We start from the raw sequence: 72,089 nt of genomic DNA, 5'->3' as shown, positions 1-72,089 counted from the left end.
TCTCAATAAAGAAAATTGATGCATGTGGTGAGAGTAGTAGGAGGTCCTAGTATAGGCACTACTTGGAGGCCTGTTGCGCGGTAACGGACTAACCTTGTGTGTGGTAGGATGAAACCCATTGGCAATGGCTTTGCAAAGTAGTAGAGGTCACCACAAGTGCACAACCCGCCATAGCTCGGTATTCATTCTAAGTCCGGACGAGTCAAGTCTAGGTTATAACATGATAAGATGATTGGATTGATTGTTTTATATGAATGCTCATATGTATATTATATGTCATTTGATAACATGAATGTTTTTATATGGTTGTGTTGTGTTTGTATGTGTTGTATTCTTTCTTTTACAATGATCATCCAATAGATGTGAGTAGAGGGAGATGATGTTTCCTTAGAGCAGGCGTTGGATGGAACTGATGTTGCAGATTAGCTAGAGATAGAGTAGGGGTTCATAGTTTTGTTATTCTCATCTTGTATATAAAGTTTTAAATTTTATAACCATTTTAGATGACTATAAACTTAACTTTTTATCTACAAGTATTTAACTATTCTATCATATTTTTATGTTGAGTACTCTTATATATAGTTTACACTATATATTTTGAAATGTTACATAAATAAACTTAATGTTATTAAAAATATTTTGTTTTATTTTAATTATAACAAAAACAAATTATACTGAATTGAAACAAAATAAAAATAGAATAACTAAATTAAAAATAGACAATAAAATTTTTTGTAACTGAAACGTAATAATTTTATATCATAATATCATTTTCACATTATATAATAATAATTTGACACATAACAAATTATTATTTTTAAAAAAAAATAAAAATAAAAATATTTAAAAATGTAAAAGAATCACGAACTGATATTTTTTTTTAATAATATTAGTATAACCATTATTAATTTATAGGAGATAGATGGAATTTGCGGAAATAAGATATTTCATTTGGGAAGTATACCTTTCTTTTCTTATGTCGTCCATGTCATGAAATTGAACATCAACATGACGTTTGTGTACGAGACAAATTTAACCAAATTTCTAAAATTTTATTTTATTTCAATCTAACCATAAGTTGTTTTTAACTCCATTTTTTTATTTATATTTACTTTATTTAACATTTTTATTTACTTTGCCTTCAATCTTCTTTCCATCTTCATATGAAATAATAATAATAATAATAATAATAATATTATTATTATTATTATTATTATTATTATTAATATTATTAATAATACTAATCATAATAATAATAATAATAATAAATACTAATAATAATAATAGTAATAATAATAATAATAATAAAAACAAAACTAATAATAATATTATTAATAATAATATTAATAATAATAATAATAATAATAAAACTAATAATAAAAATATTATTATTATTTGTACTATTATTATTATTATTATTAGTATTATTTGTATTATTAGTATTACTATTATTATTATTATTATTACTATTATTATTATTATTATTAGTATTACTATTATTATTATTATTATTATTATTATTATTATTATTATTATTCACTAGTACAAAAATCATATTTTATGACGTACAAAAACGAATTATGACATACATAGTTTTGTAAGTTATAATAGGTCTATATTATGACACAATTTCTAAAATCAGTCCATTTTTTTATATAAATATTGGAGAAAATTGTTTCGAATTGATATTGAGTAAAATTATCTATATTCACATTCATTAGAGTTATTTCTTTTTTTTTCGTAATTTTTGCTACTATCATAAAATGACTTATTATGTACAAAACTATGTATGTCATAACTCGTTTTTGTACGTCATAAAATATGATTTTTGTACTAGTGATTATTATTATTAGTATCATTATTATTATTAGTATTATTATTATTACTATTATTATTAGTATTATTATTATGATTAGTATTATTATTATTACCATTATTATTAATAGTATGATTATTAGTAATATTATTATTATTATTACTACTACTACTATTATTATTATTAGTATGATTATTAGTAATATTATAATTATTATTAGTATTATAAGTATGGGCATAAATAATGTTACTTGTAATTCGATATCAAATTTTCTCTTGAGTTATCAGTCACCCGTTCAGCAACATGGAGGAACCAAATGCCAACCGGAGGAAATCCTCTTCAGGCAGCAAAGCAGCAGGTCATAAACGTTTACACGAATGTTTTCTTGAATTTGTACAGAAAGTTCTTCTGAAGAAACCACTCTTTTGTACACAAGGGACCATGAGGTAAATTTTCACTTTTTGGCAAACTTTGGATTGGTTTTTTATGTTGTTGGTTTTAAGTTGTGTGTTGGGGGTCGAGACTTGATTTTGGGGACCCCAAATTCCATTGAGGAAGGTCTTGTGTTGACTAAAAGTAGTTGGATGAAATCCTGACTCAAGTGCATTGAAAAAGGGTGTTGTAATCGTTTACAAATTGGTGGTAAACGTTTACGCGAATGTTTTCTTCAATTTGTACAAAAAGTTCTTCTGAAGGAACCATTTTTTTGTACACAGGACCACTTTGTTTAATTTTACTTTTTTGACAAACTTTGGATTGGTTTTTGATGATTTTGGTTTTAAGTTGTGTGTTGGGGGTGGAGACTTGATTTTGGGGACCCCAAATTCCATTGAGGAAGGTCTTGTGTTCACTAGTCAAGTGCATTGAAAAACGGTGTTGTAATCGTTTACAATTTTTGGCAAAAAAGATAATAATATGGTGATTTCACCCAATGACATTCAAATTCAACAATAGTTTATACATTGTACATAACAGTGGTTTGATATAAATCATATGGGATTCAAATTCAACTTTCTGTACATATATCATTATCTGTAACAATCATTACTTTTTATAATTGAAGATGAATATATATATCATTGTTCGTCTAAATACATATGAAATGAATACATTAATAATTTGTACATATCCATCAAAATCCTACAACAACCCATATTCATCTAACGCATCAAATAGTCGAATGTTGTTGTTGTCTAGGATCCAATATTTAACATAGTTCTTCTAATTTGACTCAACTCCTTCTGAAAAAAATTAGTTGTAAACTTTAGATATAATTAACAAAATCATCAAACAATGCTAACAATGAAATTCATACTTACATTTGTGTACTCCGGCATGCTTTTTCCGTTGTATTTATCCTCTCCATCCCACATTTCCATGGCTTTTAACATGATAACTCCACAATCATATCTTAAATAATACAATCATTTATCAGTTATTACAACAAACGATAATAAAATATCCAAATAGTTCATTACAATTAATAAAACAACTTACAAGTTCGGTTGGGATGGGATATTTGCTTGTTTAACGGACAGTGGACCTATACTCCCTTCGGGTCTATTGTACAACATGCAAAAGAATTTGGCCATGTTTTCACCCTACCATGCCAAACATATTCATTAAAAACTTCATTAAAACATCATTAAATCACATGAACAAAAACGTTCCAAAATATTAACTATCATATCATACCACAAATTTGTCAATTCGTTTCCTATCTCTTACACCCTTCCCCATTGAGTCAATGACATATAGTTCTAATGTGTTAATCTTCACTGCATAGCACCACTAGTGTTCATCATGGAGAAAGGGCATAAACAACTATAAACAAACAAAAACACATGTCAATGCTTGATCAATCAACATTTGCGAAACATAATAATTACATAATACACTAACTAACTCACAAAGTCAGCACTGAGAATGTCTCCAATACCAAATAGGTCAGACCTCATATACGACGTGTAACTACTAAGGGTGTACTGATTTTGATTTTCGGGACGTCGTCTCCTAAAGTCAGCGAGAATATGTCCCTATCAACAATTTCTAATGCATCAAGCCATTGCACATTATTTCGACAAATATAATCATATCAAATAAATACAAGTGTACCGCGTATATGGCATTGAAATTAAGCCTCTTCACAACACCAGTCAACTTTCTCTGGTTGTGCATTATCATCGTTGACGCAAATAACACCACCTACGAAATCAAACACCGCACATTCTTCAACGAACAAAAAAACAAGATAACTAAACATTAACAAATGTAGCATTGAACTAGGTGTTTATGTACGTACGACGCCCAATCATACAAACACAAACTATCTAAGTCGTCTAAAACAGCACAAGGCATGTTTGCAACATATCTAGATTTCCTAGGCAAAATAAAGGTTACAAAACATACTAAAATGTACAACCTACAGACTACGTCAACATCTACTTCTTCATCGTTCACAATCAAGTGAAACATATCAATCAAATCTTGTTTGGTAGTGGTCTTCGGATTAAATACCTCACCAAAAGATCCAACTAGACACTCATCTAGAGGAACATCTAGACCACCCATACCTAAACCGGTTGTCATATATACATCTAAAGTAGTCAACGGAACAAGTTGTTCACAAACCCTAAAACTCACATTCCTAACCTACCATTCAACCATAAGCTTCAACAATTTCAAATTCACTTCCACAGGTTTTAAAATTTGTACGCACTAGTGAAACGGTGTCATCCTAATGCGCTCTACATGAGACTTTTTCAATAAACTATTCATTTCAATAACGGTTGTCGATTGTATCGATACACGCAGGCACTACTACAAATAATTTCAAAAAAATCATAAACACATTAAACCAAAACATCACCATACCAAAAAATACACAAAATTTACATTCAATATTACACTTGCTTTTGGGGATGCCATTGGACCTGCGCGAAAACAACATAGTATTTGGACATCATTAGGGTTTGCGAAACTTAATGTATAACGCCGAAAACAACATAATATAAGGTCCAGTTCCCACTTACCAAAATAAATGTAGTCGTTACACACCACCACACGAAGAGCAAAGCGACAAACACAACCACCACGAAGCACATAGAAATGACACTCCAAAAAAAAAACAACACTACAACACACGACACCACCACTGATGAACGCAAGGGAAAGGTCTTGGCGAGACGAGAGCGAAACGAGAGCGAGACGAGACCAAGACCAAGACGTCAGCGAGACGAGAAACCGAGATGAGAGACTGAGACGTGAGCGAGATAAGATCGAGAGGGCTTCAAGGCACACGGGGACACAAAGCAATGGTCGATTTGGGCGAGACGAGAGCGCGAGAGGGCAAGAACCTGTTTCATCAAAACCAGAGGCAACGAGAGAGAAAGAGAAAAGGAAACCGCGAAACTGAAAATATAACACTTCCATCTTTGCCTTTGCATCAGATTTAAAATCATTTCATTTTTTAAAATAAAAACACCCAATGACACTTTGGCACCTGTCTAGTGTCAAAGTAGTGTCAAAAAAGGTGTCTAAATATCATTTTGCATTAATATAATAAATTAATTTAAAAACATAAATTAAGTAACTTTTTATAATATAGAAACATATATTAATAGAATGTTAAGTTAATATAGTTTGCTTTATATTAGTCATTATTTTACTTGTTAATTTGTTATTTTATATATATATATATATATATATATATATATTAATAAAGTATTAATGATATAATTAGTAAAAAAAATTATCAATTGTATTCATAATTTAATTAGTCATCTAAAAGTATATAATAATAAAATATTTATTATTATTATGATTACTACTATGGCTCATAAATATTTTATTATTATTATTTACTTAACACTTTTTTTTTTTGTTTTTGCAAATCTTTTGTATGGGGAGTGGAAAATTGAATACGAACTTTATTCCCCTATATCAAATTTCGTTTTCAGTCTTTCAATTTGTTTTCTTTTCGTATGCACGACATTTCTGAAAAGAGAAAACACTCCTTATTATTTGAGCTTGTGTATTCCATAACATCATTTGAGCTTATGTATTCCATAATATTTTTTTTTTAATTATGCATGATCGAATGATAGTTAAACAATATGTTGATAACTTTTACCATCACAGAAAACAAAATAACTCAAATATTTGAACAAAATAATAGATAATTATAAATTATTTAATTATTACTTTCTACATAGTTAGCAGAGAACATTTTAATTTCAACAATACTGAAAATAATTTTATACTAAAATTTGAATTTATATAAATTTAATGTCAATTAATTAAATTAATGAATTGATTTAAATACATAAATTAACTGAGTAACCAAAAGGCAAATAGAATGATGAGAAAAAATTTACTGACCCGGCAAAAAGAACAGCAGAGGAGAATTATCCAATCGCCAAGCGCACTCCAACGGCGAAAACCACCGCGGCGGTCCACCGTCCGGTACGATCAACTCCTTCGATTGCTCCAAATATTCCTTCCAACCGTTCCTCCATAGCTTGTCGTTCTCTTTCTTCTCTTCTGCGCGCTTCATATCAGCCATCGTCGGCAGAACTCGCTCCACCGACGTCGCGTCCCGCGTAGTCATAATTGAGGTTCGGTTGGAGTACAGTTTTCCGACCGGCGACGGCGGATGACAGAGGAAGGGCGCAGCTGGAAAGAGACAGGCTGTGTTGGATGCCATGGCGGTGGAAGATTCGACTATATATATATATGAAAAAAGGTCGGAGGAAGTAATTAAGGTAACTGAAAAGCAAATTAGAAAATGAAGTTGGTGAGTTTAACAACAAATGAGGACTCGATTATTTATATACTCATTTGAAATCAAACATTTGATTAAAAATGCAAAAAATTAAAAATAGAAATGAAGTTATTTAATTAGGTAAAATGCAAAAATAATAATTAAATTATTATTAATGTTATTTATTTACCTTTTAAAACTATTTATTATTGTTTTATTAAAAGTAAAAGTATTTATGACATAATTAAATATGTAACTTAAGTATAAATAATATTATAAGTTATATATATACTTATTTTAAATAGCTATGAATTATTTAAATTTTAAAAATAGTAATTAAAATGTTAAAATTAAAAAAATAAAAGGTATATATAATTTTTCATAGATAAATAAGTTTTATTTATTGAAATTAAAATATTATATATTATGTAAATAATTTTTTTATCATGATTAATCATTTAAATTTATAAAAATAATTACTAAAATGATAAAAAATAAATAATTGTTTTATAATAAATAAGTTTTTGAATTAAAAAAATAATTATTAAAATTATAAATTGAAAAATAGATTTAATATTCAAAATTATTACTTAAATTTAGAGAAAAATAATTAAAAAGATAAAATTGAATAAAAAAACATGATATATCCATTTTATATATATTATAAATTACGTCTTTAGTGTCTCTTCCGCAGCCTCTCGTTCCTCCCATCTGCATATACAAACAAGACATAATTAATAATTATCCATTGTCTCTTTTGCTTATTTGTGCTGATTGAACGCCACCACAAAAATTATTTTTTCTGTATATGTTTTCTTTTTAAACTTTTAAAGATATTGATTAAAAATCATTAAGTAAAAGCTTATCAAATTATAGTTACTTTACCATCTAATTTCAAATTATTATCATGTTTGTTTTTATCACGTGAAGTTGTGTTCTTACCCGCAGATAATACGTATTTGGGAAATAATAGCTTTTTGCGTGGACTGTTTAAGAACAGAACACGTTGCCCCTCTAAAGTGCTGCATAAGATATACCATAAAATAAAATGTAAAACATGCGTACAACATGATTCAAACTCTTAGACTATCATGCAATGCAACCTTAACAACCACTAATCCAACTTTTAAACACAATAGGATTATTGAACATGATAGACATGATAGAACATTAATAAAAAAAAAATTATAACGAGTAAAATATATATATTATGAAAGATGGATTAATGTATAGTTATGATAGTCATAATAAGTCGTAGTAAAAAATATATTATAATAGGTTCAGTATACTGTGATGTATTTTTTTTGTCACTTACTATAATATATTTAGTCTATTATAACAAATTTTCAGTTATTTGTCATAATATATCCAATATATTATGACATAGTTCGATTTAACATAGTTATTTTCATTTATCATAATATCTCTCATGTATTATGATAGGTATTCGTTCACCTGTCATAATACATGTTAATTACAATTAACCTACTATGACATACATTGTAATGTACGTCATGAAAATTTGTTTTTTTTTTAAAATTACGTGCTTACATTTGACATCCAATCCTGTTTTTTCATCTTATCCAATCAATTTATAATCAATTTACCTGAAATCACATATTCAATTAAACAAAAAATGGAATTCATTTCATACATTAAATTGTCTAATAATATTTAATACATTATTTGCATATAAAACTATATATTCAATCCAAATATTACATTAACCTACATATACTACTAAATTGTAATCAAGTTTCTACAATTTACTAACACTTAAAATAAAAGAAGCTCACTTGGTTCTAATGTCTTCCATGTCTAGACCTTCCACTAAAGATGAATCATTAATGGAGTTAAAACAATAGTGTAATGAACAATTAGATAACTATTTAATCAGTTTTTTAATACCTTACTCCATGAATCAGTAATGTTTGTACAAATAATGGTGTGCATGTGTTTCATTGCGTAATACTCACACTCATAGCTGCCTAACTGCAAATTAAATACAAATAATCAAGATTCATTCAAATCGTGGACACACAAGATCAAATTATACTCTAGCTAGCCTTTGCACCATGTATCTTTGATCAATTTTGCTAAACCAACAAAAAAGCAAATTCCACAAAACCAACAAAAACAACCAATTCCACATATAAATAGCAATCACAAAACACAAAACAAAGGTCAACTTCCCTTATGTTAGGTGTCATTATTTGCATATTCTTCCTAGATACAGATGAAACACCTCGCAACCTTGAATGAGCTTCCAAAGACCTACAAAAGGTAGACATTCATTACATCATAATAATCATATAGGAAGGAAACAAAATACAAAGAAAACCTTATGCCTTTAATATATTTTTGATGGGCAATGTGTTAGCTTTCTTATGCAAGAAACATAAGAGAACTACAAGAGAACGATCAAGAACAATAACTAGCAATTACAAATGACCCCTACAAGTTCACTAGTGTAGAAAGGGCTTTAGAGGTTAGTTATTTTGTGCTTTTAACATCACATCCAGAACTGACGTCTATATGGGTGACGTTAATGGAACGTCGAACTCTGCAGCTCCGACGTCGTTATAAACGTCAGTTAAATGCCATGTCTGATGTCTATACAGACGTCGGACATGGCACTAACCGACATCTAAGGGCACTATAAAGACGTTAGACATGGCACTAACCGACGTCTAAGGACACAATAGACGTCGGATATGTCATTAATCAACGTCTACTTAGTACTCGTTGTGTTTTGATGCAGTTTTTCTCGTGTCTTTGGGTAGCGTTGTAGCACCTCCTCCCTTTGCTAGCTTCTTCGTAAGAAAAAATTGCGTCTTTTTGCATCTCTTATGGCATTTCAACCCAAAACCGAACCTGGGTCGTTGCCTAGTTCCATTCCAACAGCCAGAGAAAAAGAATACGGTGACATGGAAACTAGGCAAGGAACCAGGTTCGACTTCAGGTTGAAATGCCATAAGAGATCCAAAAGACGTAAGCTTTTCTATCGAGGAAGCTAGCAAAGGGAGAAGGTGCACTACGCTACCCAAAGACACGAGAAAAACCGCACCAAAACACAACGAAAACTCATTTTAATCGGTTCAAACGAAAGATAATACATCAAAGATTACTTTAATCAGAGTAAGCATAAGTTTAAACGGTTCAAAAGAGATAAAACACACCTGGAAATGCAATGCCGCAAAGAGAAAAGCGTAGGAAGACGATGAAGTGCGTGTAACTGCTAGTGCAATGTCTATTCTAGAATATACGTCGGGAACTTCACTAATGGGACGTCCATTCGATTTAAAAATTAATATTCGTGGTATATATAGACATCAGATGTAGGGGGAGTCGACGTCTATAATCGCATATAGACGTCGGTGTGGCAGGATCAGACATCTAGATGACGGAAAGAAATAACTTTTCACCTACCTTTCAGACATATAGACGTCGGTTAGGAGGGGCTCCGACGTCTATAACATAGTAGACATTAATGACCCTCCTAATCGATGTTTATATGCCCACTTATTTACAAAAATACCACCAGTCAATAATTTACGTTGGGTGTTTTCTGGTCCGACATCTATGGGGTGACGTTAAAGTCCAATTTTGCACTAGTGGTTGGAATAATATTAATTAAAAAGAACTTTTAAATTAACTACCAAGAATTCAAAAATTGTATACTTATTTATGCAAGGAAGGTGCTAAATAGACCTCTTTACTATGTTAATGAGTGAAAAAGAATGTTGAATCATACAAAATACTATTATTTGATAAATTAGAATGAAAAGTGGTGTTTCTAAATGAGAACCTATCATTTTTCTTTTTCCTCAATGGAACTTACTAAGGCATTTATCAATTCACTGAAAATTTTGATTTTGATTTTAACAAATAATAGTATGTGACCCCTATTAAAGCACAATTAAAACAAATATTTGATAAAAAAAAATATTAGCCTTTTTGAGAAATAACCAGACATATGGAATCAACTTATAAAAACAAGTAATGATAAATAGTCAATTAGTGTTAATCTTTCAAGAGAAGAGACTTTTTTATTTAATAATATTTTCATGTCAATTAGTAATAAGCAAAAATTAAACTACAATGGATTAATAAATTCTTAGTTGATCATGCTCTCAAAGAAGATATGCACTAAATAAGATTCAAGACATAACAATAATAAAATAACAACTTACCAAATTGGTGCTTAACTAGGGGATTATAAAGGTCAAAATTCTTTAAGGTATCCATCATTTAGCTGTCTCATTCAATACTTCCACCCATGTTGCTTTTGAAATCAAACATACTGAAAAATATTTCACACCCTATATTAACAAAATATGCATAAATTTATCTAACTACAGCACATCGGATGAGAGGGAAATAATAAATAAGAAATACAATTTTCAAATACTTGAGATCTGAAGTCAATGCAATGAGATTGAGTGTGGTTGTCTTAAGACACATGAACTTGGCTCTCAAAAGCTAAAATATAAATTAATCTAAATATACAAAGGGAGAAGGACAAGGAGAAGAACTTTAAATAGCAAAGTCCGGATGTAAGAACACACATTTCCACCACCATAGGTTAGATGGAGGGTTGAAAGCCTAAAGTACAAAAGAAGTTGTTGAGATTGTTGATAGGGGGAGCACTGGTTTAGCTGAACCTACAATCTCAGAGTTTCTGGTTTTTTATGATGACAACACATAATTAATAACACATGTGTATTATGTGTCACATGTTCATTGCCTTCGTGATTATGATTATACAGGAACATGTTTATGATGTTGTTGTGTTATTTGCATTTCACTATGATATATGTGAATTCATACTTGAATGCATAACACATATTTTTGAACTTTAAATAGTGTGGAAAAAAAACAGTTTTAAGTCAACTTCATTATGAAGTAAGTCGATTAAAAATCGTGTCTTTGCACAAACATTTTTAAAGTGTGTTGTGAGATTTTTTCAAAGAGAAAGATTTTCAAAACTATGCTTTGTTGAGATTGTTGAAAACACAATTTCTATGTCACTCTAGTTTTTGATGATGACAACACATTGCTTAATAACGCACATATGTTATTGCTAAATTACATGTTCTTATGCTGATTGACTGTTATATCTGTTGAACATGTTTATGTATTGTGTTACATGTTCCTATGTTGATTGACTGATATATCTGCTGAATATGTTTATATGCTTTATGTGTTATGTGCAATGCATCATTACATATGTTTTACTGCACATGTTTTAAAGCTGAAAACTACAAGCACTTTTATGAACTTATCACTGTGTGACAAAGTTATAGTGTAGTCGACTCCATTATTAATAGATTTGACTATGCTAAAATCTTTTTACAGATTTTGAGAATCAGTGCTCTGAGAAATTTTAAGAAAAGAATTTCAAAATGTTTTGCATGTTGAAGTCAACTTTGTGTGCTACACATTCGACTGTATTATTTGTCTGCTTTGAAATTCTGTTATGCTCTTGCACTCCAACGGCTATATTTTCAAAAGTTAGTTGAGCATTGATGTCTTGGTCAACTGTGTTAAATGTGCTTTTTTTTTTTGGTTTATTGTATGCTGTCAGTTTGACTGAACTGTTATAATTGTCATAATCCAGTCGACTGAATTAGTAGCATATTCGACTGTGAGACTATCTGAAAAACAGAAATCTATAAATAGGCTGAACACGAATCTGTTAAGAGACTTTTGATGATCTAACATTTTCATTTCTGTTTCAGATTGAATTCTCTGGTTGAGAGCTCCAAGAATTCTCCAAGAAGACCGTGGTGATCTTTCTTGAAAGATATTCAAAGGGAGAGTGACTGCGCACACATTGCTTGATCATATTCTGCACAAGAAAGGTGCTTCTAGTTTGATCACATTGAGGCTTGGCATCCTTGAAGACTGTTGCATTGATTCTGGCTTGGCATCCGTGAAGTCTGTTGGTTTTGGACTTGTTGTGATTACAGTGGATAGTTCACTTTGAGGATTGTTAAAAGTGGTTGTCAGATTGCAGAGGAGGGGATATCTTGCTGCAAGTCTTGCTGTTGTTGTTGCCTATATTTTGGTTTAGAGTTAGAGAGGAGATTTATATTTTTTACGTGGAGGTCTTATATAAATTCCTTGCTGTAAAAACCGCAATCATTATAATGCATTTGCTTCCTGGGTTGGAAGGACACTAGATGTAGGCATTGTTGGTTGAACCAGTATAAAAATTAGTGTTTGATTTTCTCTATCCCTACACTTTTACTTTACAGTCGACTTTACATTTAACGTAGTCAGTTACGTTTTTCCGCTGCTTACAAATTTTCATTACTTGCATTTCAAGAAAGTTTGAAAAGTTTCATACTTTGATTTCAAGATTGCAAAAAGAATTTGTTTTTTATAAAACACCAATTCACCCCCCCTCTTGGTGTAAAAACGAAACCTACATGTTTTCCAACATGCTTTATATTGTTACATAGTCGACTATATGCATATAGCATTCGACTAAGTCTGTTGTATTTTGAAATTTTGTTAATACTTGACTTAACTGTCTAACGGTCATATTTTTAATTTGGTTGACCAAACATTAAATGAGAATCAACTGCATCAATTGCGTATTCAATTAATTTCCTTGACTGTTACTAACTATTATAATTGTTTTGTTATATTCGACTGCATCAGTAGCTAAGTCGACTAAAATGCATCATAATTATAAAAAACTATAAATTAAGACGAGTTTAAATTTTGGAACAACTTTAATAAATCTGACATTATTTATGATACTTTCATATATTAGTGTTGTGTGTCGTAATGTGCACTAATAGTAATTGGTGTCGTAATGTGTTTTCACAAAAAGTGATTGTTTTACTGATGTAATCTTAATTCATAGTATCTATTATGATGTCCTATTTATTTACTGATGATGATAGATAAACGTTTCGAAAATAGAAAACTTCCATAACGCAGTGAGACCACGTGTCACAAAATCAAGATGCATAATATCTTTTATACCTTCTCAATTTTTTATATCGTTTTTCATATCTCATATCACTCCGGTCTTAAAGAGAATTTATCTCTAAAACTTTGAAAGCAACTTAAAAAAGGTGACTTTTTAATAAATCAACTGGAACAGACTTTCTAACATTTACCAAACTTTTAGCCATAATTCAAACTCTCTTAAGACGTTTTCCCGATACTAAAGTGGAATACTCTATTACATGTGTGTGGAGAATGACAAAAATAAAATAAAATCGCCAACTTGAATTCATTTTCACCTAAATTATTAATTTCATCTTTAAATGCATTACTTAATGCTAATAAATTTTTTAAAAAATCTAATTTACTTCTCATACATAGTTTTTTAATAAATCTCTGATATTATATCTTAATGATAAAAAATTTCTTATTTACTATTCAATTATACTTAAAAACGTATTTAACGAAAAATAGTTCCAATTTTTTTTTTCAAATGTACAACACTGTGGAGAGAGTGAAGATAAGTACCGAATTTTTTTTGTACTTATCTTTTTATTTTGGTACATGGTTGAAAGAATATTTTTCTAAAAAGAAAAAATAATATATTTTGTTGAATAGATCTGAGTTCATCGGATGGAGTAGTGGATCCTGAAATTGATGTTGAGATCCATCCACTACGACTAACAAAGTTTCCGTAGCGTGTTCTACCACTTCTGTTCTTAGTTTCTGCTGTTCTTAGGAAGGAAATTTCCATCGCACTTGCTGTTTTGTTCTCCCTTGTAAGTCTTTTCGTCCTTCAGCTTTCTTTGTTTTAACTGTTATTTTCTATAAAGTTATGCAACTATGATTTTGGAACCCCTAGCTGCAATTAATGTTAGCATAAAGAAGTATAAACAAATAACATAAACAGATAAGGTCAGATAAAAATCTCAAGTAAACAAAGTTTTTCGAAATAAAATGTTTGATTTGTCTCTTGGAAGAAAGAGAAGAGGTGATTCTGAAGAGACGGGTGTGGTTTTATTAATGTTAACGTCCTTATAACATGGTAGGCAATGTGGAGTGTAACACCCTAATTTTCAAAATGTTACGGTGTGAAATTTTTTTCAATGTTCTTCTATAAAACATTTATTAAGATAATCAAAGTTTATCAATTAAAATGTTAAAGATAATCATAAATGTTGCCTAGAAATTTCAAAATACTTTTTTTACATAAAAATGTCAAGTTTAAACATTTTTCAATAATAGAAGGTAGTAATAAATTTCCGAACCTAAATCTCAACTCTTAATTTGTCAGCTATTTCGATCTGGTCTTATCTGCAATGCTATCTACTTCCGTACAAGTAAGATCATCGTAGGTGGAAAACACAACCACAACATGCAAGAATGAGCAACCATAAATATCATAACACACAAAATACAATCATTTTAAACACATAATACTTTAATCATAAACATATTTCATCACAACATTAACCGCATAACCATATCATTCATGAACCGATTTAGTACGAATCACACGACATCCTCATTCCCACATCAAACAGCCAAAGAGAATATTTTTCCCGTATCACACAACCAAAGAGAACCTTTTTTCCGCATCACACAACCAAAAAAGTCATAACTAACAAACCATCATCTTCCCGCATCACACATCCGAAAAAGTCATCACTACCAAACCATTCTCTTCCCGCATCACAAGGCTGGAGAGAACCTCTTTGTTACCAATGAGGAGCATTGGTATCTTGAAGATATTATGGTTTTGATGATGCTACAAGATAAAGAACTTGAAGACTCTTGTTGTAATTATTATAAAATCATTTTCTAAATTAAATTGTAATAGGAATAAGTTTGTTGATGTAAAACACAAAGAAATATTCCTGTCTAGAGAAAGTTTGCGTAGACAATCGATTATTTGATGTAATAATCGATTATCACGAGCTTGAGAGGAAACGTAATGCTCACACAAATTATCGATTATTGGTCAGAATAATCGATTATTTCAGTCTGAGTCAGCATTGCCCAAGTCGTGCAGATAATCGATTATTCCTCAGGATAATCAATTATCACTTTTCGAAAAACCCATAACATACACAAATAATAGATTATAACTTTTAATAATCGATTAACACTAGCAGTTGGGAGTTGTCTTTTTAGATTCTGACCCTATGGGCTATATATACTCTTTACCAAACCCTTTAGAGGGTCAATCTAAGCCACTTGAAAATACAAATATGCTCTAAGGAAGTTTTCAAGTGTTAGTGTTGCTCATATCAAACCTTGTGAATAGGAGAAGCTCGCGCTTAGTGCGTCTAAGGTCGGAGCAGTTCTCTTCAAGCTGATTGAGCAGGTTCTTCCATTCGTTTGTCGAAGGAAGGTTCTTTCGTTCGTTTGTCTAAGGAAGGTGTTTTTTGTTCTTATTCTTAATTCATCTTATTGTAATCTGTAAAATATGCTTTCCATGATAAGTGCTACCCCTAATGGTGATATTTCTTTGCAAATGACAAAGAGTGGTGTTCTTAATGAGGAAATGAGAAGGAAGACACAGGGTACTTCATCTCATTCAGAAGTGCTTATTACAGAGAATAGGGGGAGAAGCCAGAAGAAAGAACAAAACAGTGGTAGAGATAAAAGCAGGAGCAAGTCCAAGTCTCGGTACAAGAATGTGGAGTGTCACTATTGTCACAAAACAGGACATATAAAGAAGAACTGTTTTTTGTGGAAGAAAGAGAACAAAGACAAAAAGGGTAAGCAAAGAGAAAAAGATAATGATAATGGTGATTGTGTTACTACTACTACATGTGGTGACCTTGTTTGTCTTCGTGATTATGACACTATTAATCTTGTATTTGATGAGAGCATGTGGATAATTGATAGTGGTGCTACACTGCATGTTACATCTAGGAAGGAGTTCTTCACATCTTATACACCTGGTGATTTTGGAGTATTGAAGATGGGTAATGATGGGGTGTCTAAGGTTATTGGTGTTGGTGATGTTCACTTGAAAACCAACATGGGGATGCAGTTGCTGCTTAGAGGAGTTAAACATGCTCCAGATGTTCGCTTTAACTTGATTTTTGTGCAGGTACTTGATGATGGTGGATATGATAACCACTTTAGTTCTGGAAAATGGAAGCTCACCAAAGGTAACTTGATTGTGGCTAAAGGGGAGAAAAACTTTAAGCTTTACTGGACAAAAGCTTTGGTTGCTAAAGACAGTATGAATGTCGTGTATATGAAGTCATCTTTGTGGCACAGAAGGCTTGGGCACATCAGTTAAAATGGGCTTAACTGCTTAGCTAAAAAGGATGTTCTCTCAGGATTGAAGAATGTAGAGTTGGAGAAATGTTCTCACTACATGACTGGTAAACAAACCAGAGTATCCTTCAAGAAGCATCCTCCGTCCAGGAAGTCAGAGTTGCTTGAATTGATGCATTCTTATGTTTGTGGCCCGTTGAAGGTAAAGTCTTTTAGTGGTGCACTTTATTTTGTTACTTGTATTGGTGATTGTTCAAGGAAGCTTTGGGTTTATGCACTACAGAGAAAGGACCAAGTGTTGGACAAGTTTAAAGAATTCCATGCTTTGGTTGAGAGGTAGTCAGGCAAGAAGCTGAAGCGCATTCGTACTGACAATGGTGGTGAGTATTGTGGACCATTTGATGCTTATTGTAGACAATATGGTATTGCACATGAGAAGTCTCCTCCCAAAACTCCTCAGTTGAATGGTTTAGCAGAGAGGATGGACAAGACTTTGATTGAAAGAGTTAGGTGTATGCTTTCTGAAGCAAAATTGCCTAAGCATTTCTAGGGTGAGGCATTGTTTACAGTAGTGCATGTTATTAATCTAAGTCCTGCAGTTGCTTTGAACTCTGAGGTGTCAGACAAGATTAGGTTTGGCAAGAATGTTACTTATGATCATTTGTGTGTCTTCGGTTGTAAAGCATTTGTTCATGTTCCAAAGGATGAAAGATCCAAGTTGTATGTGAAGACAAGGCAATGCATCTTCATTGGTTTTGGTCAAGATGAATTTGGCTACAAGTTGTATGACCTCATTGAAAAGAAAGTTATTAGAAGTTGTGATGTGCAATTCATGGAAGATCAAACCATTGAAGATATTGATAAGGTGCAGAAGTCTACTCCTAAGGAAGACGGTAATGTGACTGATGTTGATCCAATTCGNTTGNCTATTAATGNTTTGGATATTGATGTTCATGATGATGAACAAAATGGTGATATTGATAATTAGTAGGTTGGAGATAGCTTGGATGTTCCTATTGATAATGTTGATGAAGAGGAACATGATGAGAGTCTTGGTGATGTACTTGAGCTACCTGAAGCTCAACCTAGAAGATCTGACAGGCCAAAACAACCTTCTAAGAAGTACTCTACCGATGAGTATGTGATGTTGACTGATGAGGGAGAACCTGAATGTTATGAGGAGGCCGTTGAAAGTGAAGAAAAGCAAAAGTGGTTGGATGCAATGCAGGATGAGATGAAATCTCTGCATGATAATCACACTTATGACTTGGTGAAGTTGCCTAAGGGTAAGAGAGCCTTAGAGAATAGGTGGATCTTCAGGGTGAAGCAAGAAAAAAATTCTACATCTACCAGATATAGAGCCAGATTAGTGGTGAAAGGCTTTAGACAAAGAAAAGGGTGTTGACTTTAATGAGATTTTTTCACCTGTGGTGAGGATGACATCTATCCAAACTGTATTAAGTTTAGCTGTTACTCTTGATTTGGAGGTTGAGCAGATGGATGTGAAAACAGTCTTCCTTCATTTAGAGGAAGAGATTTACATGAAGCAACCAGATAGTTTTCTTGTTAAAGGCAAGGAAGACTATGTGTGTAGGCTACGAAAAAGCTTATATGGTTTAAAGCAGGCTCCGAGGCAGTGGTATAAGAAGTTTGAGTCTGTTATGTGTGAGCAAGGCTACAAGAAGACTACTTCTGACCATTGTGTTTTTGTCAGAAAATTTTCTGAGAAGGATTTCGTTACATTGTTGTTATATGTTGATGACATGCTTATTGGAAAAGATGTTTCCAAAATTGACAGGTTGAAGAAGCAATTGGGTGAGTCATTTTCCATGAAAGACACGGGAGCTGCTAAGAAGATTCTCTGTGTAAGTATCACTCATGATAGAAAAGAGAAGAAACTTTGGCTATCACAGGATCACTACATTCAGAAGGTGCTGCAAAGATTCCAACTGGAGAATGCTAAGGTGTTAAGTACTCCTCTTGCTACTCATTTTATGTTGAGTGTTAAGCATAGTCCTTCAAATGAAGTTGAGAAGATAACTATGAGAAAAGTTCCTTATGCTTCTGCGGTGGGTAGTTTGATGTATGCAATGGTATGTACAAGGCCTGATATTGCACACGCTGGTGGTACAGTTAGCAGATTTCTGTCAAATCCAGGTAGAGAGCATTGGAATGCTGTGAAATGGATTTTGAGGTATCTTCGTGGTACTAGTGGTTTGAGGCCTTTTGGAGTGGTACCAAAAGCAAATCCGTGAGGGCTTGGCTCAAAGCGGACAATATCTTAGCAATGTGGAGACTTATGTGTATGTGTGAGTGTTGAACCCCTCCCTACAAGTTGTATTCGGTTACAACCTTTCTTTTTATGGTGCATTCGGTTACGAGTTCCTCGATTCGATTACACCACACATTATTCGGTTACAGCACGCTTGAGGCTTCCTCCACACTTCGTCCATGCTTCCTCCATCGGGTTTTGTTGATGTTATGATGTTGGTCCAGTTGGTGGCCGTGAAGAGCGGTGAGGACAACAGAGGTCCATGCAGTAGTAGGCGGACATGACGACGTCCATGTACCAGCGTCGATGGAGTGTGTGGAAGCAACCTCATGATGCAGACTGGATCATTGAAGCATGAGGATGAATAGATGCAACAACGTAACCATGAGGAGGAGTAGATGATGCGTGTGGTGGGCGTGGAGAACGTTGAGGACATGAACAGGTTCATGGAGGAGTAGTCCTTGCAGGAGCCCAACATGAGGACATCCATGGAGTAGAGCGGAGGATGCACAGTGTGTCGAAGCAGTCCGTGGCGATGAAGAAGAAGCACCGCAATGGTTGAAGCAGCACAAGTAGATGCCGCACCATAATATTTTTTTTTTTGTTTATGTTGCAAGTGAAGGAGTTGTGAACAAAGTAAATGTACGTGAGATGAAGATGAAATTAACCTGTAAATAACAAAAGCTAAAAATAGTACCTAATACAATTTGAACGATGAATTTGAAAATAATAAAAATATGATAATCAAAGTTAATATTTTCAAACATACAAGTTTATATATTAAATTTTAATATATAAATATTTAACAGCATTTAATATTATCTTAAAAACTAATTAAGACCGTTAGATAATATTAAATGGATCTTAAATTTAAATTTTAATAATTAAATAGTTAATGATAACAATAATAATTACAACAAATAATAAAAATAATAAATAATAAATAATAATAATAATAATTAATTTTTATTTTTTTTCTCTTTATATAATTATTTTTATAATTATATACAATATTAATAATTACAATTTTATCATATTTTTAAATTATAATTTTACTACATTTTATAAATTATTTTAAATAATTATTTTTAATTTTTTATTTTAATAAATATTTTTACAATTAAATATAACATTAAGAAATATCATTTTATATTATTTTAAATCTCTACTTATGAAACAAATTTTTTAAAACGGTCACATCAATGAAATCGTGCACTAATTCTCACAAACTTTATCTTTAAATTTACTCTTAATTACTTTCAAATTTACTCAAATAAACACACAAAAAAAATTTCTCTCAAATTTTCTTGAATCCACTCCATCACTCTCCACTCAATCATCTCCTCCGATCATTCCAAGTGAACAAAACGTGAACAAAACGGTGTAAATATATTTCATTGAAAAAATTAAAGACATACTTATTTTAAAATTAGAAAAGAAAATGACAGTGAGATTCGGCTGCCCTAGTAAGTGTAATTTTTTCCTATTTTTTTTCATAAAAGTTATAATTTTATTGTAGAGAGTATTTAAGCCGAAACAAAATATATTATTAAAAATACAACATTGATTTGTGAAAACACATAAGGCCTCACCCACAAGCTGACACGCAGCAGATAGCACATATAGTACTGTCTCACATCCAGAAGACTCTTCTTCCTCACTCTGTAAGCACCATTCCTCATTTTTCTTGTCATATACTTGTATTGATTTTCCCCTCTGTTATCAAATATGAATATAATAATCTTAGTCTTAATTTATCATTAATGTATATTATTATTATAAATACCAGAGTGTATATTCAGCTTCCTGATTCAGACTTTCATTTCTGCAGTGAGATTCACTGCTAAACACTTTTCCAATTAATCGTAGTATCCTATTCGCCTTTTCTAATAACCTGCCACTATGGGGGCCGCCGGAGCCTGTTCTATTCCTACTGTGCTCTTCAGCCCTCGGTCAGTTGGAAAACTGAACTCCAACCAGATCTTGACTGTGACTCCGCGCATCGCCCTATCGGCAGATCAGATTCTAGCATCTACAGCAGAAAGCCTCGGCGCGGTGGAGAAAGAGAAAGATAAGAAAGTTCTAGAAGAGAAGGAGAAGCGACGGATAAACTGTTGGAACGAATATTTGGAACAATCAAAGGAATTGATCAAACCAGATGGTGGACCACCACGGTGGTTTTCGCCGTTGGAATGCGCTTTCCGTTTGGACAATTCTCCTCTTCTGCTCTTTTTGCCAGGTCAGTACTTTTCTCTCTCTTAAATATTTTATTATTTTTTTTTTAGTATTTTTTTTCTCTTGGGTTTGAATTGTTTTTACTTGTCTGTTTGGTTTAATTAGATATGTTTTGCTTTTTGCCCCCTCACCTTTTAGTTGCGCTCCACTTTTTTAGTTTGTTTTTTTAAATCGCACATTTTGTCACGCTTGTGTGATACCGTCGCCGTGTTTTAGTTATGTGATTTTATAATTTTGGAAATGTAATTGGTAGAAATATTTTTTGTTGCAGAATATATTATATCCAAACAATTCACGTCCGGGATTTTAAAAATAATATTATTTCTTTAATTCATGAAAATGTTGTATTACATCAATTGAAATAAAATGAAATAAAATAAACGCTGTAACGATGATAAAACATATTTTTGCATGGAAATATAAATTATATATTCTTTTAAACACTGAAATAAACGCTATCCTGTTAGAAAAAAACAATTTTGTGTGAATAAATATACTTACATTCTTCTATATAATTTTTTAAGCCTAAAAATAAAATTATTATTTTCGATTTTTTAGGAATTGAAAAAGATATGGGAAGCAATATCTATTTGATGTTGAGTGTTTGGAATGGGTGAATAAACTAAGATGGTTGGTTACCTTTTTAGTTTTAACAAAAAAAAAAATTAAAGTTTGCAGTAATTACAATATTTATAAGCCTTTTATTATAATTATTTATTATTTTTAATTATATAGATTTTAATTTCATCGTTTTAAATTTAAAAGTTTAATTTACTTTTTCTAAACTATATATTTTATATTTTAATTTTTAACTATTATTTTTAAAATAATATTTAAATAATTAGGATGAATGTATTATTTTTTATTGTAAAAAGCTAAATTGAGTTAATTTATTTTTATTGTATTATAATATATAAAATAAATTATAAAAAGAAATCAATTTACTAATCTATCAATTTCCACTAATTTATCAACTTGTAGAAGGTTGATTCAGGTTATAAAATTTTTGTTTTACTAAATTTTGAGCTCAACCTGTGCAATTGGAATAAGCGGGGTAGTTTTTATAAAAATGAATTTAAGTTGACATACATGGTTGGGTATGTATATCTTATATACATTTTTTTAAACACACGAAAGGGATGATATTCTGACAGAAAATATCAATTAATTACTTTTTATATTTTGTAAAGATTATTGCTCACTTTAAAAGTTTGAATAAAAATTATATTTCAAAAGAAAAGGGTAAAAAATTAAAAAATATTAATTTTCTTTAAAAATACTGTCACTAGAATACTATGTTACCTTCAGGAAAAAACGACACAGATAGCACCTCCTACTACTATTCTAGATTTTCCTATTACGGATCTGTCCTCTTACACTTCTGGCAACACTATTCCAAAAGCATATTTATGGACTCTGAATTTTGGTAAACTCAACTTTACCATTTCCAAACACCCTCACGGCCACTAGTTCCATTATCCATTGTTGACCTCAGTGGCTTCGAAACACCATCACAAGTTCCACCACCCTAGCTGGAATAATTCTCTTCCAAGTTTTAGTTACTGGCACAACACAACCTTTCATGGAAGACATCGTTTTAAATAAAAATTGGAGTAAAAATTGGAGGGGTAAAACTAGAATCACACAATTTCTTTTTATAGATAATGTAGCTCCTTCCTATTTGTGATGCGGTTTTACTTTTCTGAGTAGCTGCTGCTATTCCTCTGTTTCATATAAAATAAAGGTAACATGATCTGACCAAGACTTCAAAAGACAGGACAAAAATAAATATAGCCTCGGAAGATGAAATCACATGTTCACTCTTCCTGAATTAAGTTAAAGGGGAATTAACTCCCTTTGATTACTTTTATGATGATTGAAAAACTTTACTTTAAGTAGGTTGAGTTATTGCATTTTAAAATACAAAAGATTTATATATTTTACAAAATTTTAAATTAGAAATGATAATTTCAAATGTCAAATGGACTATAAATAATTTTTATAATAAACCCAAAAGATTAAAGATTACATGAGAGAACACTGTATAATTTAAATTAAAAGAACATATCAACCCCTGACAGTACAGGTGGAGCTCATTTATATTTGAAAAATTATAAAATCTTGGAAAACTGTTTTCAAGATAAAAATACATCACTTTTAGCTTCTTTTATCTTACTAAAAATGACCACGTTAAGGCCTAAATTTCATGAGGTGGACCTAAGTAAGTGACGGACTCCTTGACATTAGGATGAAAGAAAAGAAAATATGATGAAAAATACTTGTGAAGATGCAACATGTGACCTGGTTTCTTTATTTATTTCTGATTTTGTGTAAACTGCTGCCTATGCTGCTTTTATCTCCACCTAATTGGAAATCATGTCGTCTTTTTGTCTGCACCAATAGTTTATTTTGGCTATTTCTTTTTAATTGAAAGTCTTGTGGTCAACGAAATTATAAAATTTACTGCAGTAACATGATTTCTTTCAGTTATACTGTTTACAACTTTTCCTTTCAAATAGTAAGGGAGGATTAACCTTGACATTTGAAATGTAGTTTACACTTCTCATTTATCTTAATTATATAAATTGTTTTGTCCTTAAATTATTGAAATTTCTTTCACTTTGTTCTCTAGCAAAAGAAAAAAATGGGAATTGAATTTGCATAGTATAAAAAGTTTGGATTAACTCTTGTAATAATAAATATAAGGGTGTAATTTTTCTATATATTTATAAAATCACTGTTAATAATTTATGAACATAATTTGAAGCTATTTAGTAAGTTTTAGTTTTTGTTTTGGAAAATTGTTATCGAACTGTGTATTTTATATTTAAAAATATTACTAAAATCACAGACATTGTTTATATTCAACTTCTAATATACAGCTTAAAAAAATTATTTAATTTTTTTGTAGTATGTAACTTATTTTCAATTTTCAATCTATGCTTCTATATCTAATTTAGCTCTTATTTTCCTTGCGTAATTATCTTTTGTTCTAGTCCTTCTCTCATGGTTTATTTTATTTTCACTTCAAGTCTTTGTGGGTGTAATACTGTATAGAATTTATGTCATCCATAGTAGAGATTATGATAATAAGCTATTAAGCTCTCAAACACCATTTTGAGTCATTCCAATAAAGTTTATTGGACCTATCAAGCTCTCCGTGTATGCATGTGTTACAAAAGCTAGTGCTTAATATTATAAGTTATTTATTGATTGCACTATGCTTCAGAAGAAATAATGTGTTTTGTGTTTTAATTTTTATCTATCAAACATCTAATAATTTATAATTATAGTTCTTATTTTTCAGATTGAGAACTGTCCTGATTTGATATTATATATATAATGAGATATAACTATTTTTTATGCACATTTTATGTCTATATCTTTTAATTATAATGTCCATGTGTTCATGTCATGATTTCATACAAGGTTACTCAAACTTGTGTAAAGCATTCCAATTTTTTCAGGGATCGATGGGGTGGGACTTGGACTTATTTCACATCATCAGAAGCTGGGAAGGTTTGTGTTCATTTAATGTTAAGGCCTAATTGCACGCACCAAATTGTGATTTTAGGAATGCACTTTTTAGGTGATAAGATGAATTTGAAGGAAAAGGTTATTAATTGATATGAGAGAAATACTCTTTTCGTTTCTTTTTCTTCAATGAAGGATTTTTGATATATGGTGCTTGCATATTCCGGTCGCGGATCGAACATCATTTACAGGTACACTGTTTTCCTCTGTACCTCATTATACTATTTCGTGCTCAAATTGAACTCTCTGGCTCTAACCATAAGTTTTTTCTGCTGTTTCTGCCGTACTTTCGGAAGATGCTTGAGAGTATGTTGGTTGTGTTGAGAATATGTTTCTTCTTATGTTTTCAGAAATTCTTTGAATGATGTATTATAATTTGTTATGTATACGTCCCTCTGGCAGACATTGTGAAAATAGTTGAGAGAACAGTTAAGTCAGAATATCAACGGTCACCTAACAGACCCATATATCTTGTTGGAGAATCTTTAGGAGCATGCGTTGCGCTGGCTGTTGCAGCTCGTAATCCTGATATTGATCTTGTACTAATTTTGGCAAACCCAGGTAGCTTTAATTAACGTAGATAAGGTTTATTCTCTTGGATTTTATTTTTCAGCACCATAAACATGAGTTCAAGAAGGATTTTAACTTTAGAGAATCTCTAGTAGCCGCTATGAACTACTATATTCACTGTTCTATAAGTACTAAAGATGGACAAAACTTGATCTCACCTTCCCCACCCAATTTGGCAGCTACTTCATTCAGCAGGTCAAACTTGCAACTTCTAACACCATTATTGGAAGCTTTACCTGATCCACTCTCCCCTGGCCTGCCGAACATTCTCAGATCGATGGCAGGTTTGTCTATCTTGTTATGAAGGCTGTGCTTTTTTTTCTTTCTTTATGCACTATTTTCCAATGATTAATGTCTTGAAATACTTGCGTCGTTGTGCAAGCCAACAGAATCTGTGTATCCTTATTTTAAGAAAATAAATCTTTTTTTGTGCAGCTTCTAAGAAAACTTTTGAAAAATACGCTATTTTTTCCCTCTGATAAAAGCTCCCCTAAACATGGACTACATGTAAGACAATGCACTATATATAAGATAATAAATGCTATAAGAAAAAGAAACTACTCTTGAAACAAAACCTGGTGCTGGGAACCTATGAAGGATTCCATTTGTAGGTTGTTTATATTACCAGACAGTTGTCTAAGTCTCAGCAGTGAGTAATTTTTGCTTAGTCAGTTATAGGTTTCTGGTTTCTTCAATGGTTCAAATCGTAAACATAATTCCATTCTTATGTTTTTCTCCTCGAATTTTTCAATGAGAAATATCAATGCGTTTCGTGTCAGTTACGTATAATTTCGTATTATTTCCATGTATCTTTTGTAGCATCTGTGTTCCGTTGTTTTATGTCCGACAATATTTTTGGTGGATCTGTTTACATTTTCGTCCTTGACCATATAAATGTTTCAGGTCTTTGAATCTTTGTCATTTCCCCCCTTCTACCCCTTTCATGATTTGATATTTAATTGGTGCCTAGTAAAACGGGATTTTCCCATTTTTGTTGCTCATGCTTATTTTCCCTGAATTTTCCTGAATGATAGTTCATTAGATAATTAAAATAATAAATCATCAGGTACTTGCATCAATTTCATAAGGTACTTATGTTATGTTTTCTAGTTATTGATCCTTACGTACTGAAAATATCTATTATAATTCATGGATCAAGACCGATATACTACCTTTCTTTTACCAAAGAAAGTGATGCCATTTTCCATTTATGTCATCAACATTTCTTGTAAAATTAGGTGAATCTCTGAAGAGGGTGTTGGATAATGTGGTCCAAGGGCTTCCTCTACAAAATACGACTGAAGAGCTAGTGAAGGATTTAACTACTTTCTCATTATCTTTGCCTGTAAGGTTCATTTGGTTTCGTTCGAAAAATAGAATTTTTTTTGGTGCTTTTTGTTTATGCTTTGAATAAGTAAGCAATATGAGAAAAAAAGGACAAATTGGCAATGCATGAGGCATATTCTAGAAGAAATATGAAATGAAAATTGGATAGCTTATTTTGTTTCTTTCTTGTAAACAAACTTCTTAAAAGTGGAATATGCTGGACTTTTGAAGGGCGTTGATTGACATGACTGAATTTTCTTTACTTTAGCCTCTTGCCGTTAAGGTTGGTTTTTGAGCTTTCTCATCATTTACCTTTAATATTGAAAATCTTTTATTGATTAATTCTCAGGTTCTTGCTGACATATTACCAAAAGAAACACTTGAGTGGAAACTACAGATGCTCAAGTCAGCTTCTGCTTACGCCCAATCACGCCTTTATGCTATCAAAGCTCAGACTTTGATTCTTTGCAGGTTCATTCTCTTTGCCATTGTGCATACTTTGACTGTGAAAACATGGAATAATAAGTGTTTCATTAATTTGGTTAAAAAAGTATTTCATTAACTTTTCAAATCCCACTGGAGGTGAATTATATCATACAGTTAGACTTCAATGTAGGAAATCTGTAAAGGGAACAATCTCAATCTATAAACCAGATCCTGATCAGTTGCTATGGGTTAACTTAGAGAACAAATGAAAGATAAAAGCTTAAATGGTCAAAATAAATGTTTTTATCTGAAAACAAAATTAAATTATCATGAACCTAGTTGGATTTCCCATTACTAATAGCAATTCTTTCTATCTAATTTGTGCTCTTGTTGAATTGAATAATGAATTTCCTGAGTGGATGGTAACTGTATGAAGTGAATTGAATTTGAATAATTAATCTCACCGAATTTCCTGACTGAATTGAATAATTAATCCCACTGAATATCTGATGTACCCAGCATATTTTCAAGTGTATGAAGTGAAACTTACTTTGTGATATGCCCTTCTAGTGGAAATGATCAGTTACTACCTAGTCATCTGGAAGGGGAAAGATTACTCAATTTACTGCCTAAAGCTAAATGCGAGCTTCGTAAATTTGATGACAGTGGCCATTTCCTATTCCTGGTATGGATTTCTCCATTTATACATTTCTTCAAGCCTGTGTGCTTGTCTTTGCATTCAGGCATGCATCAGGATTCTTTACATCTGGTGGGAGAAAAACGATATCAAACCCTAATATTTAACTGTGTCCACTGCTAGCAGGAAGGTAGCGTTGACCTGGTAACGATAATCAAGGGCACGTCATACTACCGCCGTGGCAAGTATCATGACTATGCATCAGATTTTATACCACCAACACCTGATGAAGCCAGAAAAATAATAGAATCGAACAGGTAAAAGCAAGAGGACTAATTTGATCATACAAACCATCAATTAAGAACCACAAGAGACTTAGTAGTATATATTGTAAAGATAGTAGATTGAAAGGAGAGCTCAGCCGTGATCCGTTGCTAGATAATTAGATATGTCTCTTTTTGTGAATATCAATAACTATATATGTGTATCTATCTCTATCTCTCTCTCTCCCCCCTCTATATATATATATATATATATATATATATATATATATATATATATATATATATATATATATATATATTGTTGTAATTAGAGAAGATTTTTTTAGAATCTTCCTAATTAGAGAAACTAGATATACAATTTTTTATTTTACTTTGTTTTCCTAGTTTCTCTATTTCCCTTTTTAGGAGAATTAGATTGTTACAAGTAGAGGATATGAGAATATATTTTCAATCAATTCTAAATAATAAATTTTAATATTATTTTCTACTTGGTATCAAGAGCTTCCGATCTTGGAACTCCATTCCGCTGCACAGTCGCCGCCGTCGCTGTCACCATCGCCGGTTGGGGTCTTTGATAGGGCAGAAAGGTGCGCCCAACTCCGACAACCACAACGCTAGAAGTCGCTCCGTCAGAGGAGCCGCCACGCGCCGTCACCGTTACCGGCGCCACCACAGACAGGGTCGCCGGAGTGCCCTGAGTCCATTCCTAGGGTCGGTGATGACTCGTTTGGGCTGTATTTGAGCAAATCTGAGTTTTAAGTTTTGCTCCTTATTTTCCGGCGAGACCCACTCGCCATCACCGCCACAAAAGAGTCGCCAGAGACTCCTGAGTCTGTTCCTAGGGTTTGTGACGACTCGTTTGACCTTTTCTTGAGTAGATCTGGTTGTTTAAGTTCTGCTCCTTTTTTCTCGGTGTGACCCATACACCGTCATCGTCTTGGAGACTCCCTCATTGCGTTCTACGGGATATCTGAAGTAAAAATTATTCCTTTGAAAGCAATGGATGAATCAATGAGTAAGTCCTCTGGATCATGCACTCTGTCCATAAAAGGTAAGATTTGCCTCAATACTGTTGATCATGTGTCTCAAGGTATTTGGATCCTTGATTCGGGTGCAACTGATCATATGACACCTTTTAGTGTGTCCTTCGACTCATATGGTAAAAGAAATAAAGAACAACTTATTACAGTTGCGAATGGTCAGGGTATACCTATATGCGACTACTCTGGGAATATAATTTTGGACTCATCTATTGTATTGAAGGATGTTTTACATGTTTCTCAATAAGCTAACAATCTTATCTCTGTGCAAAAACTCACAAAGGATTTAAATTGCTCAGTAACATTTTTTCCAACTTATTGTGTTTTTCAGGACCTTGCCACGGGGAAGACAATTTTAACTGCTAAGGAGCATAGTGGGTTGTATTTTTTAAAGTTTGATGACCAAAGCAATACGAAAATCATGAGTCAACAAGCAACATTTGAGACGTGGGCAAAATCCCAAATATGGTTACATCATCAAAGGCTTGGGCATCCTTCATTCAGTCTTATCAAGTCCTTATTTCCCCACTTGTTTACTAAAGAATCTGTTGAGTCTTTTAATTGTGATTTTTGTCAATTTTCAAAACACCATCGTTCATCTTATCCTATTAGTCATAAAAAGAGTATTTCTCCATTTGATTTAATTCATTCTGATGTTTGGGGTCTTGTCATAGATTCTATTTCTGGAGCTAGATGGTTTGTTACCTTTATTGACGATTGTACCCGTGTCACATGGACATACCTTATGAAAAATGAATTTGAAGTTTTTCAAATTTTTGTTAATTTTTTCCATCTTGTCCAAAATCAATTTGGAAAAAATATCAAAAGAATTAGGTCTGATAATGGTACTGAATATGTGAATCATGAATTTCTCAATTTTTTGTCTCATAATGGTATTGTTCATGAACTAACCTGTGTTAATACTCCTCAACAAAATGGGGTTACAAAAAGAAAGAATCGTCATCTTCTTGAAGTAACTAGAGCTCTTCTTTTTCAAATGTCTGTTCCAAAAAATTATTGGGGAGAAGCTGTGTTAACTGCCACATATCTCATCAACAGGTTACCCACTCGTATCTTAAATGGAATTAGTCCTATAGAGTCTCTATTGTCTTTTGTTCCTTCTTCTTCCCTAATAACGAGTCTACCTAGTCGAGTCTTTGGATGTGTTGTTTTTGTTCACTCTCATCATCCTAACCGTGGTAAATTAGATCCCAGAGCTCTTAAATGTGTCTTTATTGGGTATCCTTCTAATAAAAAAGGGTACAAATGTTATCATCCTCAGAGTCGTCGCGTCTTTATCACCATGGATGTCACCTTTCATGAAACACAATCCTTTTATGTCAGTCCACCACTTCAGGGGGAGAAAGCAGTCCACCACTTCAGGGGGAGAAAGCACTTGAAGTGGATGAACTCTCCTTCTTGTCATTAGCATGTTTGTCTTTGTAGGATGCCCAAGACCCGAGCAATGAAGGTATCATAGTCCACAGTGAGGAAGAAGAGGAAGAAGATAGATTTTTTAGCAAAAAATATGAAAGAAGAGAACAACCCACTTCAACTCTCGAGCAAGAAAAATTGTCTAATCCCGAGGTGAGGATCCCTGAAGATATCAATGAGGAGGAGGTAAGTATTATTGAGGATTTACCCATTGCATTGAGAAAGGGAAGAAGATCATGTGCTAAATATCCTATTTCTCAGTATGTTTGCACTAACAATCTCTCTGATAAGCACAGAAGTTTTATTGCTGCCATTGATGCCATAAAAATTCCTACCTCAATCCAAGAGGCCATGAAACTTGAACATTGGAATCAAGCCATGAAAGAAGAGATGAATGCATTAGAAAGAAATTCAACTTGGGAGATTGTTGATAAGCCAAGAGACAAGAAGGCAGTGGGGTGTAGATGGATATTCACAGTGAAACATAAGGCAGATGGGACAATAGAAAGATATAAAGCTAGATTGGTGGAAAAAGGATATACCCAAATATATGGGATTGACTATGAGGAGACATTTGCCCCAGTGGCAAAGATGAATACAGTTTGAGTTATTCTCGCTTTGGCTACCCATTTTGGATGGGACTTACACCAGCTAGATGTGAAGAATGTCTTTCTTCATGGAAATCTAGATGAGGAAGTGTACATGGAGATTCCCCCAGGTTTTGAAGTGAAAAATGAAAGAAACAAGGTATGCCTCCTGAAGAAAGCATTGTATGGTCTTAAGCAATCTCCTAGAGCATGGTTTGGAAGATTTACAAAAGCAATGGTATCCTTGGGATACAGACAAAGCCAAGGAGATCATACTCTATTCATAAAGCACTCTTCTACAGGTAAACTCACTCTATTACTTGTCTATGTAGATGATATGATTATTGCAGGAGATGATGAAACAGAAAAATTGGCATTAAAAGATAAATTGGCAGCTCAATTTGAAATGAAAGACCTAGGAAAACTCAAATATTTTCTTGGAATAGAGGTTGCCTACTCCAAGAAAGGAATTTTCATCTCCCAAAGGAAATATGTACTTGATCTCCTCAAAGAAACAGGAAAGCTGGGATGTAGAACTTCAACAGTTCCTATAGAACAGAATCACAAAATGGGATGTGAAGAAAGTGTTCCTGTAGAGAAGGCCCAATATCAGAGATTGGTAGGAAAATTGATTTATCTATCACACACAAGATCAGACATTGCTTATGCAGTTAGTGTTGTGAGCCAATTTATGCATGATCCAAGAGAGAGACACATGCAAGCAGTTGACAAAATTCTTCAATACTTGAAGTCAAGTCCAGGAAAGGGGCTATTATTCAAAAAGGAAGACACATTGACTATGAAGATATATACTGATGCTGACTATGCAGGTTCTATTACTGACAGAAAATCTACTTCAGGGTATTGTGTGTTTCTTGGAGATAGTCTGGTAACATGGAGAAGCAAAAAGCAAGATAGAGTTTCTCGTTCTAGTGCAGAAGCTGAATTTCGAGCTCTTGCTCAAGGAATGTGTGAAGGACTCTGGATGAAAATCATTTTGGATGATCTTAAAGTCAAAGTGGAGAACCCGATACAACTACACTGTGACAATAAGTCTGCCATGAGCATAGCCCATAATCCAGTACAGCATGATAGAACCAAACACATTGAGATTGACAGACATTTCATCAAAGATAATCTTGACAAAGGCTTTGTGATTACAATTCTTGTTCCTACACAACTTCAAATAGCAGATATTTTTACAAAAGGGCTTCCTCCGGGTAGATTTCAAGATCTTATAGGCAAGTTGGGAATGATTGATATTCATTTACCAACTTGAGGCGGAGTGTTGTAATTAGAGAAGATTTCTTTAGAATCTTTCTAATTAGAGAAAATAGATATACAATCTTTTATTTTATTTTGTTTTCCTAGTTTCTCTATTTCCCTTTTTAGGAGAATTAGATTGTTACAAATAGAGGATATGAGAATGTATTTTCAATCAATTCTAAATAATAAATTTTAATATTATTTTCTACTTCTATATATATATATATATTATCTGGCAATTTAGCTTTTCTCGGTTTGATTATCTGATTGTAGTGTAACCAAACTAGTTATAACCTTGACACGTTTCACTTTTAATGCTTCCAGTTTGTTTAACCTTGTCGCAAGTGCTGTAATGCTCTCAACCTTGGAGGACGGGACGATTGTAAAAGGCCTTGCTGGAATTCCCTTAGAGGGGCCTGTTTTGTTTGTTGGGTACCACATGCTCCTGGGATTAGAAAAAATTCCCCTGGTTTCTCGAATTTTTTTGGAAAGAAATATACTTATACGTGGGATAGCTCATCCCATGATGTTTATGAGATCTAAAACTGGAAAAATGCCAGAGATATCTTCTTATGACAACTTCAGAATTATGGGTGCTGTCCCTGTAGCACCAGCTAACTTCTTCAAGCTTTTTTCTTCTAAAGCCCATATGCTATTATATCCTGGAGGGATGCGCGAGGCTCTTCATAGGAAGGTAAAACCTTTTATCTTTCACATGGAACTAGGATTTACTCGTTTGACTACTTCTAAGGTCTTTAACTTGTTTATACCATCTGGGACATGAATGCAAAATACCAGGCCATATATTTTTAAAGGTGCATATGAAACTTGCACGAATTATCAGATGTCACTATATTCATTTAAGTAAAAAAAGAGAAAAGGGAAATTGAATGAAGTCTAGTGGATTGTTGACAAGCTGGAAAAGTATTTGTTTTCCATATACTCCAGGTTATTTCCACGTAAGCAAAAACACATACTTCCAAGTCTTACTTTCCCTATATCATCATAAAATTACTCCACTGGTTTTACTGTGAGGTGATATATAGTACTCTTCTAAGAGTCTTTATTCAAATGCTTGGCATTCATTTTCCCTATGTTGTATGACAAATGCGTTGTTCTGAGGTTGAATACCCGTGTTGAAGTATAAGAAGTTGGGCTATCTTTCAAGGTTCAAGCAAATGAGGCATTAAAAATGAAAGGATATGCGAATTTTATCATTCTCATGTCTGTTCCCATTTGGAAACAATTTTATGTGAGAAATAATCTCTTTTTTCAAGAGGCCTGCCATGAAGCTGCTAAAGGGGTGAAAATGTGATATATTTTGGTTTGGATATATTTGATAGGAATCTAAATGTGAATATAAGTCTCACTTTTATATATATATATATATATATATAAAAGGAAGATGATCCATAAACTTATTGTTTTAAGGTTTTAAGTTACAAGTAATATCGATTCTTTAATATGGTAGGCTCATGTCTCATTTTTATTGTCTCTTTTTGGTGAAGATTTAGGCTTGCTTTATCTGTGTTAATGCTTAGAAATATACCGACTTGTTTAAAGTCTCCAGCATTGTAATAATTCTCAGGGTGAAGAATACAAGTTATTCTGGCCTGAACAATCTGAGTTTGTCAGGATGGCGGCAAGATTTGGAGCCAAAATTGTACCATTTGGAGCAGTTGGAGAAGATGACCTTGGCCAAGTAAGTGTTGGTCTTTTTCTGAACCAATTCTTTTCCTTTACGAAGTGCTTAAAACTGCTTGCATCAGTGAAATCATGATCTACTGTTTTTTCAGGAAAACAAAATTCTACTGAACTTCTCATATCTACAAACTTCTCTCTGTAAAATTTAGGATTTAATCTTGGTTCACTCTGAGTCAAATTCGTTCTTTTCACTGTCATCCAAGTCTTACCATATCGCTAATGAATTTTAACTTTGCAAGTAGTTATTAGCATATACATCTCATGTTAATACCACTTCGCTAAAGGTTAGCTACGGACTAAAGTAAAAGAACACTATTATTCTTATGCATGAATGTGCACATCTTTAAATTTCATTTTCCCGTGATATGTGGATATGCCTTGGACCAGGAATTACCATAACACATCATGTCAAATTGGCCTTTACAGGTAGTATTTGATTATGATGACTTGGTGAAGATTCCGTACTTTAGGACTGAAATAGAAAGTCTCACAAGTGAGGTTACGCAATTGAGGTATCTTGTTTGTTGTGTGTTTTATTAAACACTGATACATTACATACATCCTCGTTGTCCTTTCCATCTGCTGTATATGTATACACATACGTTATTATATTAATATATCCCTTACAAATTGGAAATCTAGGGGTGATGTTGGTGGTGAGGTGGCAAATCAACAAGTGCATATGCCGTTGATTTTGCCTAAAGTTCCTGGGCGGTTCTACTATTATTTTGGGAAACCATTGGAAACGAAAGGTAGGCCTAGTTCATATTTACATCTCGTAATGTCCATGACATGCTTTTTACCTTTATTTATTTTTAATTAATGAGATATTATTTGACAGGGAGGAAACAAGAACTTAGAGATAAGGAGAAATCTCATGAGTTTTATTTACAAGTGAAATCCGAGGTAGAGAGATGTATTGCTTATTTGAAGTTGAAAAGAGAAAGCGATCCCTATAGAAGTATAGGACCTCGGCTGTTATACCAAGTTACTCATGGTTTTGAATCTGAAGTTCCAACATTTGAAATTTGATTGTCCTGCACCCATAAAAAGGTAATTTATAATTGGTTTAGACAGGGCATTGCATTCCTTGGGTTGGAAGCAAACTTTGTATATTGCCCAATAATTTATTACCAGTAGTTTCAGTCATTGTTTTCTGGCCATAAGGCACAATTCTCGGAGAAACATTGTAGTAGTACATTTTTTTGGAAGTTTAAATCAATAAGTGATAATTGCTAATAGCTAGTGATTGGGAAAGGATAACAACCAGTCAAGTTTTATTTAAAAGGCATTTTTCTTTTGTTTGTGTTGGCTACTAGCAATTGGGTTGAACAACAAAAAGCTCAACAGTCTTCAGTGGAAGTATGAGACAAAAAGTGAGCAAGGAAGAGTAAACAAAACTGGATGGAGCTCAGGTTCAAGAAGTCTTCAAGCCGATTTGCAGCAGCTTCTTTCCTGAATCTCCATGACTTTCTTCCTGCAACCCCCTCAGATTTATTTTCCATTGTCTCTGAATTGTACAATTTGAAAATCATTTTTTATTAGAAAAATAGTTTTTAAGTATAGAATTCAAAAGTCAAAAGTAACTTCTGGATCCAGAAGACCAAAATGACTTTTAGATCATAAAATTTGAATTTTTTTTTCTCAAAAACTTGATTTTTGAATTACATAATCTAAAAGTCCGTAGGCTTTTTGGATTCCACTATTTGAAATTCATTTTTCATTTCTAGATTGTGCAATCTAATTTTTTTTAAGAGAAAAAATTGACTTTCAGATTGTATAATCTACAAAGGGCAAAATGGACAAAATTTTATGGGTTGTAGCAAGAAAGATATGGTTGCATGTTTTCCACTTACACTTTTCCTTCCCATAATTTTTACTTATATCCTACTATTTTTAAAATGACCATTTGAGCTTTTGTCAAAGTAACTTAGATTATCTATTCTAGAAACCTTTCAAAATAAAGTTGTGATGAAGTTAGTAATGGGAGTAAGAAGAAAAAAAGTCTCCTCTTGCTTGTGAGCAGAATTATGGGCCCATTGGTTTGTAACAAGTAACTTTCTTCCTACACCTCAAACTTTATATATATATATATATATATATATATATATATATATTAAGTGGAATATTAGATTTTAAAATTTGATCAATAAATTTAATAAATTTAGAAATGTAATGAATTTAAAACTCATTGAATTTAAAAATTTGATTGAATTTTGAAATTTGATTACACATTCTTTTGATTTTAAAATTTGGTTAAGCTTTTTTATAGATTTTTAAATTTGGTACAATTTTATAAAAAAAAAAATTGAAATTTACTCATTTTGAATTTTTTTTAAAATTTGTTTTGGTTGTTTTGTTTTATTAATTTTTTGATTTTCATTATTTATTGAACAAGTAAAGTATTTTATGTTGATGTTAGTTGTTTACCGTCTAAGATGAAAGATTATTTTTTAAGTTTTATAGAATCATAAATTTTAGCTTCATGTCAGATTTATTTTTTTTATATATCAAATTTGCAAGAAAGATTGTAAAAATAACATTTTTTTCACAAGTGATGAATTAATTCAGAGGATTAGAGGAATTATTTTTTATCTTAATTTTGTTGTTCTCATTATATCTAGTACAAGAAAATATGATTATCCTTTCCAATTGAGAGAGAAACCAATTTATAATAGAGAGGGTATTGAAGGTAATGTGTGGATATCATAATCGTGAATTGTTACATACTTTAGTTGATCACCTTTTTGCTAAGAGGTTAAAATCCATTGAATACTCATTACTTGTTGATAGGACTAAAAGTAAAGTGAAGCTTGCAAACATTTCCTTACTTTCAAAGAAAATAATGAGTGTAATGTGATAATAATCAAACAAGTATATAATGTAAGATTCATTTACAAACTATCAATGAGAGGTTCGAGAACTGATTTACAGTAGTTGATGATGATGTTAGAATGTAATAAATGTATCAATGGAGTAGATTTGTAGATGAATTTGAGATGATAAGTGACTTCTTTTGAACAAATCCTAATCCAGTCAAATTGTTGAATACATTTAATATTTTTTTATTTGATGAATAACACCTTCAAAACCTACAAATATCAATTTCTATTACATAAGATAGTTGAAGTCACATCAAAATAGAGTTGCCTTTTTGAATGCATTTATATTATTGTCAAGTGAACGAAAAAATAATTTCACTTGGGCTAGAAAGGCTAAAAAGATCATTTATGACATTTGAGAATGATCTACAAGTCAAGGTTAGCGATTGACAATGTAAAGGTGGTATAGTATGTAGTGGAAAGATCGTGATATTTGAACTTATGAAAAAAAATATATCAATTAACAATAACATAGCTATGTCTAGTATAATCATCCACTTCTCCATATTAGCCTATAATTAATGAAAAAAAAAATCGTATGGAAAAAAAGGTAAGATACAATAAGTAAAGTATAAAGTATAGCAACACATACCCTTGATTTTGAGTAACCTTTAAGAGAAACCCTTAGCCTATAAATAGAGGTGTCTCATATAATGTATTCATCTATGGTGTTGAGTAATGTTATGTTGCCCATTTTTTGCCATACTACTCATCTTAGATCAAGATTAGAGCAACCCTAGAGGCCCCTCTAGTCACCTTTCTCTTTGAGTTGACGTAACCTCTCTTAGAGCCTTCAAACACAACATCACCACCATTTAACCACCATATGACTATGAGCTTCTAGCCTCACAAATACCATAACTTCCGCATTTCTAGCCCCTATCCTTGATGATCCACCACATTTTCGCACCATATATCTTCAAGGGACCATTCATAACATCCTTCTAGCTTTTCCCCCAATCTAGCCAAGGAGGTTGCTATCATCCACTTAATGCAAAAAATGTAGACATGAGGTGTATATTTGTAATTGTTTAGGGCTTGGCTTGAGCCATAACTTTTGGTGCTTGAGCGGTAGAGGATTTACTCTAGATCTTTTCAAACTGCCTTTCTATAGCTTCAACTTGAATTTTTTAAGGTTAAGTCGTAAAAGTGATGTTCCAAATCCTTCCAAAGGCGGTTACTTGAGGTTTCCCTCCAAAGTTGGTTTCCTTTATGACTTAACCCTTTCCATGACTTCAGTTGTGAGGTTTCCTCTCAAGGTGTGTTTCCTCTATGATTCATGCCTCGTGCTTTGTGCTACAACGCTTGAGATTACTTCTACGTGAATGATTCTTCATGGCTTAAGCTTAGGTCAAGGCTTAAGCTTAACAAAATCTATTTGGATAAGACTAATTCATTTGATTTTATATTTTTATAATAATATTTTATTTTTATTTAGTTTTTTTATTATTTTAAGAGTATGATTAATTGACTTTACTCCTCTCTTAGAAATTAGAACACTTGATTTTGATATCAAAGCTTAATTTGGCATATCATGAGATGATAATGAAAACAAATGAAATCAGAATAATCTAAGAGAAGATGATGAAAACAAATCAAAATTAAAAAATAAATATATGCTTAATGAACCATGTTTGGAAAACTTAAACTTGAAAGTAGTATAAAAAACTTACAAAACTTAAATTTGGAGAACACACTTCTAAAAATATCAAAACTCTTAGTACAACAACATTCATAAAATAAGCAAGTTTCATACATTTTTCACTTGTGGCTTTTCTCATCCATGAAAAGTATTATATAACCAACCATTCAAAAGTTACAACATTATTATTTTTTTTGGTTTAACTAGTAATTTGATTTCTATATATAGACATATAATGTTTTTTAGTCTTTATAATTGTTTTTTACTTAATTGAGTCTCTAGTTTTCCAAGGCTTAATGTAGTTTCTTTCTATTAACATCATTTGGAAATGACATATATATATATATATATATATATATATATATATATATATATATATATATATATATATATATATATATATATATATATATATCCAAATCAAAATCCATCACACCTCAAAATTTAGATTATTTTAATGCTCATATGATTTTAACACCCAATAGACGCATATTTAAATAGGTAATATTTTCAAACAACGTTAATATCAATTTAATGAAATGAGTCACATTGAAATTTTTTTTTTACTAAAATAAGAATTCAGTTGAGTCTTTTTTTTTTTAAATAAAAAAACATATTCAATTGAATAAAAAAATTATAAAGACTAAAATTAAAAACCAAATTATTAATTAAGTTTATTTTTTTACTTAAGCATTGGAAGAAGAAATTTGTGACAAAGTTTTTGAACAACTTTATAATTTGAACAATAATACACAGCAGAAAGTGTTATATCTTCATATGCTTAGTATACTTTTTATCAAAAGATGTAGTTAACTTTGTTTTTTCATTTTATGTCAACAATTTGCTTTGAACTAAATATTTCTTCACTATGTAGATATGAAATACTAATAATTTATCCTTCTAGAAACAAACATTTTTATTATCATAAACAAAATTTTAATCTGATTTTAAAGTTTTAATTCATTTTTCTTAGCGTAGAAAAAAGAAAATAAGATACAATATACATTTATCTAAACGTAATAAGAAGTGTAAATATAATTAGATCAAATTGGATCTTCACCAATTAAAACAAAAATCTTATTAAACCTCTACCTTATTATTGTACAATTGTTGAATAAAATTGAGGGACTTTGAAAATAGAGTGACTGTATTTGGTTTTCCTGTTTTAGCAATTTATGTTGTGAAGGCCACACAGTAACAGTTACACACAACCTTGACTCAATATCGCTCAATTTCATTGCTTCCTTGTGAGTCTCTCTCTCTCTCTCTTTACTGTAAAAGTTATAAACCTCTTTCTCCAAATCTCATTCTCTGCCTTTTTCTTCCTTTCCCAATTCCCATATGGCTGACGCCAAAGATTCCTCTATTCTCAACTCAAAATCCTCAACCACAATTTCACAACAACAACAACGTAAGACAACAAAAATCTTAATGGCTCAGAACATCCTCAGACTCCTACCCACTCTCCTCTCCGCAGCATCCGTCGCAATCACCGTCACCAACAGCCAAACCGTTTTCATCTTCGCTCTCCGTTTCGAAGCCCACTTCTACTATTCACCCTCCTTAAAGTAACTCCACACATTCTTTCATTTTTCTCACAAAGATTTCATCTTTTTCTTCTTTTCTATTACCCTCTGTCTTTTTATTTCTCTTCCTATCACAGATTTTTTGTTGCGGCGAATTCTGTGGTGGCTGCCATCTCCTTCCTCACACTCATAGCCAACTGTTTGATAAAACGTCAGCCGTCACCTAAATACAATTTCTTTATCCTCTTGCACGACATGGTAAGCTTATTTCTCACCCTTCTCTCCTAATACACTTACTTTATACACAATTCACAAACATGTTTTATTTTTAATTTACCGGTCAATATCAAAACATACAAAAGTTAATTTTTTTTCTTAATTTCTATAATGTTTATTTTTTTTATCATCGATATATTAGTAGTGTCTTTGGCTTTTTTTAAAATGTTATTTTGAAATCTGTTTAAATGATTTCATTTAAGATTGGTTAATATTTAAATAATCTTTTACATTTGACAACAGTACTTAAGTATTCTATGTAAACAAAAAAGTTTAAAATTTAATAAATCTGAATTACTTTTTCAAATTAACACATTTGAAAAAAATTATTTAAAATGAGATTAATTTCAATTAATATATATTTGAGTCTGTTAAAATTTATAAAACTCCATATACATAATTAGAGTAGAGTTGTTCAAGTTTGACATTGTGGTGAATAAGCAGTTTGTGTAGTACTACTACTGGAAAATTTTGTTTCAGCCAGTACTAAACATATATTCTATACCATGTGTAATCTTCATTCCATTTTAGTTAGAACTGAAGTTGTATTAGGAAAATCTTCATATCAACATAACATAACCTATGAGAACATTATGGAGAACATTATGCAGAAACGCGTGTTGTAGAGTCTGCACATTCGCACAATGCACCGTTGAGCGAAATTTTCAGGGCCACCTCGTTGCTTAATTCGCACCAAAATAATTGCGCTGAGCAAAATTTGTATGATAAATTAAGCATTTTTGATGTTTTTGACGTTTTGGAAATTTTGTGTTTGTGTATTTAAAATAGACAAATTACAAATTAATACGATGTTAAGTAGAATAAGATAGAAAGAGAAAAAGGGTTTATAAGTAATTGAGATTTGGTTGAAGAGAAATTGAAGTTGAGTTTTTGCAGGTGATGACGGTGGTGTTAATAGCTGGATGTGCAGCAGCAACATCCATAGGGTACGTGGGACAATTTGGAGAAAAGCATGTGGGTTGGCAGCCAATATGTGATCATGTCACAAAATTCTGCAGAAGAAATTTGGTTTCCCTTTTGCTTTCTTATTTTGCCTTCATTGCCTATTTTGCAGTCACTATTTTATCAGCCTACATCTCCCTTTTTTCTTCTCCCAACAAAACTTCACAAAATGAAGCACACCACACCACCTAGCTATTCTTATTTATTTTATATGTACCTCTCATCTTAACATAAATGGCCTCTATGCTTCTTCAACAACTTTTTATAAATGGCCCATCCTACACAAACTCCCTTATTATAGATATATATAACATTTCCTGCATTTATTTCTCTTTCAATCTCTTTCTACTACACAAGTTATATCATCTTCTTCCATAAATTTAGAACCATTTTATTATTTACTATTCAAATGGAAACTTTAATCAAATTATATACAACACTCTATATTAACTATTGTTCTTAATATATTTGTAAAAATTTTAAATCACATGTAATCTCTTTCTATGAAATGCACGTGATCCGGGAGACATATTCCTAGTTTCCACCTCTGTTTACTTCAATAATGATAATTGTTTGTCTTAAATGTTGTATAGTATTTTGGACATTAGCTATTAATTATTATAATTTTTTTGTCCTTTTCCTTGGTTTCAACGATTCCCATATTATCACAGATTAGTTCAAAAATAATTAATACTTTTTATCAACCAATTTGATACAAAGCAGACTGCAGCAACTAAACAAAAATAATACCCAAACAAATAAAAAAATGAAAATTCGAAATTAATCGTACTATGCTGAAAATCTATCGAATTTAAATTGAACTAAACTTCATAATATATTTAAGATTATTCAAGAATTAGTCACATGTTCATATATTTAGAAATTTATGAATTATTTATTTATTAAGTATTACATATATATTTATTCTTTGATAAATTATAAGATTATTTTTTCTAATTTATAATTTTAATGCATATTTTATGAGTTTGGTATGAGATAGTATGATATTTGACATTTTATTTAAATATATATAATATGATTATTTTAATATTATGACTTCATTTTTAACTAATATAGATGTTAAAAAAACTTCTTAACAATTTTTTTGTTAGACGTTTCGTACAATTTTTTATTAAAAGAAATAACAAGAAATTATATATTGTTGTGTTACTTGAATTAGTATTCTCAAAATAAGTTGGAACTTGTGAACTAACTTGACCCATCACAAATTCAGGTTGAGTTGGATTAAAAAAAAAATAAAATTTTAATATGGACTAATTTTGAATTCGATTCGCTAAGAACTCGACTTATCTGAGTTAAATCCGTGGTGAGCCAAGTTAGCTCACAAATCCACCTAATTTTTCTAACAAGTACTTTTTATTGAGTTATTCATATTATATAAACATAATAGGTCTGACTGACCTTCGGTGTCCCAACTCAATTTGATTCGATATTCGATTTGACCTAATTTTTTACTTAGCTTGACTTGACTCAATCTTTAGTTTGACCTAACTCAAGTTAGTTCGACCTTCGACCTGGGCCAACTTGGTAGACCATCAACTTGTTCTGAATTGACTTGGCTCGACCTTCCACCCAAGCTAACTCGACTTGACCTTCGAAACAACCATCTGCCCAAGGCAACTCGCCCGAATGGACTTAGCTCGACCTTTTACTTGTGTTGACTCGTCTTGGCATTTTACTCGAGCCTAATATGTTCAACCTTAGTCCTGTGTTGACTAAGCTAGACCTTCAGCCCTACCCGTCTCCACTTGACATTTGACTCAACTCGATTTGACTCGGCTTGACCTTCAACCTGGGTGGATTCATTAGGCCATCTCAACACGATCTTTGGTCCGACCCAACTTGACTTAACTCGACCTTTGGCCATATTCGACTCAGGTAGACTCGGCTTGAGGTTCCAATCGGATCTCAACCTTTGTTCTAGGCCAACTCGACTTGAACTTTAGCTTTGGTAAAGTCAACTAAATCTTCAGCTCATGTCGTCCTTTGGCCTAGGCAGACTCGACATTCGGTACAGATCGACTCTTCTCGACCTTCAACACAGACTAACTCAACTTGACCTCGTGGTCGAAGCCAACTTCATGTCCCACATCCTTTATTTTTCTCTACCTACTTCATCTCTTAGTGCTATATGAGCAACCTAAGGTCTCCTTTATACATACACCTTGAATACCTTCAAATTTGAATATAAAGAGTGTTTTGCATTCAATTGCATTACTTCTTTGAGATAGAATTATGTCTCTTAGTCTAAATTTGGATCTTATCTTGTGGAGAACAAGTGGTGATCCTCCTTGGCTTTTATCTTGGATCCTTTCAAGTGGCATGTCTTCCAAATCATAAGTTTCCTTTTCTTTCTCTCTTACATTTTTAGTCTTTTAATTCAATTTCTTAATTGTTATTGTACAGTTCTTAGGTTGATTTCTATCTAGGCATGTTCAAATTGAAGGGACAATAAGAAGAGCACGGGTTTCCTTATCATATGCTTAGACCGTCCAACAAGCACCATGAGGATAGTCCTTGTGGAAATCCAATGATGCATCTTCCTCTTCCAAAGCTTAAATTGCCTTCCTTTCATTGAGAAGAAGACCTTGACATTCTTTAGATTGGATAGCTAATGTAGATAATTTTTTTGCTTTTAATAGTATAGATGAAGTATTTCATGTAAAGTTAGTTTGTTTAGCTTTAGAAGGAGATGTCAAACAATGGCTAAATAGGAAAAATTCAACCATGGCCTAACCCGCGAGTACATGGGAACTTTTTAAGGACATTATAATCTAGCGCTTCGCACCTCCTCATACTTCAGGAAACTCTTCGTTAAGCTCCAATGGCTTAAGCAAGGTAGACGAAGTGTGAAGGAATATGCATGCGAGCTCGAAGTGCTCATACACCGTATTAATACAATTGAAAATGAACAAACAAAAATAACAAGGTTTATTAGTGGACTTCATAGAAACATCTGAGATTTAGTTACACTCCATGATGATGAGAAATTGGATGTGTGATTCGTAGAGTTATCAAAGTAGAAAAACAACTCTTGAGAAAATAAGTTTCTCACACTAAACTTTCAAACTCCTCAAGAGATGCATTATATAATTCCTCATCATCAAAGGAGCAAGACAAAGATGTTTTTAGGAAGCCTTCTAATAAATCTCCTCATCTTTCTTTTGCACATCATTGATTATGTTATTGATGAGTTAACATCTATCGTTGAGATTAAAGGTGGAATGTATTGAGATTGTGTTATAAGCCTTGTGATTGGTGAGCAATGCATGTTATTGAGAATATGTTTGGATTTGTGATGTAAATATGAAACTATGTTATTTCCTTGTACTGTGATCGATCATGGATGAACTTTTCGTACTGCGGTACGGTAATGATGTGTTGGACTCTCGTTTAGAGATAGTGATTCAAGTGTCATTACCCTCTGGGGGGATGTCAATGTATCGCCCAAAATGACTTCGGCTCGTGTGAGTATAGTGCTCGGTGGGTGCGCCTAACTAAAGTTTTTACTTGTAATTCCTTGAGAAGTCGGGGAGATAGGTCGGAAGTTGCGATGAAAGACAACTTGAATTGTGCTGTTTTGCAGAACAAGTTATGATGACGCAGTAGAAGGAAACGACATTGGTCATGAATGGATTGGTTGTGATGTTAATGTTGTGAAGAAATATGTTGTAGGGTTATATACTTTGTAGTTAATATGATTACTTATATTGTGTGTTATGATATTTCTGGTTGCTCACTCTTTGCATGTTTGTGGTTGTGGTTTCCACCTACAATTATCGTATTTGTACGGAAATAGATGGCATTGCAAATAAAACTGGATCGAAGTAGCTAACGTGAGAGTTGGAATCTTATATTTCGAGGATGATGATTTATTCTATTTAAAACTTTTCAAACTTGGTATCTTTATTGTAAAAGTGATTTATTCAGATTTCATTTTGAGCAGACAATGTTTATAATTATGTTTTGCTTCCGCATTTTTGTTTATTGAATAAAGTTTGGTGATCTAGAACGAATGCTTTATGGAAATCATATGTTTCAAAAGAAAATTTTTAAACTGTGACATTCCGAAAATTGGGGTGTTATAGCGATCCTCCTTGGTATCTATCTTGGATCCTTTCAAGTGGCATAGTTCCAAATCATAAGTTTCTCTTCTTTTTCTCTTACATTTTTAGTCTTTTAATTCCATTTCTTAACTGTTCTTATTAATTCTTAGACTTATTTTTATCTAGGCATGTTGTTTCATATCAGTTATTGACATTGATAGAGGGATTCTAGTATGCTAGATCCTCTTGTGTATTTTATGCAAATTACATCCAAACTATGGACCCTAATCATAAGCCACATCTCTATTGAAAAAAGAAATTTAGCCCAAATCTACGACATTTATAAGCAAACAAATTGAAAAAAAATTATATAATTACAAAATTGACAAATTCGTAGCATATATATTGGTTATATGTATACTCACTCATCTTGGTCTTCTCGAATTGTATGTACATCATTGACTAAAACATCATCTTTATTAATCATCATTGATGTAGATGAACACTTGTCCCTAATATCAACATTACACAATTAATATTTTTTAATAACCATTTATTTTTCTTTTGTGAAGAATAGCAAACCAATGTTTTGACATAAAGTCATTCACATAAAATAATTGGGATGCTTAATATGATAGAATAAATAGCTTGTTCTAGTATTTTTTTTAAGTAAATCAAGGTCATTCTTGATTCGTTAATATTCACACCAATCTTATTATCATCCCACTTACACTTAAAAATTGCAACATAAATCTTAGTGTGCACCATGAAGTCAAAAAAGGATAGAGGGAAAAAAACATCTCTAACTAGAATAATATAATAACAATCTCATCTTGAAGTTCATCGAACTTCAGAGGGTTAATAACTTTACTACAAACAAAAGAGGATAATTAACATAAGCAAGTCACACGATTTATAACATTTTTAGGTAAGATTTTATGAATAACCATGATGTGATAAGCTCTTACAAGCTATATGACTCAAGCAAAGGGAAGACTCCCAAATGGATGGTGGTTTGCGAAAGCTTGATGGTGGTGGAAATATGGTGTGCATATAGTGGTTTTTGTGATGAGATTATGGCTATTCCTCCAAGGTATGTGACTCAAGATGCTATGGTGGTGTTTGGATGTTCTCAAGAGAGGTTGAGTCAACTCTTAAGGAAGGGTGGCTAGAGGAAACCTAGAAGGAGAGATCTAGCCTTGGTGATCTAAGTTGAGTAGTATGACACAAATTTGGCAGCGTAACAATACATAATTCAAAGGTAATTTATATGAGGGAGACACCTCTATTTATAAGCTTAGGTAACCCTACATGTGCCTCCAAATTTTAAAAACAAAACCTGATATTCTAACTTGGAGACCAAGGTAAAATCCTCTCCACTAGAAGCATGACATATGACCATTATTAAGGATAAATCATCAACATTAGGAGTATAAAACATAACCACTACTAAGGAGAAATTTTCTCCATTATGAGCATATGACACATGTCATTAGTAAGAAGGAATCATGTTTTCAGTAATCATCTCCATTCTTTCTTCAAATATAATCTCTTTCTTCGAATATAATCTCTTACTATAGGAGGTGCATGCATGTATGCATGTTTGAGGTTGTTGGAGATTTTTACTTTTCTTTTTGTAACTTTGAACGTTGTATTTGATGGCTAAAAGATCCTTGAGGTGACCAAAAGTTCTTTGTTGTTTATTGATTCCTTACCTTCTTCAAATTCTAGTTCCTAGAATTATAAGAAAATTCCAAGTTATGAGAAGTTAATTTAACTTTAAATTTTAATTTGAGCTATAAGTGATTATATGATTATTTTTTTATGTTATGGAACTTTGCATGTGAAATATATAGAATGTAATTCATAAATTATTAATTGTTTGATAGGTCATAACATGGATATAATGTTTTAAGGTTCAGTCTTTAATTTATAAGAACAAAAAATTTTATTAATTTTTATGCATATATTTTATTAATTTTGAATTTAATTTTGGTAGTTCAATTTCTTTCTATTTAGCTTAATTAAGAGTGTAATATAATAAATTTTTGGGTTTAAATTTATGATTTAATTGTATTCATGACAAAAAAAAATTATATTTATCTATACTTAAAATTTATAGATAATGAGAAAAATTCGTAAATCAGAAATTATCTATGAATTATTGATAATACAAAATTTGTAGGTAATCAACATATATATAGGCAACTATCTACGAATTTTTGGTTGATGAAAAAAATGTTCTCTCAAGTAATACATATAAGTATCCATCCATAAGCACACAAAGGAATTGAAAATGGTAACTGAAACGAGTGAAGCACCAACATGGAGTTTCAACAAAGGTGTTCCTAAAGCGTCAACGAATTATTCCACCACACACCAAAATCAACACTCCAGTACTGTATTACTACATTATTTAATTTTAATGAATTACATCCAACCAAAATTAATATAACATAATTAAACAATGGATTATTTATAATTAATAATTAATTATCAGATAAATGTTTACTAACATCACATATCTCACACAAATATTTATTAATAACACAATATAATTAATAAATAATTATCACACAAATCACATATATCACACAAATATTTATTAATAACACGATATAATAATTAAATAATTATCACACAAACCAATTTACGTAATTAATACTTCATCTATTTATTAAGATATAAATAATGATATATAATTAATAAATATTTATTAAGAATTAAGTAAAAAATATTTGTCATCATACAAAATTAAATTAAGTAGTAACTATCATCATATTTAACTTGTTGAAAAATATAAATAACAAAAGAAACCAGCACCCAACAAAGACTACCATGAATCACAACTTCTCCATCGTATAGACTACTAAGAATCACCACTATGGTTGATGTCCATCACTTCACAGAAAGAAATTAAAAATAACACGTGAAATATTTCATAAACATCAAAGCTACAAGAGAAGACACAATATAATAATATGTATAGAAAACAGAATAAGCTCAATTTCAACTCTATAGTCTTGGTTTCAGTTCGTCAAGCTCAGTAACAAAAGTAGAAGCTCGTAAAACTTGACAAGCAAGTTTGGCAAGCTTGGTTTTTCTTCGAAAGCTCAACAAGCTTAGTTTGAATGGTTATTTAATTAAATACATAAAATCGATTCTCTCGCAAACATAATCGATTCCATGATTTCCATGTGAAAGAACAAAATCAATTATGTTGCATGTTCTGAGATCATAGAATCGATTCCAGTCTCATGATCATTTCACCAAATACACAAAGCCTATTCTCTCACAACCATAATCATTTTTTTCATTCCAATGAGTAAACATAATCAATTTTATTATTTATAAATGAACATAACTGATTCCACTTGCATTTTGTAACACCATGGAATTGAATCCATGTTATTTCATGAATATAACAACATGCACCATAATTGATTCCACCAATTTCCTTGGCATAGAATGGATTCATCCAAACACAAAATTGGTTCAATGGGTTTGGAATTTGTTCCATACAACCCCATAATGAATTCCATCTGTGTTTTCTCACCTGAAGAACCTTATATATGTGGACTAAGAAGAGTACACCTTTTCCTCTACGAACTACATCACTAGAAATCAACACAACTCTTTCTCCTCTTGCACCAAGATAACGAGACTCTCAAGTGGACGTTTGAAGGTTATTATTGAATGCAACACATATATACTCTCAATCATAACATTGATGGCGTTTTAAATTCATTTGGCACTGCCCCGTATATGGTTAAAGAGCTAGAGAATCTCACTGTGTGCACGGAATCTGCACTTTTTTTCACAGCTTTGCTTAGTGACTGTCTTTAGAGATGACATGGTAATTAATTTGCTGTGAAATTTGTTTTGTGAGGAAAGGTTGTATTCTTGAGTTGAGTTTAGAGTTATCTAAATATAATGATGTTGAGTGGTTACAATTTTAACAAAACACCCTACATATATAATTACTAAGGAGATGCACGAATTACCAAATGGTCACAAAGTGTGTAAATATTTTTTTTTTCTATTCTAGATTTTCCAAAGTCGTGTCACAAAGAATATTTACTAAAAAAGAAAAACATCTAAGCAAAACGTGAAAGAATAATTTACATTGTTTTTTTCGAAAGTTTAAATGCTTTATCGTAGGGACTTTTAAAGCATAAGTATTTGGAATTACTAGTAGACTCTTCCAACATTGAATAAAGTTAAAATATGAATGATATAAGTTTTCCACATTGAGATGGTAACGTTTCTAGCGAAATCGTCTAATCCAAAAAAGAGAAAATTACAGATGTAGCCACGCTACTTTACGTGTCTTATCAATGCTACTCATGCATATCTTCAAGGACAAGTTAGCTTTCATGGCTTGGTGATGCGTGAGGCTCCACCTTGACTGTAATATATTACAAAAATTGAAGTTGTGTAATGGGTAATTTGGTCAAGTCCAGATTAAATTGTAAAATGGACTTATGTTATTATATTAAAGCTTCTAGAAGAAATTTAGTTTAACTATTTTTTTATATTGCTATATACTATTTATTTTCTTTTCTACTTTTAAAATTGGCATTCAATTTTAATAAAATAAACATTTTCACATCGCTTATATTTTTAATGTATAGTATTTATTTTTGCTATATGTTTATAAAGTGGCTATTATACTTCGTTTTATTTTAAAATATCATATTAGCTAAAATTTAAACAAAAATTATGAAAATTTAAACAAATTTTAAAATGTAAAAAAATATATTTTTTAATAAACAAAATACCAATTTATGAATAAAATATGTTTTGATAATTGTAAATTCGTTCAACATCATTAAGTCAGGTATTATTTTTTTAAAAGGTTTATGTTGTGTTCTTTTGGATGGATTGGAGAGATGATTTGGAGAAATGATTTGAATGGATTTGAGTGATTTGAGGATAATTTTTTTGTTGTTTTTTTTTAGTGGACTTGTGGATAATTGAGAGTGGATTTGAGGGTAAAGTTTGTAAGAATTAGTGTAGGATTTCATTGATGTGATAAATTCAAAAAATTAGTTTAATTGGTAAAAATTAAATATTACCAAAATGCCCCTAACTATTAAAGTAATATAAAATGTTATTTTTTAATGTTATATTTAAATGTATAAATGTTAATAAAAAGAGGAAATTAATTAATAATAATTAAAATTAATTTTTAAAATATTAAAAAATTTATAATCTTGTAAAATAAATTTATTTTTAAATATAGTATTTGTTTGTAATATAATTTCTTACCAAATACTATGAATTTATTTGTCTACGAAAATGAGATTCATTAATTTTAAACAAACATATAATTAAACGGAGTTATTATATTACATGATCTAAAAAAAGTACCAACATAATAACATACAATTATATTATTAATAGTTCATGATGACCTTGCTTCATTGAGGTATCGTTGCAATGTATTTAAACGATATTGTTGCGGCATCCCTATTAGACGTCTTGCATGGGATGAATGCGAAGATAAAAAGACAAAGCATTGTCTGAATAAATTATGATCTTCAATGTTCATAATCTGTAATAAGTTTTCAATTTCTTTTGTTGTTGGATTAGATGGTTCAATCCTATTTAACAGGGAATTTCGACGCTCCATGGCGTGTATTTGTCGTTCAAGAGCAATAGATAGTCTTCTTCCTTGATTAATTATTTCTTGCAGTTCATCTATGATTCGAGAACCCATCTAATTTGCATTTAATTTCATTGACCAATAAATAAAAGTATGAAAATTGATGTAAAAGATAATAACATTCAAAAATAGGTAATGTAAGTTATCAAACAAATAAGTCAGTTTAACACACTTAAGTCATGTAATGCATTCTCAGAATAGTAATGAACTTAATCATCTAAATGATGAAGAATTAAATTAACATTGTGATTAAGATGAGAAAATTTCCGATTCATGTCAAGGGATAGGTTTGCCAAGTTATCTTCAATACGTTGAACCCACACTTGCATTTGTTCCATACCCTGCATTCTGTGTTGCAAGTCTAGTACCCCCTCCCACATTTGGGTCATCATATTAGGATTTGAAATATCTGGAGGAGGTTGCACAGGGTTGTGATGATGTTGTGGTTGGTCTTCTTCTTCATCATCGCCATCATCGTGTTGTCAAACACCGTTCACATTAACAATATTCAATCTCTTCAAAGAATTAATTGAGAAATGATGTATGGTCCCAATATGACTGTTGGCATCGACATCAACATGTACTCCACAATATTGCATTATTTGGGTGATGAGGACACCATATGGTAGGGGTGTCTCACTGACCTTGCATTTAAGCATATGTTGCATGATGTGATGAGGCCAATTGAGAGCTACATTATTTTTAAGCACCCATATCATAAAGATATCCTCTTGCAATAACTTTGCAAAATTTGCAGGTCGTGGAGTCAGCATGTGCACAATGACATAATGCAGAAGTCTACCATTAATATTCAAACACCCAACTGTTTTAAGATGTTGACCCTGCATTTCTGGTCTAACCATAGTAGCTAATGTCATCTCCCGATCATACGGAAAGTCATCTGGGATATTTGAAAAAGACAATTTTTTTCCCTCATATTTCATATTAGCAACATTCAACCAATCAACAGGTTTCAATCTAATTCTTCTTTTGTTCACCTCACTCATCAAATATCCATTTCCAGAAATCTTCATATTTGAATAAAAAACTTTGACTAAATCTGGATAAAAGGGTCCCTGCAATGTAAGAAATTCGACTACCCCTTGATATATAAGATGATGTTGGAAAGTAACCCTAAACCAACAAATGATTCGAAATTCATTATCTTTGGAAGAACAATATTCTTAGTGTAGAAATCAGCTGCATAGTTTTCCATTTGATGGCTGAGTGAAGAAACAATGCTGATATAATTGTTCTTCAACAAATGGTCTGAAATTAGCTACATCTTCTGCCTCATTACGGGTTTCTTTTCCCTTGCGACTTTTTATAGGCCTTTTGGTTGATGAAGAGGCCATTTAAGAATTTCTTCAACAAAACAATAATGTGTAGAATAACAATATAAGTGATAACAAATTATTGAATATTAAAAATGAGAACAACCAAAGTCAAACCATTACATAATAACCATAACCATAATTTCAAATAGTCATACATCCAAATTAAGAAGTCATAATTAATTCGAAGTACATGGCATAATAAATAACTAATAGAAGTAGTCAGATAAGACATCCTAACAATCACCGCCCGAGATCATTTTACATAATTTATTCCACCGCTTGTGCGGTGGAAGTCCCATCAACCTCTTAACACATTTGGGCTTTTCACATAAGAAGTCGTATCATTGCTCGAGCAAAGATTCATCAGATACGTTCATACCACTCAGCATATCATAAATGTCAGCTTTTGTATATGTGTAGTTTGCGGTGCGACATAGTATTTCATTCCTTTCTTTCATTGTTGAGACTTGTTCTACGACTGCATTAGAAATTACACCAAAATGAACATTTGATGAGCTAAGGACATTAGTGAAACCATCCAGGCTAGTCGTTAACTTCTCAAATTGAGAATCAACGACATCCACCATAGGTGCCTTCCTTTTGGAGCCTCTTGAGGATGAAGTCCCACCAGATGGGACAGAAGTCACAGATTGAGTCGTAACTGGATTATATTCATCCACAAAGGGAGGAGGTGATGGTAGAGTTGGGTCTCTATACCCCATCCAGTCAGGCTGTTCTGGAGTGTATTCAATATTGTGATTCAGATCAACACTAACACGAGCCGCATCTCGTTGTCGACGTATTTGACGAGCGGTCCGAACACCACTCCCAGTAGCTCGATCAACCGCCCATAACTCCACTATTAAATCGTAATGGCGGATACTATTCACTCTCCACTTTGCGGCACTTGGCTTCGACTACACAATATACATTACAAATATATTGGTTCATATTATGTGTTATAAAATTTGACAAAATATGAGTATTTATTTTAAAATACCGAAATGAGGTCCATCCAAACTTCGTCCTCGGCATCAAATCTCATAGTAATGGGGTTCCAAGCAAAACCGTTTAATCCAGAAAAGAGGCCATGTACCTCACGTCATTTATCTTTCAGGAATTTCTTACGATTTTTAACATTATTTTTTCGTAATGGCGACATACCTAGAGCCATGAAGATGATCAAATATGTTATTATATACTTGGAATGTCCAGCTTCCGTCAATCCTATTACTGATTCGTGATTCCTCAATCATAGAGTGTAAAAGACGTGTGTCCATGTCCTCTGTCCACTTCATGAACTCTCTAGTAGGAGCAGAGGACTCAATGGCGGTTGCCTTACCTCTATTCATTTTATACCTACTTGATAAACAAAATAGTAAGAAGTTAAGATTAAACATCCAAAATGTAATGTTCTTGTCATACTCATAACATCAAATAGTCATACAAACACAATAAAATACAATAACTAAGAGTTCTGATAATCTCGCCACATATGATATGTTATGGCATCCCTAATACTACTACCCATCCTATGATCCTCTTCCCTAACTTGAGATGATGAAACATTATGTTCTTCTCTTTCATTCAACTCATTATCAACTTCATCAAGTAATGAGTCATCATTATCCACGCTACGAAGGAAGTTGTGTAAGATACAACATGCTAAGATAATCTCTGTCATCGTCTCTAATTCATAGTGTGGTTCAGTGCCACTTGTAATGATAGGGAATCGTTTTTTCAACGCACCAAAAGTTCTTTCAATTACATTTCTCAACGATGAATGTCGACGATTAAACAACTCCTATGCATTTTGTGGTCCTCTGCGTGTATATTCCTTAAGGTGATATCTGACGCCTCTATATGGAGTTAAAATTGTGCTTTTCAACATAAATTCAGCATCACCAAGGTAGTATTTTCCTACAATTTTGCACATGTACAACTATTTAGTCACTACTCACATATATAGGTATTTAGTCATCAACACCGCAATGTAGACACTAACCTTGGGGGATAACCAACAGATCATCTCGATCAAGAGCATTTTTTAAAATTCTTGAATCAGATGCAGTGCCTTCCCACCCAGTAAGAACGTATGTGAATTTCATGTCAAAATCACACGCCGCAAACACATTTTGAGTTGGCCAATCTTTTCTTCCCCGAAATCTCGGAGCATCAGATCTTGGCACCTTTACACGAACATGAGTATCGTCTATTGCCCTTAAACAATCCTAAACATACAAATAAGAAGACATCATAAAACTCCAAATTTGTTATCATCTTTTCATCAAAGAACATCTACATATATTTTTAAATGAGTACCTTAAAGTACGAGTAAAATCGATTGTTGTTCAAGATATATGGATGAACCTCATTTCCTGAGGGTTGAATTAGAAATTCAGATTCCAAACTTATAATTGCATCCAAGACATTGTGAAAGTGTCTACTAACCGTTGAACCCGATCGATGAAAGAAAAATGCCACACTTTGATTCTTAACATTATGGCCAATTATATCACTAGTGGAAAAACGCTGTTTAACGTCATCTCATAGACGTCTGTTAGAGGATCATCGACGTCATATGATGACCGGTGGCATTACCGTAAATAAGATGGTAACCCAGACGTCGGTTACACGGTAAAGCGACGTCTCATATATAGCACACGTCAGCTCTGCCCTAACCCGACATCCAATGTAATGACGTAGGCGAGAAGACAAACTTCTCCTACGCCATTGACGTCGGTTGTGATGGGGGGTTTAATAGGTTCGGATGTCCCTATATTTGGGGGTTTGTTTCAATTGGGTCCTCCAATTTTGGAAGTGATCAATTAGGTCCCTAATTTGGTCAATTTGATTCAATAAAAGCCTTTCAGTTAAATGCACTTGACGCCATGAAGTATTTGAACATGTGGTAAGCTGAGGCTTTTAGGTGGCACTGTTTCAAGTGTATAGGTGGATTATAACATTTTAAAATTATTCGCAAAATATATTAATAAATGAAAAAATAATTAGAAATTATTAAAGATATGAAATTATTAAACATATTAGAACAATGTTTCCTATTTTGGGGTCATAGGTCCTATCTGCAAAATTGGAGAAATCTACGAAGTTAGGGTTCTCGTTGTTGGGTTCGTGATTGTGCTTACATTTGGTGAGCATCGTTTTTGTCAACCACATCCATAGTTTATATCAGGAGTTGCAGCAACAGCTGAAAATGGAATTTCAACCCTCTCTTTCACTAGGCATCGAGCTTCCCCATTTTCCCACACCATTATTTTCCCAGGTGGACACTGAATTCTTGGTCTCTCACCCCCATTTTTAGTTGTAGATCTTTCCACATTTTCTACTTTGTGATGCCAGCCTTGCACGCTGAAACAAGTTCCTAACTTAGGCCCGAAACCAGACAAACTTAATATTGATACCATGTCAACTACCGTGAGCATTGTTTTGGCTGCAAAAGTTATAAAAAATCCCAATCCTTTTCTCGAATTTTTAGCCCCATTTTCAATGAGATTCTGATCTTTTTCATGGAGATTCTTCTTGGCCTCAATCATTGTATCAAACGTCATTAACCCATTGCGACCATACTTGTTCATGGAAGGAATCTGCGAGAGATATTTTGTGTCCATAGACATAGAGTATCAACCCTAATTTCTCTAATTTCCTCAATTCGCAGATTTCCTCTCTGTTGCAGCACGACTTTCCTGACATTGTTCTGGTTTAGTCATTTATAATTATAATTCAAAAATTTATTTAAAATGTTATAATCCACCTATACACCTGAAACAGTGCCACCTGGAAGTCTCAGCTTGCCACATGTTCAAATACTTCAAGACGTCAAGTGCATTTAACGGAAAGGCTTTTATTGAATCAAATTGACCAAATTAGGGATCTAATTGATCACTTTCAAAATTGGAGGATCCAATTGAAACAAACCCCCAAATATAGGGACCTTTGAACCTATTAAACCGATCGGGTGCCGACGTCTACTTGACTGCAATTAATGTTGTTCACCTGATTCCTAGGCGCTTAGACGTCAGGTAGACAAAAACTGACGTCTATGGCCTATCCGGAAGGCGGGAAGACAAAATTTTCTGCAAAATAGACGTCACATTTTTAGGTGTGTGACGTCTATGTGCCTATAATTAATTATGTTCATCAAACTCTAAGGCACTTCGACGTCCGACAGCAGAGACCCGACGTCGGCGCCCCTTCACAACTGTCGTCTACTTCCATGACAGGAAATGAAACGTCAATCGGTTCAGTGCCCTATACGTCGGCTCCCCTGGTGGCCGACGTCTAATGGGCATTCGAAAAGTCAGTTTAGATGTTATCTTGGACTCGAATTAGTTCGATAACCGACGTCTAGGTGACTATAGACGTCGGTCTCTGAAGCAACCGACGCCCATTTCATTTTAAATAAACTGCAGACTCTTCGCGGCATTGCAGTTTCTGATATCATCGTCTTCCTCCTATCCTTTTTCTCTCTTGCGGCTCCTCCCCTTTTTCTCTCTTGTGGCATTGCATCTCAGGTGCGTGTTTTTTTATGGTTACGGTTTAAACATTGTTCAATCTTTCATCGATTATCTTCTGGTTCAACTGATTAAAATTTGTTTTCCTTGTGTTGTGTTTTAGTGCAGTTTTGTTCATCTCTTGGGGTAACGCAGTACCACATTCTTCCTTTGCTAGCTGCCTCCCAGAAAATGCGACGTCTTTTGGATTTCTCGTGGCGTTTCGACCCAAAAACGACCCTGGGTCGTTGCCTAGTTATCGTTTCACCGTAATTTTTCCCTCTTGCAGTTGGAAATGGAACTAAGTAAAGACCCAGGTTCGGTTTTGGGTCGAAATGCCATGAGAAATTCAAAAGAGGCAAGCTTTTTTTTCGGAGGAAACTAGCAAAGAAAGAATGTGCTATTGGGCTGTCCAAAGACAGGAACAAAACTGCACTAAAACACAACATCTATATTAGACGTCGATTAATGCATACACCGACGTCTAATAGTGACATTAGACGACGATTAGTGACATGTTCGAAGTCTTTATGTGCTCTTAGACGTCGGTTATTTCTTTATCCGACGTCTATATATTGCCTTTAGCTGTCGGATTACGCCTGCATAACCGTTTAGTGATGTCCGACATGGCACTAACTGACGCCTATATAGACGTCTGCTGTGTAGGATGTGCGACGTCCCATTGACGTCACTGGTATTGACGTCGGTTGTGTAGGATGTGGGACCGAATGGTGTCCTTAACTAACCCAATTGATCTTACTCTTTCACAAAGATTAATAAATGCCTTTGGACCCATCCTAATAATTTCGCGGCACAGATTAATGTGCACAAGATATGACATTAATTTCTCCCTACGATGATCTCTGTCTGGTAGGAAATTGCTTACACTACTCAAATTACTCGAGTACATTTTCAAGATCCTCAACGCGTGTGTAACAATGCATAACATTGTTAGCGCAGCCAAAGCAGTGGTTATTTGTAAGTGTTGACGTATAATTGAGATAATATTGAAGTCTAAGCCAAGCACATCATCATCTATATCTTCACGGTCCAAATATGATAAATCTAATTCTTCATCCATCTATATTTATTTAACCAAATACATACAATTTAACAACTTCATACACACAACTCAAATAAACAATATCATTAAATTCATATATTCATATAACCATATAAGAATAACAAATATTCATGCATTCATATAATAATTCAACAAATTACATTAATTCATATAATTATATAATCATATCCTAATTAAGAATATTCATACATTCATATAATAATTAAACAAAATACATTAATTCATATATTTATATTATCATATCCTAATTGAAAATATTCATGCATTCATATAATAATCAAACAAAATAAATCACATGCATGCATATTAATTAAATATAATAATATAATACATACATGTTGAAGACACTTATAAAGGTATTGAATCAAGATTTGTTGCAAGATTCAATACGCACTCTGAAAAACCACTCTTGCTTTTCTGGCTTAAATTTCAACAACAAAAGCAATCTAGATTGAAGGTAGTTTGCTCCAAAGCTTGATAGTTACAATCAATTTGTGGCCAAGGAAATTGCAGGAGAAACTAGTTTAGATTGTGAAGGGCATCTTCTTCGTCTGCACCAATAAGGTTTTGTTCTCTTCTTGCTAACATAAGGAATTAAAAATACCATTTACATAGACGGATAATCAAGTGCAATTAATCCAGCATCACCAATAAATATACATGAAGTCAATAGTCTGTCTGAAGAAAAAAGAAACAAAGACAATCAAAATGCTTTTCATACCAATATATGTCTAAAACTTCCTGCTTGGAAAATCACCACGTCCAGAAAACACGAGAAACGATCAAATTACCAAATGCACTGTTACACAGAAACCTGAAACACATAGAACTGGTTAGGTTGCTGCTGAAAAAAAAGAAGCAAATGTTATACAATCCCTGTTACTCTCGGGCTCCTCCTTCATGTACAGGTTCATGGAACCCATTTGCGACCAACCCTACAACGGAAAACATTGGAAGAGGTTGGCCTAAAACCTCCACTCAACCGTCCCCATTAACCTCTCCTCCACCGCACAAACCTTCGTCTTCTTCTCCATGGAAGACATCTCCCACCTCTCCCTCCTCCCTTCCTCCACTGCACTTTCTGTCTGGGTCTCTATGCTGCCATTCTCCTCAACCTGAACCCACCATTGCTTTCATACGTTTCACAGTGACGCGAGGAAGAAGATGACCGCATCACCCATGCACGGAGTCAAAGACAGTTATGCTAACCCACTTGTTGCGACGAACCAAGGAATCAAGGCGTCCCAATATGAAGGCAACCGGAAAGAAGACACAACTGCCATGCAAAGAACCGGATACGAAGCAAATACGTGTGGTGGATCCGGATACAAGAGGATTGTATCTGGATATGGTTCCTTCGAAAAAAATGGAAAACGTGTATCCAGATACGCTGTTTACTAGAATCAGATACATCAACATGTCTTCTGCTTTTTGGTTCGTCTTCTTCATCCCGCTTGCCTCCTCATCATCAAGCTTCATCTTCCTTATCTCCTCCACGACAACCAGACGTCTTCAACCTGTAACAACCACTTAAATGTGTGCAAGAAACATTACCTCACATGAAAGATCTCCACAACTCCTACTCTCCACAACTGGTACTCTTTAGCACACAGAAACAACTCTTCGCGCAAAGCTCGTCTTCGTCTTTGTAAACACAGTTTGAGAAACTTCCTTCTCTCTATAAACACACTCCAAACTTATAGCTTAACACCGTCTTATTAATGTTGTTCATAGTTAGACCTTCTTTTTCAAATTCAAATAAGAATCTCTCCTTTGTAGTGAATGGTTGTGTCAACTAGAGAATCTCGCCAGCTACTTACAGTGCAATGAGCTACGAATTTGGCCAGCTACTTACAGTGCAACGAGCTGCAAAAGCAACCTGCAAAAGTCCATGGCCGTGACAGTGAAAACTGGAAATTCACATGGGCAATGAACAGTAGAACCCGTGAAACCACAGTGCATGCGTATTTTATATTACGTTTTAGTGGGTCTTGGGAATCGATTCTTTAAACTTAAGAATCCAATACACTTTTACGTTCATATTATCCTTTTTTTATATTATGGAGTGTTGGACATTTCCTTTTATTTTTATTAATGATACGGGGTATATAAGTCATTGTATCTTAATTCATCGCAAATCTCTTCAAAACGGAGAGATGGGTTGAACAGTGAAATCAGCGCAAATCAGCTCATTTCTATCGTTGCAAATCATTGCAAATCACCGCAAACGAGCAAGGTTCATCTCGCAATTCCATCCGCATTAATTCCTGTAAATAGGAAATCACCTCCAAACGAACAGGGTGTTAATTTTGTGTTGAATTTTTTTTTCCATAAGTTAAAGGAAGATTATATATATATATATATATATATATATATATATATATATATATATATATATATATAAACTACCATTGACTGTTAAGTAATGTAAGACTTTTAAATGTATCAAGACAATTATCATAATTGAAGTTAGGAGACTTGAGTGACCTAACCTCCTGTACAATACATCAATTTTCTAATCATCATAAGCTTGTTTAACAACATCTTGTATAAGTCTAGTAACTTGAAAAAAGTTTAAGAATTTCATTTACTTTTTTTAAGATCTAAGAATCACTATTAAACTTAAGGATGTTTACCATTGGAAACAAATTTAACTAATAGGATTACATAAGTGCAAAAGCACTTACCCACCGGGCGAACAATAATATGAACTCAAGACATTGAATAGAAAATGAAAATGTAAATGATAATAGAACATGAATTTTACACAAAGAAGGAAGTAAAGATAAGAACGAAAAATAACTTATGGGTTGATGGTAGTGTTGGGTACAAACAAAGTCTCACATCGGATAAAATAAGAGATGGACATGAGTTTATATACACATAAGATATCTCTATTGGCAAGCGACCTTTTGGAGTGGTACCACAAGCAAATATGTGAGGGTTTAACCCAAAGCAGACAATATCTTACTATTAGGAATGGATAGTGTTAAGAAACGGCGACCCACACAACTAATTTTACTCTTTAATCCATTGTGGGTGATTTTCATTAAGCCTTGGCAACCTTTAAATAGGTGCGAATCGGGCCTTGGGCCAAGTACAAATAATAAAAAATGACAATAAAATATCAACTCATTTATTCTTCTCCTCATTCTTCTTAAAATCTGCTCCCAGGATTGTCTACGGTCTTGAGTGTTCCGAACTTCTCCCCTTCAGGTGAAACTTTTCCTGAAGCACTTGAAACTAGTGGCTAAAATCTCCGCTGCCGGTGCGCCTCCATAACCTTATCAAAGTTTTCAACCATGAGCTTTGATAGGACCTTCAACTCCTCGATGACGCACACAAAACTCTCGAAATCATCTGTCAATGATTTCAAACTCTTCTCCACAACTCGGCTGGCAGGCAGTGACTCTCCATTTTTGCCGAGTTGATCTGCCACCTTCTCCTTCAAATTTTCAAACTCCCCTTCTCAGAGTTTGAAGTCGATCTTGATTAACACAGTTATCCCATGTACGCATCTTTTGATGATGTATCTTTTGTTATCTTCTCACCACAAAAAAAAAATGTTGGGTCTGCTTTGTGGGTTCTCGTTTCCGACATCCCAAACTTCTACCATAGTTGACTCACTTTGCCAACTGAACCAGGAAAACACTGTTTGCAAGATTAGCCATCTCTTACTCTCCCTTTCTCTTTTTTATTTTGGACACTCAGACTCTTCTCGCTCTATTTATTTTCTCTCGGTATTTGACTCTCCCTTCTCTCACTTTTTTTTTCTCGGTATTTGACTCTTCCTTCTCTCTCTTTTTTTCGGTACTCAAAGCATAAAGGCTTTGATACCATTTTGTTAAAAAACGGTGAGCCACAAAAATAATTTTACTCTTCAATCCATTGTGGGTGATTTTTATTAAACATTGGCAACCTTTAAATAGGTACAAATCCAGTCTTAGGCCAAGTACAAATAATAAAAACTTTAAAATAAAATATCAACTCACTTAAAATCAAAACCACCTATATCTATTTTATCTCAATCAAAATCAAACCAAATATTACTAAACCCAAAAATAATAAAATAATAAATCTCTAAAACTTAAATTTACCTAACAGATAGTGTCTACCCTCAACCCGACCCATCGGATAAAACTCTACCCGTACGGGCACCTGTTTAGAAAATACCCGCAGATACCCATAAAAAAAATATTTTATACATTTTTAAAATAAGATTACAAAAAATATATATAGTATAATATAAATTAAAATTTAATTAACCTAATAAAATATAATTTAAATTAATTTTTAATTAAAAAATATATAAATTAATTCTTTTATTATTTTTTGCGGGTAACGGATACTCACGAGTCGGGTAGTATACTATTTGTACCCAACCCGTTTAGTAACGGGTATTAAAATACCTGTTAACTGCGGGTAGTAAATATTCGCGGATAGTAACTGCCCGTCGCGGATTTTACTCGCGGATACCGTGCTCACAGATTTTTTTGCCATCCCTACTTACCAGTGTGGAGATCTGTGTGTGTGTGTGCGCGTTGAACCTCCCTACAGGTAGATGTCACACCACTTGGAGAATATCCAAGATAAGAGTATCCTTGATCCAAGGATTAAAGACAAAACTTAAATAAGAAAAGAACTTTCTTTTTGATAGAAGTCTAGAAACTCTTTTATTCAATATTTCAAAGTTGTTTACAAAGACAAGTGATGGCTATTTGTAGCCTATGGCCTTTGAAGTTTTAAATTAAATGTAACTCATGTGATTAAAAATCAAATCTAAATTCTATATCTAATACTCTAATGTGTTTCTTGAAAATTAACTAGTCAAAGGAGGGAAATTTTAAATTTTAAAAAAAAAATATATCTATATCAATTGTTAAGATAAGATTTATGCTTTTGCTTTATGTCAAATGAGAGTTGGGTTCCCACATTGGGTAGAAATTGTTGGTAAAAGAAGAAGATAATGGAGATCATTCTTCAAGAATAAATTTTAAAGATGATGAAAGCAACTCCTAGAACTTAAAGTAATAACAAAATATATTAGAAGACTTGTATTTTGTTTATGTAATTGATTGAGCCTTTGTAATAAGTCATGTATTAGTGAATAAATTATTTGTAGGACTTAGCTTAGAGAATATATTATTTGTAATTATTTGGAGGACTTGTATTTGTACACAAATATTACTCAAAAAATATTTTATTTATCGTGCAATAAAATAACATTAAGCATGAAATGAATATGAATTTGACACATAAGAAACTTAATAAAAGATTAAAACAGAATGAACAAAAGTACTTAAACATAATATGAATATTCATGGAAGTCTATCCTGAAAGCTCTTTTACTTTTCATTGCTTTTTTTTATTGGTCAGAACATACATCACCTCATTCCTCAACATTAAACCAAGAATTGGCACTAGAAACAAATTTAAACTCAGAAATTAAAAACACATTAAAACTACAACAAAATTAAAGTGCACATGACCTATGACATGACTGAAATTGGATTTAGAAAGAAAATAACTCAATCAACTAGAATGCACTGATTAATATATAAAACCACACTAACTCAATGCACAAACTGACTCAAAGCATAGCTTATACTCATACATAAACACAATACCTAATTGACCAAATGGAACTCAATGAAACAGTAAAAACACTTGATACATAACAAAATACAACAAGAAATGAATTCCACAACATAGAGTAACAAAACACTTATCTCAAGCAGCTGGAAGGCAACATGAGCTCTGATTACCACATGAAATCCTTAATACTCAGTTTAAAGACAAGCTCTTCGTTTTAGACAACAAATGAAATGGAAGACTTGAATGAATAGGTCATGATGAAGCGGTGTTCAGTGATTTTAATGTGGAATGAGGCTGAGGAAGTTTGGAGATAAGATAACCTCTAACGTAACTAAAATGAGCATAATGTTGAATGCTTAGAATGGAAGAAGCGGCTCAGTGGATGATTGGAGAAATTTGAAACAAATGAAGTTGGTGCACATTATGGTGCGATGTTGGAGATAAAGTACTAAACTAGGTGCCTAGCTAGGGAGAGAGACTAGAGGGAACTCTCATACTCTCTCACAGTGACTTTCAAGAAACGAAAATACTCTAGAGTTATCTGAACATAGTTTCTTCTCATTTATTTCAAAAGTCTCTTACAAAGAAGGGGAAAGGTTGAATTTATAAGGTGATTCAACCCTCTCCATGGTGTTGGATATGATCTTGATCATTACGCTCAAGTTGTGGATCAAATGCCACGTAAATACACATGTTTTCAATGCCTAGATCATAGGAAAACGAGCTCCACGTGAAGTTAATGAAGTAGGACGCTCTCGTTGAGCACAAAGTAGTTGCCATTGAGCACTAGGTTAACAACTTGAAGGAAAGAAGTTGTTGGACGTATGCCTCTCATTGAGCTTCATGAACACGTTGTTGGGCAAACATGGGTGACCTAGGTGCATTGATTTTGGTCTTCTTTGATCCCCTAATGATAGGTTTTGGTATCCAAGTTGTTGATGGATTTTCTGATTTTTGTTGAGTGATTCTCCCCTTGATAGGACCAAGGCTTGACCCTTATTCAATCAATACCATAACTCTAAAACCATTTTGTGATGCATGATGGGGAGCAATAAATGGGAAATATACATGAAATGGGTCATGAGTAAGCTATATAAGAGAATATGATGTCACTCTCAACACAACCTTAAGATAATAAATTTATCAATATTTCAACTTATATATTAACCATTTCTGTTAGAGTCATAACACGAAATATTTAACATTAACAAAAATCAAGATGGAAAGGGGTGAATTGGTTTGTTTAATAAAATTTATATGTTGAAATTTTATTCAAAATTTATCCTTCAATTAAAACCCTTTTTCTTATTCTAATAACCTCAATAAAATAGAGTAAGAAGTAGAAAACTCATAGACATAATGGCATTTTCTTTGAATCATACAAGGAATGAAATACTTTCGTTGAGTCACACAAAGGATGAACAATTTATCATAGCAACAACAACACTTAATCATACAAGAACCCACTTGGTGAAAGTTATCGCTCTACCCACATTAGGAGTCACAACCCTAAACCTTTGAATGGAAAAGTCATCTCGAATTAAGTCTCCCCAAAATATATAGATTTCTTATTCGAAAATAGGTCAAGAATTTGAAGAGTCAAATCACAACTAAATTTTCTAAAAACATTTATTTCGTTACGGTAATCGATTACCAACAATGGTAGTCGATTATCATAAAGACTCTTTAAAAAACTTGATTTTAATTAGTTAATTGATTATTATTAGTGATAATTGATTATCACGTAGCTTTTTGGATTTTCTAAATTGGAAATACACTTTTGAAATTAAAAAGATGTCTAATCATCCATTTCACCCTAGATTGAGTACTTTTGAGAAATCCAATGCTTTGAAACAAACTTCCCAAGAGCTTAAAGAACTCGATCTAAGGCGAAAAGAATAAATGCATTTTGGCAAGAAGAAAATAGGACTAAGGATGAATCGCAGTATAAAGCTAAAAGAGACATTCCTTTATTTGGTAAAGATATAAGTCCATTATCATACTTAAATTGGGAAAGGAAAGTGGATAAAGTGCATCAATTCATTGCTAGGTATAGTAAATCCTATATCTTTAGCCTAAGCATTGCTAGTTTTAAGGGAGATGCAAGTAAATGGTGGAGCGAAAGGCAAGATAGTGTTAAGAGAGGTAGAAAACTCCACATTCAACATTGGTGAGATTTAAAAGCTTCCATGCGAAGAAAGTTTGTTCCTCTTTCATTTGAGAGAAACCATGAACTTATGAGAGAATTCATTAAAGAAGGAAAAACATTCATTCAAGGTCTAGATGGGTTCTTTCATAGGGAAGCTAAGTTTGAAGAAAAATTTAAAAGGCTCTTGGATGAGAAAAGAAAAAGAGAGATTAGAATGAGGGAAAAGGAAGAGAGAAAAGAAGAGCAAGAGAGAATAGAAAAGAAAGAAAAAGAAATTAAAGAAGAGCAAGAGAGAAGAGGCAAAGAAGAAAAAGAAAAAAAAAAGAGAAAAGGAAATAGTTTAAAAGAAAACCAAAAGAGGGGGAAGAAATTTTGATCAAGGAGGAAGTGCTACTGAGGGCAACTTTCGCTCCTACAATTACAAATGAACTAAGATTTTAAGGGGAGGTTTCTAATCCTTTAATTTTTCTTCAATAATCATTAAGTTTTCAAATTTTAACTTCTCTTTTGATCAAGTTGTCATTCCATCCTTCATTTTGTTACACTTTCCAAAAATATGGCAACCCAAATCTTAAGTTATTGTTACCCTTATGGTTACAATTAACTCAAGACAAAAACAAAGGATCTTATGAGTTAGGACTTCTAGTTCTTCTCAAAATTATAAATCAAAATATGAGGAGTCTTTATTCTAAAGATGATTTCCTATATAAATTGTCTATTAGAACAATATTAATTAGAGTTATGTTTAATACTTATTGCATATTAATATTTGATCTAAGAGGGATGAATATGGACCTCAAAAGAAATAAAGTTATTCTCACATGGCCTGCAACAAAGACTATGAGGAGCTTTTTTCACAATAAATCCATATATCCTCATAATCAAGATGACGTGTCAGATTTTAGGTCAAATCTTTCCCAAGACTCCTAGAGTTACAAATAGTACAATTGACTATATTTTTTAACTTCATTGAGTTAAACAAAGAAGTATTTTAAATCACTTATGATTCTACATAAACCAACAAAGTATTTTTTATGAAAATACGTACAAATGATAACTCTCATAAAGAGGATGTACTTTTAATACAAAGAATATCTAAAAAATTGTAACAAAGATTTTTCTTTCAAAAAAGTGTTAAACCATGTAAAGGAGAGATAATGTTAACCGTGTAAGAGCAATAATAATTCTTGATTCTTCTTGTCTTATCTTCATGTTATCCTCTTTATAAACGCTTCTTCGAAAGAGATATGCTACTCAGAGCATTACCTTTCACATAAGTGTATAACATTTTTGGTACAAAGTCAGATGTTATGCTGCTTTTCTAGATACAATTGTGTTGGTTGTATGGATACATCAAACAGAAGGCATTAAGGAAACATTCCCATCATGTCTTTCTAACTCTTAACGTTCTTCTAAACAAATGCAGAACTTTTGAATAAAGCTTTGTCCTTTATGATCTACACAAAAACAGAGAAAACAACACCAAAGACAAGAGGTACTATTTGTACAAAAATTTATTCTTTTAGCGTTTAGCTTTATACATGCACTATAGCATTTAACAAACTTTATTTTTAGAGTAACGCTATACGTTTAGGATGTTAACACATATATAGCGTTTAGTGTATTATCTTTGACGATTTCTCTTCGTTAGACATATTTTGTGAAACACTTTTGTTAAACTTCAAACAAGGCTTTTTAGACTATCTTGTCTTAACAATTTGTAGGATTCTAGATAGGTTTTTACCTTAACATAACCTTAATAGCAGCCCAATAACCCTTTAACTTTGCTTAGCATAGTAATCCTTAAATTATCCTTTAATACTACTTTGGTTATACCTGATCGGTTAAGGGTGTCAATGCTTGATCGACTTATTTTCAGTAGAGAGTATGTACACTTACTCTATTATAAATAAAAAAAATTCTAAAATCCACTTAACGAATTTCAAATTATGAAAATATTCTAGTAGCTTTTGTTTTATAAGAATATTTGTTAATTTGACCAACAAATTTCCAATTATTGTTAGAGATTATTTTCTCTCTCTTTATTTTTATTTGTTGAATTTCACAATAAAAATCTACTACCATTTGATATAGGAATATAAATTGTTTTCATAAAATAAAAGCTAAATTGTGATTCTAATTTTGGAAACCCAGATGAAAGAAATATAAGGAAAGTAGCTGCATAGAATGTCCCTTTTTATTTTGAAAATCGCCAGAAATGTGCTGATTATCGAAGGATTTTTACCGAAGGCTTCTAGGATGTCGGTAAATTTGAGATACCGAAGGATTTAGCGAAGACCATGTAAGATGGTTATTACCGAAGGCTTTTGTCTTTCGGTATTGGGCAACGAATTTACCGAAGGCTTTGGACCGTCCGTAAGCGTCACGGTGATATATGAAATATCAATTGGGTTTTCCCTCTGTAAATTTCACTTCTTCGAGCCAACTATCTTTCTTCGTTCCCCTATCCACTTGAGTCTGAGAACATTGTTTCTGCTTTGTTGCCAATCACCATTGTCTTCCTTCTTCGATTGGGGGTGGTGAGGTTGCGTCAAGGTGGTTTGGTGGTCTGAGAATGACGCGAGGCTCAGCGGTGCGTTTCAATCATCTTTGTTAGGGGTTAAGTTTACGATTGAGGGGTTTCGTTGACGGCTTACATCGAGAAGAAGGGACGAGTGTATGGTGCAGGACAACTTGCTGCAAACTATACAGCATCGAGAGGAGGTACTCTGAAGCACCAACCTTCTTCTTCCACTACTACTGTTGACGAGACCGTTGTCCGCCTCACGCAGGCATTGGAGCGATGTGACCAGGAGACCACTGATTTGAGAGCAGAGTTTACAAACTTTAAGGCCCTGGTCATGAGTTTCTTGCCTCAAAGTGCACAGGATCAGCTCCAGCCTTCACCAGTCCAGCCTTCATCAGTCCAGCCCTCATCAGTCCAGCTCACACCAGTCCAGCCCTCACCAGTCCAGCCCACACCAGTCGAGCTATCTGTGGAGGAGCAAGATGATGAATATCAATCTGAAGACTATGTCAAATTTTAGTTTGATTTTGTTATTCATCATAGTTGTTAGAACATAGTACTGATTTTGCTACATTAGGATCACTAGTACATTTGGATGTTATTAGTACATTATGATTTGGTACATTATCTTTGCTTAGAAATGGATGATTTTTCTACATTATGATATTCTTAGAACATAATGTACTTTATGCTTTTTCATGAATGAATGGATGATTTTGGGATGCATAATATGTAGGTCTGTTTGTGGTTTGAAACTTTTATGCAGGTTTGTCTGTGTTGTGAACATTTTATGCAAGTATGTGTAGTTGGATAAGAAAGACAAATATCACCCATATCCCTGTGGATCAAACCGAAGGCTTTACCGTGGACTTTCACCCTTCGGTAATTACCGAAGGCTCTTTGCCCTTCGGTAATTACAAAAGGCTTTTGCCCTTCGGTAATTACCGAATGCTTTTAGCCCACGGTTATTACCGAGGGGTTTTTCCCTTCGGTAATTACCGAAGGCTTATGGTCCTTTGTAATTATCGAAGGGTAAAAGTCCTCGATAATGATTAGGGACAAAGGTTTTTCTGACAGCTTTTTAACCGTCGGTAGGCTCTCGGTAAGTGTTGTTTACCGACGGTTTTTGGTGTTTTCCGAGAGATTCTGGTCGCCGGTAATGCCCTTCATTTCTGAGATTTTGTGGCTTTGAAAGTGACTGAAAACATTAAAAATATTCCACGTCACATGTTCTGCTATGAGAGCTCAAGAAGAGTCAAAGGACCACATAAAGCTCAAAGTGCTATTTGATGTGAATAGCACTTTCATAAGAAATAAAAATGTGGTATTAAATAACTTGATGAGGAAAGCTTATATGATTTTTTGGAGGCCTTCAAGAGCGTATATGTAAGTTTTCTTCATCATCAAATAAGTGAACAATTCTTTATCAAATATTTCTATGATTGATGCAACAACTGGAAGGATATGTATAAATAAAACCACTACCTTGATCACCAACTTACAACAATTCACCATGAGTGAAATACAACTATGCGAAGCATTTTTTTAAGTTAGGACTAAAGCCACAACCTACTGAACAATATATGTAGTAAAACAACTTCCAATCAAGTGTGTCTATATGTGGGTTACGTACTTCAACCTTCAATGGAAAATTCACAACTTTTGAAATCAAGGTGTTGATTTGCCCACTAACAAGTACCACTTCATAATTAGTTTTTTTTTTTTATGACGAAATACGTTAGGAAATTTCTGACCTTAATCTTCTTTATTATAATTACGAATGTATTAGACTTTAATTATATATAACGAATAGTAACCTTGATATATGTATGACAATGTTAGCACGTATAGAAGAGTTTTAACATTCAAGAAGGTATTGAACTTGTGATAGAAAAAAAAAAGATCATTTAAGTTCATCAATCAGTTGGATTCTCATCACTGTCTATAAGGTGCTCCTTCAATGGCTGTCCTAGAGATTCCCAGTTTCTACTATCCCATGCTGGATCAATTTCAGGCAGTTCATAGTCATCTGGACGTAATGATAATTGGAACTCAGGAAGATCTGGCAATGATTGGAGACCCCTGCATCATTAACAAAGTTCCAATCATCATAATTATGAAATCTAAAGGAAATTTGGAGTTTAATTGATAAATCAAGACAGTAAAACACATGATTTTGAAACAAAGAAAGCTCCTTACTTCTCTTGCTCCCAGAGGTAGCCATACATCTGAGACTTCCTTGATGCAACTTCAGGAATTTTCTGGTGTAAGAATTTCATAGCACCCCAGAGTGGAGGAACCCTTGACAGAGAGATGCATATTTGTTATTTAAGATAAAGGGATGTGACAAAAGAAGCATCCAGACAAGACTCAAAGATCAATACCAACCTTGTAACTGGAGCTGCAAGGCAAAAGCTTAAGCTGGCCTTCTTGCTTTCAGCCAGAAGCTCTTCTGCAGCAAGAAAACAAGACACAGCACCAATGGAACTGTTTGGTTCATTACCCTTGTCAAGGATCAGACCATGGTAGTAGTAGGCTGCAGCCTGACAACACAATAAAAAAAAATATAAGTTATGGATTATATACATTATAGCTTATATTATTGGTTGTCACCTACACATGAAAAGGTGTCAGCATAGCTGATGTCAAAGTTCATAACGATCATGAACTTCTTTTTTACTATATAAATTATGTTTAATGTGGTACGAAGACTTTTATACTTCTACCAGAGTATGATGTTACAAGCAATTTTACAAAGTGACAACTTTTAGTTACATGAAAACTCATGATTAGATGATAGGATAAAAAATCTTTACAATATGTCAAAGATTTATTTTTGGTGAAAAATCTTTACTAACCTTGGCTTCAAGGAATTTCCATTTGATGAATCGGAGATGCTTTCTTCCACTCCCTTGGTTGGTGTCGCATCCTAACAAGCAGTGATAAGCCTGCTCAAGAAAGTGAAACATTTATACTTGAGAAAAACAAATCCCCATAATGATAAAATGAAGTATTAGGGATAATAATTTCCTTTCAACAGATATTATGTTTTCGTGAACTTACAAAATATATTGCAGTCATAAAGTTAGTGATTTAAAGCAGTAATGCTGAATAGATATTCAACAGATTGAATAAAAACCTGACTAAAGTATATCAGCTGTTCACATGCCAATCTCCTCTTCACAGACAAAGTTGCCTTCTGACATTCCACAGCAAGACCAAGTTGAATCTCAGTTCCCTAAATAATCATCAAGATGAACTATTATACCCAATCTGAAGGGGATTGTGTATTAAACTATTTTACTGAAGTCAACTTCCCTTATAATCTATTCAAATCAACATAAGTTTTTAGTGACTTGCCCACACAGATACTCTTAATACATTTGAGTGTTTAATTAAGTTGTTTACTCAAATCGTACCCTATCAGAATTTAATGCCTGCACTTGTAATTCTAGAGATACTGATCAAGGAGTACCTGGCCAAGTGTTTGAATAGCAATAGCCTCCAACACACCCTCCTGTAAGTCGTGGGGAAAAGTATTCCTGGATTTTGTTTGAATGTACTTTACTATAGGGTGTTCAGTTCTGCTCCAAAACTAGTTTCACAAACTTAAAATCTATTCAGAAAAGTACCTGATTTCAGGAGGTATCCGAGTAAGAATATCCCTTAAACAGAACTCCAGGTATCCTGAGGCCTTCAGCAACAAATCAATTGCTTCCCTCTTGCTATCTGACAATATAAAACATATGCA

At 32.8% G+C, this 72,089-nt stretch overlaps 6 protein-coding genes across 11 annotated transcripts in view; 2 read left to right on the top strand and 4 right to left on the bottom strand.

The window, feature by feature from the left end:
- Window positions 1-6,617, bottom strand: part of LOC106758348 (acyltransferase-like protein At3g26840, chloroplastic) — a 22,088-nt gene extending 15,471 nt beyond the window's left edge. The window contains exon 1 of the mRNA XM_014641281.2: window positions 6,197-6,617. Coding sequence (XP_014496767.1) covers window positions 6,197-6,521 — 325 coding nt within the window. The 5' untranslated portion in view covers window positions 6,522-6,617. The remainder of the gene's footprint in view (window positions 1-6,196) is intronic.
- On the bottom strand, window positions 2,802-4,960 carry LOC106758590. Of its 2 annotated transcripts, XR_002667542.1 has the most exons (6): window positions 4,849-4,957; window positions 3,932-4,021; window positions 3,727-3,852; window positions 3,512-3,640; window positions 3,314-3,417; window positions 3,189-3,226 (listed from the first exon to the last, which is right to left on the bottom strand). XR_002667542.1 is itself a non-coding variant. In XM_022779808.1 (5 exons), exons 1-5 carry the CDS (start codon window positions 4,918-4,920, stop codon window positions 3,010-3,012), a joined length of 405 nt encoding a protein of 134 aa, XP_022635529.1. In that variant the 5' UTR covers window positions 4,921-4,960; the 3' UTR covers window positions 2,802-3,009. The 2 variants fall into 2 exon arrangements, 1 of the variants encoding a protein (XP_022635529.1); XM_022779808.1 differs by lacking the exons at window positions 3,512-3,640; window positions 3,727-3,852 and adding an exon at window positions 2,802-3,057 and having other exon boundaries at window positions 3,136-3,226; window positions 4,849-4,960.
- A 14,023-nt stretch (window positions 6,618-20,640) lies between the features above and the next one.
- Window positions 20,641-35,738, top strand: LOC106759371 (acyltransferase-like protein At3g26840, chloroplastic). Of its 3 annotated transcripts, XM_014642520.2 has the most exons (16): window positions 20,641-20,732; window positions 20,900-21,307; window positions 24,771-24,822; window positions 24,973-25,028; window positions 25,240-25,398; window positions 25,587-25,691; window positions 26,646-26,752; window positions 27,083-27,204; window positions 27,730-27,844; window positions 27,983-28,113; window positions 32,732-33,101; window positions 33,996-34,109; window positions 34,538-34,623; window positions 34,754-34,863; window positions 34,953-35,164; window positions 35,431-35,738. In XM_014642520.2, the coding sequence occupies exons 2-15, from the start codon at window positions 20,971-20,973 to the stop codon at window positions 35,141-35,143; spliced, it is 2,055 nt and encodes a 684-aa protein (XP_014498006.1). In that variant the 5' UTR covers window positions 20,641-20,732; window positions 20,900-20,970; the 3' UTR covers window positions 35,144-35,164; window positions 35,431-35,738. The 3 variants fall into 3 exon arrangements, with proteins under 3 accessions (XP_014498006.1, XP_014498005.1, XP_022635528.1); XM_014642519.2 differs by lacking the exon at window positions 35,431-35,738 and having other exon boundaries at window positions 34,953-35,352; XM_022779807.1 differs by lacking the exons at window positions 20,641-20,732; window positions 35,431-35,738 and having other exon boundaries at window positions 20,795-21,307; window positions 34,953-35,352.
- A 4,012-nt stretch (window positions 35,739-39,750) lies between these two features.
- Window positions 39,751-41,738, top strand: LOC106758983 (CASP-like protein 1F2). The gene is made up of 3 exons (XM_014641997.2): window positions 39,751-40,203; window positions 40,299-40,419; window positions 41,335-41,738. Exons 1-3 carry the CDS (start codon window positions 39,977-39,979, stop codon window positions 41,590-41,592), a joined length of 606 nt encoding a protein of 201 aa, XP_014497483.1. The 5' UTR covers window positions 39,751-39,976; the 3' UTR covers window positions 41,593-41,738.
- A 13,885-nt stretch (window positions 41,739-55,623) lies between these two features.
- Window positions 55,624-62,567, bottom strand: LOC106758347. The gene is made up of 5 exons (XM_014641280.2): window positions 62,477-62,567; window positions 61,351-61,532; window positions 59,923-59,946; window positions 59,084-59,182; window positions 55,624-56,113 (listed from the first exon to the last, which is right to left on the bottom strand). The coding sequence occupies exons 1-5, from the start codon at window positions 62,565-62,567 to the stop codon at window positions 55,640-55,642; spliced, it is 870 nt and encodes a 289-aa protein (XP_014496766.1). The 3' UTR covers window positions 55,624-55,639.
- A 7,595-nt stretch (window positions 62,568-70,162) lies between these two features.
- The window catches only part of LOC106759036 (BRO1 domain-containing protein BROX homolog), a 3,541-nt gene continuing 1,614 nt past the window's right edge, over window positions 70,163-72,089 (bottom strand). For all 3 annotated transcript variants that reach the window (XM_014642048.2, XM_022779806.1, XM_022779805.1), the window contains exons 6-12: window positions 71,971-72,067; window positions 71,814-71,880; window positions 71,478-71,576; window positions 71,197-71,286; window positions 70,727-70,881; window positions 70,538-70,639; window positions 70,163-70,420 (exon numbers count right to left, since the gene is read on the bottom strand). In XM_014642048.2, coding sequence (XP_014497534.1) covers window positions 70,255-70,420; window positions 70,538-70,639; window positions 70,727-70,881; window positions 71,197-71,286; window positions 71,478-71,576; window positions 71,814-71,880; window positions 71,971-72,067 — 776 coding nt within the window. In that variant the 3' untranslated portion in view covers window positions 70,163-70,254. The remainder of the gene's footprint in view (window positions 70,421-70,537; window positions 70,640-70,726; window positions 70,882-71,196; window positions 71,287-71,477; window positions 71,577-71,813; window positions 71,881-71,970; window positions 72,068-72,089) is intronic.

Source organism: Vigna radiata, chromosome 4 (assembly GCF_000741045.1).
Source record: "Vigna radiata var. radiata cultivar VC1973A chromosome 4, Vradiata_ver6, whole genome shotgun sequence".
Taxonomy (NCBI): domain Eukaryota; kingdom Viridiplantae; phylum Streptophyta; class Magnoliopsida; order Fabales; family Fabaceae; genus Vigna; species Vigna radiata.
Note: the sequence above shows the minus strand (reverse complement) of the source record. Positions and strands in the feature narration are given on the sequence as shown.

Coding starts and splice junctions, on each gene's coding strand:
- LOC106758347 (XM_014641280.2), bottom strand. CDS start 62,567: ATGGCAAAAAAATCTGTGAGCACGGTATCCGCGAGTAAAATCCGCGAC. Junction 61,533..62,476: donor TTACTACCCGCAGTTAACAG/GTATTTTAATAC, acceptor AACTCTGAGAAG/GGGAGTTTGAAAATTTGAAG. Junction 59,947..61,350: donor TGGTTGAAAACTTTGATAAG/GTTATGGAGGCG, acceptor GGACTTTTGCAG/GTTGCTTTTGCAGCTCGTTG.
- LOC106759371 (XM_014642520.2), top strand. CDS start 20,971: ATGGGGGCCGCCGGAGCCTGTTCTATTCCTACTGTGCTCTTCAGCCCT. Junction 27,205..27,729: donor CAGACTTTGATTCTTTGCAG/GTTCATTCTCTT, acceptor ATGCCCTTCTAG/TGGAAATGATCAGTTACTAC. Junction 28,114..32,731: donor AAAATAATAGAATCGAACAG/GTAAAAGCAAGA, acceptor TAATGCTTCCAG/TTTGTTTAACCTTGTCGCAA.
- LOC106758590 (XM_022779808.1), bottom strand. CDS start 4,920: ATGTGCTTCGTGGTGGTTGTGTTTGTCGCTTTGCTCTTCGTGTGGTGG. Junction 3,418..3,931: donor ATTTCAATGCCATATACGCG/GTACACTTGTAT, acceptor TTGGCATGGTAG/GGTGAAAACATGGCCAAATT. Junction 3,058..3,135: donor GCATGCCGGAGTACACAAAT/GTAAGTATGAAT, acceptor AATTTTTTTCAG/AAGGAGTTGAGTCAAATTAG.
- LOC106758983 (XM_014641997.2), top strand. CDS start 39,977: ATGGCTGACGCCAAAGATTCCTCTATTCTCAACTCAAAATCCTCAACC. Junction 40,204..40,298: donor TACTATTCACCCTCCTTAAA/GTAACTCCACAC, acceptor TTCCTATCACAG/ATTTTTTGTTGCGGCGAATT. Junction 40,420..41,334: donor TTATCCTCTTGCACGACATG/GTAAGCTTATTT, acceptor GAGTTTTTGCAG/GTGATGACGGTGGTGTTAAT.